Raw genomic sequence first — 72,089 nt, forward strand, 5'->3', positions numbered from 1 at the left:
ATACAATAAGCACACTGCATTCAGAGTGTTCAATAAGCACACTGCACTCAGGGTGTACAATAAGCACACTGCACTCAGAGTGTTCAGAAGCACACTGCACTAAGAGTATTCAATAAGCCTCCAGGATACATAAAAGAAACGGATGTATAAACTGACATCATTCCAGAGCCATTCATTCTTTCCCTTCACAATGTGCTGCATTTCCTGAAGGCAGGCCTTGTATTGTGCCTTAAAAGCTGCTCTCTCCTCTCTGGTCTGGCAGAGTGGGGGAGGGGGAAGTACTCTCATATTGTACAGTGTGCATTCAACTGCATTGCTAGTTGCTTTATATATAAGGGTTCATTCCATTATTGTTTAAGATTCACATGTAACCCTTTACCGCAGGCACCACAAATGGACAACAGAGTTCCTTTGTGAACATAACTTTTGATAGTACATGACAGAAAGGCAGCTGTCAGGTCCCTTAGGGTTGATGCGCTGCCCTGTAATAGCACCCAGCGGCCAGCAGAACACTGCCATTATTCTGTCACATTATTTACACAGCTTTTTATTTCTGGAGTAATTGCTTACAGTCACATAAGTGCCTAACTCAAATATTTGCCTAGTTGCCAGACATCAAATATACCTGTTCAGTGAAGGAAACTGAGCACAAAAGGGTTTTGTAGGGCTATGACATTTTAAATCACAATCTTAAACTTATTTTCAGTAGAAAATACAATTTGATAGACAGGAAATTAGCCAGCATCAATCTACAACAGTGTCATCATGAATACCTGTACTGATTATTGTTATTGATTATTAGTCTCATATCTTATAAAGCGCTTTGTGATGGTGGTCCACTATGAAAGGCGCTATATAAAAATTATTATTATTATTATTAGTAGTATTATTTATAAAACATTTTTTAACCCTTTGAAGCACAGAACCCTTTTTTTGTAATATCATAACTGTAATGAACATATAATAAACCTAGAACCTTGAAAACAGCAAAACTGGTCTCAGAGTTCCCATGTACAGTGGCTCTCAAAAGTATTCACCCCCCTTGGACTTTTCCACATGTTATTGTGTTACAACATGGAATCAAAATGGATTTAATTAGGAGTTTTTGCCACTGATCAACACAAAAAAAGTCCATAATATCAAAGTGAAAAATAAAATCTACAAATTGTTCTAAATTAATTAAAAATATAAAACAGAAAATAATTGATTGCATAAGTATTCACCCCCTTTACTATGACACACCTAAATAAGCTTTGGTGCAACCAATTGTCTTTAGAAGTCACATAATTAGTTAAATGGAGTCTACCTGTGCGCAGTTAAGGTGTTTCACATGATTCTTTTGATGTTTCTAAATTAATTACAAATACAAAACAGAAAATAATTGACTGCATAAGTATTCACCCCCTTGAGTCAATATTTGGTAGAGGCACCTTTGGCAGCAGTTACAGCCATGAGTATATTTGGATAAGTCTCTACCAGCTTTGCACATCTGGACACTACAATTTTTGTCCATTCTTCTTTGCAAAATTGCTCAAGCTCCGTCAAGTTGGATGGGGACCTTTGGTGAACAGCAATTTTCAACTCTTTCCACATATTTTCAATTGGATTGAGGTCCAGGCTTTGACTGGGCCACTCCAAGACATTGAGTTTTTTGTTTTTAAGCCACTCCAGTGTGGCTTTGGCTGTATGTTTGGGGTCATCGTCCTGTTGGAAGGTGAATCTTCTTCCAAGTCCCAGGTCTCTTGCAGACTTCAGAAGGTTTTCCTCCAGGAATTCTTTGTACTTTGCTGCATCCATTTTGCCCTCTAACTTCACAAGCTTTCTAGGCCCTGATGCAGACAAGCATCCCCATAGCATGATGCTGCCACCACCATGCTTCATGGTAGGGATGGTGTTCTCAGGATGATGTGCTCTGTTAGGCTTGCGCCAAACATAGCGCTTATCATTGAGGTCAAAAAGCCTATTGTGATCTCATCAGACCATAGAATCTACTTCCACTTGGTCTCAGAGTCTCCCACATGCCTTCTGACAAACTCTAGCTGAGATTTGATGTGAGTTTCTTTCAACAATGGCTTTCTTTTTGCCACCCATAAAGGCCGGTTTTGTGAATCACCCAGGCTATTATTGCCATATGCACAGTGTCTCTCAGCTCAGCCATTGAATACTGTAACTCCTTTAGCGTTGCCATAAGCCACTTGGTGGCCTCCCTGACTAGTGCCCTTCTCGCCCGGATACTCAGTTTTTAAAGATGGCCTATTCTAGACAGATTCACAGTTGTGCCATATTCTCTCTATTTCTTAATAATGGACTTTACTGTGCTAAGGAGGATATTCCATGCCTTGGAAATGTTCTTACATCCTACCCCTGATTGGTGCTTTTGAAGAACCTTATTTCTGATTTCCTTTGAATGTTCCTTCGTCTTCATGAGGTAGTTTTTGTTAGGAAATGTACTAACCAACTGTGGGACCTCCCAGAAACAGGTGTGTTTAACCTGAAATCATGTGAAACACCTTAATTGCACACCGGTGGACTCCATTCAACTAATTATGTGACTTCTAAAGACAATTGGTTGCACCAGAGCTTATTTAGGTGTGTCATAGCAAAGGGGGTTAATACTTTAATTTTAATTTTCTGTTTTATATTTGTAATTAATTTAGAACAATTTGTAGATTTTATTTTTCACTTTAACATTATGGACTTTTTTGTATTGATCAGTGGCAAAAACTCCTAATTAAATCCATTTTCATTCCATGTTGTAACACAAAAACAAGTGGAAAAGTCCACAGGGGGTTATACTTTTGAGAGCCACTGTTGTTACATATTAAAACCAGTGTGACCCTGCAGTCTCTTATTGTAAATTGACCAATAGTCTATTTTTGGGGGAACACAGTAAAACAATTCTTCCCCGAGTTCAAGCATTGTCCCACTTTGCAGTTGGAGCACATCCACCGGGTTCTATGCGGCTCCTTTGCTGTACTGCATACAGCGCAATGCCTCGAGGTGCTGTGCACAGGCATGTGTTGGGCCTGGCTTGTGCGCTGTGCAAAGGAATGTAGGGTTTGTATCTGCAGTGACTGTCTTGACTTCTCCTCCTTGAACTCTCCTCAGAGCTGCTCTTCACTGAGCTTGTTGTTACTCCAGTGGCAACCCTGCAGCGGAACAACTTCAGTGGGTTTGTCTTGAAACATTCATTGTACTGGATAGATGCGTTCACTACCGTAACATCAACGAAATGCCACAGGAGTCTGTGCCACCACTTCTTGCTCTTCCTATCAATGGCATAGAAAGATTTCAGCATGTCAGCCTTAGCCACACTGCCCATGTAACAGTTGTAATCTATCACTATTTTTGGACAGGGCAGCCGGACATCAGAGCCATCTTTTTCCTTTCTTTGCACTTGTGCAATGTCAGTAGGGCAGTGAATGGTTGACAGTAACATTACAGTATGTTTGTCCTTCCATCTGACACAGGAGATTCCATCAGTTCACTGAGTAATCACTGCCTCCTCTTTCTCACTCCATGTCTGATTTTAGGCTTGGCAAACCTTTTCTATTAGTCTGCACAGTTCCACAGCAGTAATGTCCCTTTGCCTTCATTTCCTACAGTAATGGCACAGATGTAAAGTAATTATCAAAGTATATCTGATAAGCCTTTCCTTCCAATGGAGAGCACAGTCACTGCACTACCTTCCCTGCTAAATCATGTGTAATGCCATCTTCATTCTTTCCAGTATAAATCTGAAAGTCACAGACGTAACCATTCATGTCAGCTCGAGTCCAGATTTTATACCCTCGCTTCACTGGCTTCATGGGCAAGTATTGCTTGAATGAAGACCCTCCTTTGAATTTGACCATAGCTTGTTGCTTTGTTAGGGAGTAATGTTTCTGGAAATTGCTTTTTAGTTTTTCAATGAGTGTTCTAATTTTGTAAAGTGTGTCATGATTTGTGTCATTTCTCGCATGCATGATTATCATTCAGATGTATGTGTGTGAGAAGCCAGCTAAATCTGTTTATTGACATAAGTGATGAAGTGTAGTGACATCTCAGCTCAGGGTGGGATGACCAACAGTCACGGTAGAAATTAGTTTTTTTCATTCCCATGAGTATGTTGATGGCAATGAACACCTATAGAAGAATATACCTACACAAAAGCAAATGTAATGGATATTATTTGTTACTGCTGATTCCAAAATATTGCATTTGTAATGGCATTATGGTATAAAATCATTTGATGGAAGATTAGGTAGGGAACATGCCTAGGCCACCTTCTTGGGCTCCTGCAGTGTGCAGCAGGGATTTTGCCATTCTGGAGCTTGAGGAAGCGATCGCCGAGTTGCCCCAAGATGCTCGAACCATCTCCAGGAAGTCCTGGCACAAGGGATGCTGCGCGCTGCATCAAGGCCTAGAACTCCTCCCTTTGCAATATATGTGGAAGGGGCGGTATGGAGCCCCCCACTGTGGTCTACCCAGCTGAAGAGGCGGGGTCGGACTCGTCCGACCTCGATGCTGTGAACGACAGTTCGTCTGGGCTTGGGGGTCTCGGTGGGACCAGGGTAGGGGAGCGCGAATGGGGAAGACTGGTGGTAGGGGGCAGTCTCCCCTGAGACTTCAGGAGGGTCTCCAGCATGGTCTGCTTGGCCCTCACCATCTCCACCAGCTCCTGAAAGCGCTGCCCAGCCGAGCTTTGGCGCCTTTGCACTGACTGGGATGGAGAGCGCCTACGCCTCCATGGGGAAGGAGAGCGGTACCTCCTGGGTGACTGCCTGCCTCCTGGGGAACATTCCTTGAGTGGTGTCACCTAGGCGACGACCATCTCGCCTCCACGGAAGGGTGTCTACACCTCCGCATTGGTGGTGGGGAGGGTGAAGGTGATCCAGGGGTATGGAGGAGCTCCCTAGTCACAGTGGCGGGTGGGGTTCTCGAGGACCTTTGGGCGTATCGTATCGGCGTCGGCGCTGAGGAAGAGTGGTCGGTGCCGAGCAATCGGTGCCGAGTCAATTGGCGCCGAGGTCGGTGCTGAGGTGGGTGCTGAGTCTATCTGTGTCGAGTCTGTCGGCGTCAAGGTCAGTGCCACGCAGAACGTAGTCGGTGCCGAGTCAATCGATGGCGAGTTTAATCGGCAATGGGAGTGGCGCCGAAGACGTTTCCCACCGATGCCGATCAATCGACGTCGGGGTCAGCGTCAAGGAGATGTCCAAGCCGGTACCAAGTTAATTCGAACAGTCGGCATCAATGGGAAGCGCAGCCGCGCTAGGAAATCCCGAGGCTTGGGAGGGGCACGTAGGCCCGAGCTGCAAGGTAGCTGAGGCAGAGTAAATCGGCATAGAGGATGACGACGCAAGCCCACTGGGTCACCCTACAGCATCACAATAGCTCAAACAACGGTAATTTAAAACTACACCAGGTAGTAAAAGGGAATAATGGCTGCTTGTCAATCTCAAAAGAGGAGTTGAGACCAACGCTAACAGTAACACTGACGCAAGACTCAGGCAAGAACAATCTCAAAAAACACTCGAAAGTGTAGCTTACCGTGTATATGAATTTGTAGGCTTGAAGAACCAAACAAATTAACAAATTTCGAAGCAACCTGTGACCTGACTCAGTGGACTGAGAGAGAAAAGGGGGAAATGCTACTGTGAGGACGACCCTCTTGAACAAGAGATGGAAGGGACTTCCTCCTCACAGCAGGGCCCTGATAGGGCAGCTTTTTTTAATATATGCTCAGTGATTGACGGTCAGAGAGGGCTCTTCCCGTTCAGTAATGGTTGTCACTCCACTTGAAAGGGAAACACCAGTTCTGAAAAATTTCACTGACTGCTTCTCTAACTCTGACGTCACTTATTTAGTGCACTTCTAATTTGTCCAATAGAGGGCACCCCAACAAAGACTAAAGGCAGTGGTTTTAATTAAAAAAAAACTACGATAAATTCACAGGAAAAAATTAAGAATCTGTGGTTCCATTGTAAAACTCCGTGGCCATGGACCTCCCGTTGTTAGTGTATCTGCTCTGCACAGATATGTTTAAGTAAGTATGTGCAGCAGTGCCTTAACAACAAAACAGATTAACAATTCTAGACATTGCAAAACCCTAAACCAGTTTCTGAACACAGACTGCCACAAAACTCCCTCTCGCTTGCAGAAGCTATAAACTGCACGAACAGGGCAGCCTCTGTGTTATTTCAAAGGCGTTTTTCCAATGCGCATATCTGCCAGGCTGTTTTCCTGGGATAAAGAGGGCGCATGTACTAAATGCATACGAGTGGTGTTCGGAATGAGTGATGTTGATGATAACCAATGACTGTTACAGCTGGAGCAGTGGTGTACCGTATTAGGAGAAAGGGAAGTTGACTGCGTGCGGTAGCTGCTAGTAATATGAGTGCGGATGGGGCGCAGCTTGAATTGGGTGCAGGTTGTTCCATTTCCTCGGCCAGTAGGCGCATCTCTACACTTGACTGAACAGATATTCACAAAGTTGACGAAATGCTGAGTTTGGGAAGTGGAGGAGGAAGATCTACAAAGCCGTCTTTTGTCTCTTATGTCACCCCAGAGGTAAGTTCTTTTTTTTTTTTCTAAATAGTTTAGTGTTAGAAACGACGGCAAGGGAGTTAGAAGAAGATTACATATCTGTACTGTACTACTGTATAAATTAGACTTCCGGAGCGTAACCTGCTTTGGGCGGGGTTACTAGTTCTGTACTAACTTGTAATGCTGCTGCACTCTGTACCAGTGATTTACTCGTTTGAAAATCCAGACAAACATGTATTTAGTGTTGGTCATACTGTAAGTCGATTGATTACTTGCTTTATTGGTTGATGGATTTTCTAATTTACTTATCTAGTAGTACCTGTGTACATAATGTATGTGTCAGTTTGTTTATTCATAATGCACATTAGTGTAATGCAACATAATGTACAGTATTACAATGAATATGTACTGTTAATGTGAATATGCACTAGTTTAAGTGAAAGCAATACAAGATGTAACGCTGGAATAACCTTGTGTGCAAAGTCCATGAAACTGTGTGCAACTTGATGGATCTCCTTCAAGTTTTCTTCTTCATTTAAGAACATGTCAAGCAGTATTGTTTAAGTGTTGCACTTGAAAAAGTTGTTAACAATGTATTGCTATAGCAGGTTGCCTGGTCTTGTATTTCTTCCTGTAAACAATGCAAATTTTGTTGACGTGTTTACTTCGACCCTACATTATGTGGTTGAAAAGAGGATAAAAAGGACCTGTTTAATTTTACAAAACTGGAACTAAACAACAGCAGCAGTGTTATGCAAGGTCTGTCTGGGGCTCTTCCCTTTTCTGTTTGTTTGACAGTTCATTTCAAAGGGAACGTGGTTCTGTTGTTTGATAGCACACTTTCCTGCTCCAACTGAACTGTGCTCACCCAGTTTGAATTGTATGTTTCAGTGCAATGTCAAGATCAGATCAGTTTAACAGAGGACAGAAAGAATCCAGTTTGAATGAAAGTAGTTAATTGTAATATTTGTCAGCCCATAGATTGAAATGTTCGTGAGACTCTTAACAGGATGTGCTCGGTAGCTGCACTTGTAAAACCTGAAATTATCGGTTCCTCTCTGTGCTGGCTGTTTCACCTCCACCTTCAATCGACATTTCCATTGCTAGCCAGGTACTGCAGAAAGCAGATCCTCCATTAAGAGGGTTCTCCTGCCCTGGATGCAGTAGAAAATGACTTGAAAGTGCTCACTCTAGTGTGATGAAGCTGCAGGCCACAGAGGCGCTACAGAGATCACTGTTTGTGTTTCACACAGTCTGCAGGAATTACAAAGAGCTTTACTGCACCTGGGGTTCCACTAGTCTTGACTGTCCAGCCTATTACACTAAACCGTAAAACAGTATGTTATAACCGAGGTATGTAATAACCAGGTACATGCACATACCTGCCAAATCAGCACAAAAATCAAAACCTAGTACAGTACTAATTAATTAATGTACATATACAATGTGAGTAGTATAAAGGTTTATTACAGAAGAAACAATATAAAACAATGTAATGTAACTGGTACTGTACATTACTATACAGTATTTAACATTCTGTATTTTAATGATTTAATACAGTAATTCTGTGTTGCCTTGGATAAAGATGTTCAGCTAAATGAATTATTAAAAATAATGTCCTGAATAATACTGTAATTAGTCAAATAAACAAATTAATAAAAAAAATACAGTATAATAATAATAATAATAATAATAATAATAATAATAATAAAAATAATATACAAGTCAATAAACATAACCATACAAACTGTCAGTTCAGGTACAGTACAGTAATCATTGCCTATACTCTATTTTAAGACTCTATTTATACTCTATTATACTCTCTCGCCACATTAGCGTTTTAGAACCGAGTTAAGGGTTCAAAGCCTGTTTAAATGTGCTAAATCGATTTGCATCCACACTAAACACGGTTCATAACTGAGTTCAACAACTGAGTTTGAAACCTACTCAGGAGGTAGTCTCGAACTCGGTTGTCGGTATAACTGAGTCAGATAAACTGGTTTAACTGTAATCTGAGAGTGAACCGTGTTCGAGTCTGGTTACACACTATCCTCCGATATCCCCTAGTGCTTTGTGGTAGTACATTGCCATAATCCCCCTGGTTGCATGAGACGAGAATAAAGAAATGACAAACCTGAATTAAAATACAGGAGGATGTATCCTTGCGTTATTCCATTGGTACAGCCAGATACGCTAATGTACTGTAGTACACAAAACTTAAAATGTGTCCAAAACACTTTTTCAATTATATTAGAGCCCATCACATATTAGAAAGTCTTTATTTCGACTTTTAATTAAAAAGTGTTTTGTGCAAATGGCCCTCTAATTCGTTTACTATGGCATGTGCATTTTCCCCCCATACGAATTATTCCCGTTTTTATTACGTAGGCACGTTCTCGTTGCTCCTCTGTTCTGCTCCCTTGTTCAATGAAACAACAACGTTTACAAGGGGGAAGAAACTGCTTTCGTGCTTTAAGATTTCTCCAATAATGTACAGTTTGTCCTTAAGTGAAATTGGCGATCATTTAGCGCTGGCCATGATAATACTGCATAACTTAGTAATGGAAAGCAAGGTCAAGTTCAAACAGCAAGAAGTTGGTTTAAGAGTACGCAATATGCGCAGCGCAGACCAGTGCATGTGTAATAACAGAAAGTAAGCACTATCAGAGTAGGTACTAAAAGAAGAATTTAAACAGGTTTTAATACAATTTTATTCGGTTCCATGATACTGGTTCTTTATATCAGTATGTACGTTATATCCCAGGTACGTTGTAAATGGGTTTGACTGTATTACCATCAAAAAATGTCTTCTGGAAAAATAAAAAAGAATGGCCCACAAACATTTTCGTTTTTTTTCTGATTGCTGTTTGCGGTTGTTAATATTGCAATAGGCAATGATAATAATACTTAGGCAGTAATAATAGGCAGTACATAGGCAGTAATAATACTTCATGTGCCTAACACAGTACGATCTTGTGGTATCGTTTATTAAAAAAGTAAGAGGCATCTGTGTGTGCTGCTTTGCGCGCTGAGTGCTGTGTGTATATGCTGTTGTGTGCACCGAGTGTTGTTGTGTGCAGCAGTGTATTAGTGTGTTCGGCTACTGCAGTGAAATTCCTGTTTCAAGGGCGCCTTGTTCATAGATCTTTCTTCTGATGTAGAAAGTTTGTATACAAACATATCACATGAAGGAGTTCCTATGTATTCCTTATTAGAATTGATAGAATTTGTGTTGAAACCAATTTTTTTTTTTTTTAACAACAAGTACCTATTTGCAAAATTTATATATGCACCACTGTGAAGAACAATTTGTGAATGACACGTCCTCTAAATGTAGATTAGAGGCAATGTTATTCTGGAAAAGATATATAGATTATATATTACTTTGTATGGACAGGGTCTGAGACGAAACAAAAACTACTTTTCACTTGCATGTTCCCATCACATGCTGCACAATTCCCAGCTAAATCGAGCGAAATTAAACTGATTTTCCAATACTATTTATCCTAAAACTACAATATATCACCTTCTCCCTCTCAAATCATTAGTACTGACCAGCTGCTCACTATTCCTGACACTTCTATATATTAATAATTAACAGGATATAAATAGCAACTTTTAAATATTGAGAACTGAAATACTAAATAAAGTATCTTGAATAAACCTACACACATTCAAGTTTATTCAAGATGCTTTTTTATTTTTTAAGATTTTGTATTATCACAATGATTTGGATTATTAAGAAGCAGTATAAATTAAGCAAGTGTTTAGTGCTCAATTCAGGTGTTTATTTCTTTCAGTTTAGGTCTGGATTCGGCCCGCGGGCTGCCAATTGAGGAACCCTGGTGTAAAGGGTTATACTGCATTGGCACATTTAAAGACAGTGTGTAAAGCACATGCTTCTTCTTCTGCTCCAGGGAGGATGGCAACCCAGCTGGACACTACTGTTGGTATATCTTGCAGACTCCTGACCTTCCTTTGCCAGCCGGAGGCACTGTGGTACAAGAGCAGTCATACAGTACAGGAGCTGTGTTAGGGGCAGTGACGTACATATGGGACAGTTATCAGAATTCTTTTTGATCGTTCTTGCCTCCTTGTATATCTTTGTTTATTGACATGTGTTGTGTTTTATTTAACAGGACATGAAAATAAAAGAAAAAGAGGAGGGTTTAAAAAGGTCAAAGCATCCAGATTTACTGCCAGGTAATGTGTTAAAAGCCTATTTACAGTTCAGTGGGTTTCATAACCTGTTGCACAATATACTGTAATCAGTTCCTGTGGATCCAGAGCACAGCAGAGCCAGAGCTTGGGTAATGTTTGCATGGCTCCCTGTATGTGAAACAGTGTGATAAATATCAATGGAAATCCTCTTCTTGCACCAGTACAGCAAGTGCATTGAGCCAGTGGGAGTGCTGCAATGCTGCTTGTGCATTATAGAGAGAAAGTGTCTCGGGATCATTCGTCTCTCCACACTTCAGTGACTCCTACTGGTCAGACCTCATCATTCCACAGAGAGGATTCCCAGGCTGGGCCTCGCTTCCGAGGTTTGTTTGCTTGGTAACCTCGATTGCTTAAAGCAGGGGAGTCCTGTCCCGGTACTGGAGGACCATTCCACGTTTAACAGGACAAATTATAGAATTACCTACTTCTGTTCTGTATGGAGGTTTGATTGGACTGTCCTTATAAAGGTACCATGAAAATCTCCTGCCAGGACACTGCACTCTGATTGGCTATCATATCATTGTTAATAAAACAATGAATAATCCTCTCCCTACACCGAAACCCTAAACTTAAGGTCAGTATCTTATACTGCAGTCATTACACATCTAAAGTAGTTCATGTTTGGCAGTGAATAAGTGTTTTTTTGACCGGAGGTGCTGACTTCCTGTCATTTCGTGGTATCTTTTGTAAGCACTGCTTTAAGCTGTTCACTTAAACAATTTAGAACATACAATATAAGACCAGGAGTGGAAGTTCTGTTCACTATATTGGTCTCTAATGTGCAGTTTTGGAAGAAATGTGTGTTTTTATAGAAAACACTTAATTTAAAACCTCATGGATTTAAATTAAAAAAAAAAAAAAAAAAAGGTGTGGACTACAAAATCTACAGGCCACTCGCTTTTAAATGGTGTTCAAATTGTATTTCTATGATTCACTCAATAAAATTCCTTTAGACTTAATAAGACAGACCCTTAGATTGTGTTTGTTGTTGTGAAATAAAATGCCATATGTACAGGCACCTATTCTTGTGGCTAGAGGGTAGTTTGGCTGTCCAGAAACTTTTACACTATTTATTATCGTACAACAGACATAGCCACAAAGTATGATTGTGTCAGTAGGTGGGGCTGAACAGTAATTGCAGCAACTGTGTGCTGCAGGTGAAGTGGTGTTCTGCAGTGCGAACCATGTGTTGAAATACACCCTGGAGGATGCGTCACAGCGCGGCGTGTATGGGACTCTGCTCTGTACCAACTTCAAGATCGCCTTCATAAGTGACGAGACTTCTTCACAAGAGACGGTGAGTCATGTTCACACTTGTACCACCACTTGACAAACCTGGACAAGCATGCTGAATCCTTTTGTAGAACCTGTTTCTGTACCACTGTTATACATTGACATGAACAATCCTGTCTTTTAAAATGTGAGAAAATGTTCCTTCCACTAACCTGGAACGACAGACCTTGATTATAGGGAGAGGAAGTGCACTGTGAGTGTCATTGCCTCTTGCGAGAAAGCTGACAGACATATTGGATCTTGTGGTGTTGCTGTGAAGCAAGCAAACAGATTTCTATGCAATGTACCCATTGCTGTGTAAATAAACATTTTTGTATCACTTGAAAATAAATATAGCAAATGTTTGCCTTATTGACGCACTACCAGTTACACTGTAATAGGAACCTTGCAGCCGGTTTAGTTTCCTTCCAGTAAATGATTGAACACACACTGCATAGAGCTGCACAATTTCTTTAAAATATCTTCAACAAAAACGTCACTAGCTGCACCAAAGATCGGCAATATTTCTGCTAAAGATCGCCAGTCTTTGTCATTGACTTGGTTGCGCTGTGATATTAGCAGCTGCTTATAAATACTGCAGTGAGCAGGCTTCTTTTCTGTCGCAAGACCTTCATATCTACAAATAGCTGTGCGCTGCCAAGATTAGCTGGACAAAGAGAGAGAGCTCCCCACCCCCCCACACACAGATCAGTGCCTCATTACAGACCAAGACCTATTAGCTGTGTGTGTTTAAGTGGGTTTAAGATGGTTTTATATCTGAGTGTATTGTTCTGAGAATTTTCCTGAAATAGACTTTTCACTAATTTGCTTATTTTGACAATTTTCCAAGATTTTTGGTCCCAGTAATTTGATTTCAAGTGCACAACAAATCAAAACTACAGAAGCAATGGGCTGTTGTAATAAATGTGCACCCTGCTCTGTCACTGACATAATGTATCCTGCAAATTTAAGACGCACTGTTTTGTACTGTTTTTTGCTTCTCAAAAATAGCTTGTGCCTTAAATTCAAGTACAGTATAGTGATGCGTGTATTACAGTCGCCATCAAATGACGTGACTACTTCAATACACAAACAGCAACATGACTGACTGCCGAGAAAAGACGAACAAAGACGCCACTGCCCACTCGAATCATCCATGACACACAGGCAGCCATTTTCAAAGAAGCAACCTTTTACAATTTCATCATTTCTAAAAAACAGTACCAGCTTGGACAGATCGGAAATGCTGATCAGACCCCTGTATTTTTTTTGACATGCCAAGCAATACCACAGTTCACAAATTGGGAGAAAAGCAGGTGTGAGTAATCTCGATATGCATATGTTATGTTCTGTTAGTTGGTATTGTGCATACTTTCTGACTGTTGGGTTTGCAATGCGATCAGTGCTGTTGCTGGATTACGTGCCGGATGTAGTGGAATGTTGTGTTGTGCTTGCTGTTGCCGGGATGTGTGATGCCATGAGTGAGCGAGTAGTGTGTGTACAACAGAGACACCATCTTAATTATTATACAGTATGCAGCACAATAAACAAGCTCCATGGTTAATCTACAATGACACTGTTTCGGGTTAGATTTGTACGATACAACAGCGTAATTGAGGTTGTGTCTTTCTAAAGGCATATTTATTTGATTTCTTTTTTCCTCAAATTGAGGGTGGTAAATTTGGGCTGCGTCTTAAATTCGAAGGAATACGGTACTTGTTTATACTACATCACTGCAGAAATATGTGTCTGTAGTTTATAGTTTACGTAATAATGTCAGGACTATATGTTTCTTTTGTTTAGGCACCTCCATTTAAGAATAAACTTTTAAGACAAAATGATATTCCCCTGACGTGCGTGGACCACATCTACGGAGGTTTGTATGTATATTTTTGTGTAATTGTTTATTCATTCATTCCCAGCCCCAATGTTTGCTTATTGTTTCGTATTCTATGGTATTGTATATGCTTTACCATACCGCCTCTTGGCTATGCAATGCTTTACCATGGTTTTTACTGTGCTTTATCATACTTTGCTATGTTCTTTGGTAAACTTTTTAGAAGGATGAAGACGCACAGTGTTTTTCGTAAGACGTTCAGGCTGTTTTTAAGCCATCTAAAGAGGATGTGCAAAACTGGTAGAATATTCAAATGTAAATCTCACAGAAGCTTCCACTGTAATGAAACTACAGCTAGATAAAATGTGAACCTTCCGTAAGGCATCAACAGTAACTTGAGTTGACCTTTCACCCCCATCTGTATTGCATTCAATTAGTAAACATCATAACAATAACACTTTAGACAGGCGATTGCCTGAGCCAATGAGAAACCTGTCAGAGCCAATTGGTGATACTTGGAGGAGGGCAGATCTATCAGTTAGATTTCATTGCATCTTCAGTGTGCTGGGATCCCATTTCCATGGCCTGCGCAAGGCTCAGATCATCATGGCTGTATCTGAAAGAGATGTCATGCAAGTTCAGTACATTCTACTGACAGCTTTACTCCTTTATATAGAGCCCTCTGCACACCCAGATATTCCACTAACAACACTGTTCTTTATTGCAGTGAATGATGAAAAGAAAAAGCTGATAATAGGATGTCAAGTGAAGAGCAAGTACCCTTCAAAACTCATAATCCAGTGTAAAGATTTGAGAGTCTTTCACTTCTCATTGATATACGCAAAAGAAGAGGAAGCTAAAAAGGTTTGTGGCTGGGAATGTTGCACAACTGAACAGTCTTTGTCTGGTGATTGAGACAATATTTTAGGAAGCTCTGTATACAAGTGTACACTTGATGGGTTTTTTAAATTTTATTTTGTCTTTCACCCCTCTTACAGATATTCCAAGGAATTGTTCACCACAGCCTTGAACCCAAATCTCTCAAATGTGTTTTTGCTTTTTCATACTGTGAAACCGCATCACCATCCAAAGGTAATCGGGTGCATGTCATTTTGCTTTTCAATTTTAAAACAAACAGAATGCCTAACTAAATCAATACCGCAGCCTCTAATGTGCTGAGTGTTGATAAAATAACAGTGCTATAGAAAGGCATGTGCGTGTTTATATCCGATTACATGAGTTATTGTGTAAGTGGTAGGTTAAGTGATCTTACCGGCATACACTTCTAATTCATATATACTGTAGGTCTCAAATGTGCAATTGTGAAAGAAACACATGCTATAGCAAACACGGATTTTAGTTTCAAACCATTCTATCTGGTACTACACTAGGCGGAAGAAAGTTCTTGGTTTGCTTGCCTTACCTTTTCAGAAAGTCTCTTCCTGTTTCACTTCCTATAGCTGTAGTTGGTCAACAAAGGAAAGCAGGTGTGTAGAGAGTGGTGACAGTAAGTTCTAGGACTGGCATGGGCAGTGGGAGGAAAGAACAGCTGGCATAACAAGCTGCTAATTCAGTCAACCCCTTTGGATGCCCTCTATAGAACCGCCTTTGCTGGGCGCCAGTGGCTGCAGAATCTTTGTGCCCATATTTCCTGTACACTCAATGTAATGATGTTGTGGGACTGACCCATTTGCTGCTCTTTTACAGCCTCTCGGAAAAGAAGTCGAACTTTAATGTTTGAAACGAAAGAGGACTGGAGCGTGGAGCTGGATCGCACTAAAGGGAAGTGCAAAGTGTCGAGTGCCAATGAGGACTATGTTATCTCTGAGACGTGAGTGGTGATTACCATATTCGTCATTCTGTTGCTGTCATCATTCATATCCCAGACAAAGTGGGTGGAGGTGGCTGTTGAATATGTTTGTTTGTTTTCTTGGTCACACACCTCACTGATTTTATGCGTTGATTAAAAAAAGTGTAGGGAGTAAGCTATGAAGATAGGTAGAGGAAACAAAGTCCATTGTGCTTAAAGGAAGGTGTGTGTGGTGGTGGGGGGGGGGGGGGTGATTTTGATCTGTAACATCTTTAAAAGGTGTTGCAAAGTTAACCCTCTCCAATAATCTAAGCACAGCATATAAACCAGGACCAGAAGACAGTTATAGATGATGTATATTAGATTTGAACACAGTAATTATTATTAAACACAACACAACAAATACCCACCCACCCGATTCCACAGGGAACCTTACTTCACAGTATTCGAGTTCGCAGTTATATTATGTGAAAAGAATGAGCGTGAGGAAACACAACCCATAGGTTTCTATGTATAAACAGAAATGCATGTACATATGTGTATACATATATATGCACACACATGTGTGTATATATGTGTGTGTGTGTGTGTGTGTGTGTGTGTATATATATATATATAAATATATATATATATAGAATATGTACAACACGGAATTTGTAAATGAGTCACCATACTGAGGTGTGTAAATCCTTCTTTGCTTTTTTCATAGGCTGCCACAGTTCTTTGTTGTCCCCTTTGCTGTTTCAGACGACGATATTTTGAGATTCCATGGTAAAGGAATACCTGTACGTATTTTAGAGCGTTCTGTCATGCATTTGCTAAGTGTTCATCCAGGCCTTCGCTTTATTTGTCAGAAAATGTGTCCAATTGGATACAGCGAAGCACAGGACCCCTGGGAATACTGGTTTGTAAAGCAATCTGAATTTATAATTGTGGGCGTGGATTCCTAATAAGAGCTACAGCTCATCTGTGCTCATTACAGAGAGGGCGCTGAAGTCCACACAAGCAAGTCAAACTATTCAATGCATCTCCCCTCTGGGGCTCTCTCATTCTCTATGTAGGTGTAATGTTGTGGGGTGTAAAAGAAGCACACGTCATGTCTAGGGGTGTAACTATACACTAATGACGCAATAAGATCATTCTCTATCTGTCGCTTTTTTTAATCCTTTTTTTGCAGTTGAGGACAACATTTCAATGAAACTGTGACGGTTTTACTATATGAATCACAATATAGGGTAGCCTGTGTTCATAATAACTATACATCCCATCATTCAGGAAGTGTTTGGTGCTGCATACACTGGGATTGCTGTATCTATTGCAATACACAATGGTTTATTGAAGCACAGTGAATTCTTTCACCCTTAATCATGACATTTCGAAGCTGCATGTAGTATTGACTATTACTGACCTGTGTTTACCCCTTGATAGCTGATGCTTGCTGAGTTCTGACAGTGCTCACAAGGAAGGAGACAGTCATTGAGGCACTTCAACACTAGCTGGGCTCTGTTGCTTTGAACCTGGATTTTAAAAAGATGCTGCAATTGATCTCGACAAGAACATGTTCCAAAAGAACCTAATTTATAAAGTTTTAAAATGACTTTCCTTATAACTCTTGCAAACACTGGGTTTTATGTATAATATTTTAAAAAAAGCCAAACAATTTTGTTAATACTTCTTTTCGTGTGTTTCATTTAGGTTCCAGAGATGTATAAATGAGGTTCACGGTTTCATATTGTCATTGTCATTGTGCATGCACAGTCGATGAAAATTATACTTCTCGATTCCACCAGCTCTTAGGGTGAAAATGGTTCTGCTGTTCTCTGCTTTGTTTCCCACACAGTTCTGGTGCTGGTCCCATCACAGTGGCTGTGCTCTTTTTAAAATGGCTTGTTTACCCGCCATTCAGGAGGATGGTATTTCACAGAAATACATGCACAGGTCAGTCATTGAATTGAAACGTGTGTTTGATTGGGCTGTACACTGAATATCCATCAGGCTGCAGGGAGCTTTGGATTGGAAGTTAGCTGTGGTTAAGACATTACTTGGACGTGGAGTTGCTTCGAAAGCTAGCAGAAAGTTAAAGTACTTTAGCTAACCAAATCATTCCATTAAAAGCGCACCTCGTATATATTGCCATCACTTTGTATTTTCCTGTATAAAAGATGCACTCAGTATGGGAGATGTGTACAGTATTGGAATTGTTTTAATGGTTTATGTAATCTTCTGTTGTCTGTAAACCATTGTTTTGAGAGGCCCACGACATTAGCACTATCATTTATTTATTGTTCCTATTCCAATCACGTTGATATTCCTGGTTGAGAATTTCATTATTTTTCTCAGTAAAATATGTTAAAACACTGTACAATGCACCGAATACAGTAAATCTTCATGTTGATTATTTTAGTTCCAAAGTACATACTTTTTGATGAACATTCCAATAATTCCTGTTCATTTCCAGTATTCTGGATCATCTTGGTTTTATTCGGAGGCACCTGTGCATCAGTGGTGTTGTCTTGTCAGTCTACCCAACAAAGAGACAGTTATTAAGATGTTTCTGCATGCAGATTGGGACAGCTGTTCTACTTGGGATTGATGTGTTTACCCTCCAGGAGCTGTGGTTTGTTTACATCATGCATAGGGTCTGGGGTAATTCCTTTAATGGATGTGTCAATTTCGAGGTCATCTCATGTAATGGGTAATGATTGATCTCATGATGGCACATGCTGTATGTATTGAACAGACTGTCTCTGTTCTCACCAAGTATCAAAGCTAACCAACGAATGCAGCAGAGTTTCCAACGATGATTTGCCACATTTATGATAGAATCATGAGGATCATTATCAAATAACTGGACATAGTACCTTGTATTGGAATGTATTCCTTCCTGGAACTAAGACTCAACTTTGAACTTTTTAATCCTGCTCTTTTGAATTCAACACATTTAAAATACATTGTTGTATAGTAAGATGTGAGGAGTTGTACTAATTCATGAAATGTAAGATTTATGGACGTACACCTGCCTTTATGCAATGTGCAATTTATTTTTTCAGTAGAAACAATAAGGAGCCTTAGCTATTTCAAACCACTTGAAAAAGACAGGGTGTGCAAATGAAATGTTTATGAAATGTAGTCTAGACTGAAGTTGCTCATGGTGACTGAAGATCAAGCAGGCTGTTGGAGATTCCAAGCAGCTGAGCTTAGAGGGGCCTAATTCATTTTCAGCACTAGGAATGTTCATCAATTGTTCTGTTTGTTTTAATTCTAAACATTCCTGGTGGCTTCCAGTTATCTATCGTGCACTGTACAGTATGTGCACAGTACATTCAAGAGCCCAAATGGGCATCTGTTCTGTGTGGTGTTGTATACTGGCCACAACAGGTAAATGCATTACTATTAACACAGGGTATACAATCTTATTAACTGTCATGCGCAATTATAAGTGACCATTTCGGAGCCCCCAGATTTGCCTGCTGGGTAGTATTGCACAACAGGGCTGTGTGGTAGAGAAACCCTTGAGTGTTGCAGGGTTTTAATTGAATAAAGTGCTTTGAATTGAATGGGATTACTGTAGCTGTATGTACCGCAGTGGCATTGGATAGACTCTGCTATTCACATTACAGTTGTATGAAACACAGTGAATGTATTTAATGCCAAAACCCCTCCTAAAGCAAAGCAAGTTGCAAATGTGAAATAAATTTGAGCCTTTTTAAATGTGCTGTTTGTAGGATGCTTGATGCAGTTACCCAGGACCAGCTCTATCCAGTGAAAGTAGAGGACCTGTCCAGCTGCCTCCCTGCTCTTCAGGACCTGCAGCTGTCATACAACAAGTTCAAACAGCTCTTCCTGATTGGTAAGCTGTACTTCCCACTCTTCATTAACAACCAAGCATGGTGTTCTATAATGGAGATGCAGGGCCCCCGGGTGAAGTTGTTTACCGTGTTGGGATGAAGCACATCTAAGCTTTTGACTGCCATGAACTCGTTTGACTGGTACACAGTGTACCAAAGCAATCCATTCCCTTCATAGCTGAATTCATGTGATTGTTATAGTCTGTTCAATGAAGAAATCGTTTGCGTATTACACGTCAGTTTTGCACTTTGCTTGCTGTTTATCTGCTTGTCAGGTGATCAAACAGAGTATGTTGGGATACCTGCCCCCTTACCCACAAACATACTTTGTAGGTGCTTGCATGTCCGCGCACTTTCACATCTGGCTTGGGTAACATGTGAAATGACTTTGATCACAATTTAACATCAGAACTTTTGAAAGCATTCTGTAAAATAGATGCTAAGGAGTGGTTTCTTTTCCCAGGACAGGATATTTAACCCTTTACTGCACAGGGTATGTTCCCATTCTCAGTGTCAAGATACATTGGACACTGGGCAGCAAAGGGTTACAACTACTTCCTAGCCCTCAAGGATGCTGTGAGGTTTGAGTGCACTCCCTTGTTTGATTTTTTTTTTTTTAATTCACTTCATCCTATAATCCTTTTTTTCATTAAATCAAATAGTTTTGAATTTCTGTTTTGGAATACGTTTCAAAATGGTAATACTTTTTAAAGGCAGATTGAAAATGGTTAGCTGTGATATGTCTCAGGTTGGTTATGCTTGTTTTTTGTACAGATAGTACTACTGAATTTTGGGTATCTGATATGAAATGGTTTTCTTCATTGGAAAATTCTGGCTGGCTGGAAATCATCAGGTTGGTAGAAACAACAACAAAGAAAACTTGCAGGTGTTTTATAAAGAATTCTTGAAACTGCATCTTAATTCCGAGGTGTACTAACAGCTCTGATTACTAATATCTAATACAAGATTTCAATCTTGAGGCCATCTGAATGTAATTGCAAAGCACACTTCCAATCTTGTACAGAAGTCTGTGGGAATGTTAATCAGCAGTAGAGATTGCACTGCAGTGACTTGTGATGAAGCACGTGCAGTCTCTAAGTGTTTCACATGCCCTGCTGTGCGCTATTGTCCACGTTCCACAGCTGACTAGATCTGGGGACAGGTGTGCCCTCGTTTTGTATAAGCAACACCAATTCAGTGAGTGAATGATTTATTGATTGCAATTGCGGATGATTTAGTGAACTGTGATGGGAGTTCAGGGCCCGAGTGAATGATAAATTTGGCTGGAGGCCTCGTCCGTGGGTGTCGAGGGCTACCTTCGTGAGGCCGGCTGGGAAAACACGAACAGTTACATGCATCCCAGTGCCGCAGATGGGAAGCGGCTATGGGCCACCTCCCCCCAAAAGACGAGGCCGCCAAACCATGAATGGAAAAATAATAATAATGATTAACCCACCGCACAGTGGCACAGTGCCACCTACACCCCAAAGTATTGAAAAATTAATGAAAATGAGCAGCTGAGACACGGCCCATCCCCCAGGGCATGACAGCACTGAGGGAGAGAGCCCAGCCTCTCCTGTCACCCTGCAGAACTAAATACAAACCGGTTAGCACTCAGGTAAGGAAAACCTTAAGGGAAAACCTGTGAAGGGAATCTGTCAGGGAATCTGTGCTGAGGGAAGCCCTTCTTCCAGGATCTAAGCGGTCAACTCCCGTCTGGGAAGCCAAAACAAAAGAAGCGACATGGGAAAATAACACGGAGCCTTTATGCGCTTGCTGATGACATGTTGATTAGGGGTGGATTCTCCTTGCAGAAAAGCAATCAAGTTTACAGTTCTCTCCAGTCTTGTACAATATAATGAATCTGTTCATTTAAAGATGAACTTCAGAACTGACTACACTCCCAAATATGTACACCATTGTACTCTCCCCAGTCTAACATTCAAACTACAGCAGGGCTCAATACCTTCATCTCGGCCTCTCCAGGTTTCAAAAGTAGCCGTTTTCTAAAAGTATTAACATATTGCTGTCACATGAATGAAAATGATATTATATATATATAAAAGTGTATATTTCACTTTTTTTTTTTTCTTAACTGGCAGGCAGTGTCTTATGAAAGCGGTTGAGATTGTAGATTGTCTGGAAAGTGCGCACACCAGTGTATTGATCGTAGGTGAGTAGCAACTTCTTTATCTTTTAAACCTGTTTGGTTTTATTCATGTATTTGGTGTTTTTTCTTTTTTTTCTGGGTTAGGTTATCTTGAAAGAAAAGGAGGGAATTACAGTGAGCACAGTAGAAGAGCTAACTGCCTAATTTTAAATCTGAATAATAAAAAAAAAACAGGCTTTTAAAGGGGCCACGTTCTAGACAGAAAAATGTTAACGTTGTAAAGATGTTGCCATAGAAAAGTATCTAAGGTAAACAAGACAATGTTTGGGGCATCGTAATATGACTGACTCCTCTAGGCTAATTTGGCTCGTTTATCTCTCTTGTCTTATTATTTTCTATATCCCAGACTTGGCTTGAGACGCATTTCCATACTGTTGCTCTCCGGATTCCATTGTAATATGAAGATATTCCAGATATTACATTTAGTTTTGCATGTGATGTTAGTGTCCAGCTGAATGGCGCTGAAGCCACTGGGCTAGATGTGCAGTACCCTAGATTCCCCATACAGCTGGGAATGAAAAACTGCCTGAAAAGGCAGTCCCGGAGGTTTCCTACATCCTTTAATCGAACTTGGAGTGACTCACTAATACAACGAGAGACCAGAAGTAAACAATACTCAATAAAATAACAATGTCATAATTCCAAAAGATTACTGTACATCCAGAAATAATATATGTGCAGTATGGACTACATGCACATGTGGATCAGCCACTCTTCACATCGGTGTTGTGGACCCTCTTTTCGTGTGTAGCATGTACCCAGCTGTGTTTTGTACGGTGCACAGAGAGCTTGTTTGTCCCTGCTGTTCCAGAGGAGAGCTGCTCAGATCTGTGTTGCGTGCTGTCCAGCCTGGTCCAGATTATGCTGGATCCCTATTACAGAACCCGCTCCGGCTTCCAGAGCCTCGTTCAGAAAGAGTGGGTGGCAGGCGGCCATAGCTTTCTCGATCGTTGCAACCATCTTTACCAGAAGGAAAAGGAGGTGAGGAAACGCTTTTGTTTTTATCATGAACACAGTTACTTATGCCTTGCATATACAGGGCATTTATTCCAAAACTGCATTGCACATACAGACTTTAACAGACATTCATCTGGTGTGTATCTGTGTGAAAGCGTTACATTAATACTTAACATCTGCAGACCTTTTTAAAGAGAAAATGTAATTACCGGAAAATGGCTGACTGCTCAGTGTAGGAGAAATGACTCCCAACTGACCAGTTACCCACTGCTGGTGTTCGATATGCCCGTTTTAAATCTGGTATTAATTTCCATATAGGACGCTGTCCCTTTCTTAGTTTCAGTAAAGTTGTCTTTTGACTTTTGTTGCTGTACTCAGTGCTGAATGGATTTTGCAGTTCTAGATCTCTGGAGCTCAGGGAGATTTTATTGTGAAGGTTTTCCTTTACAGGTGCCCGCTCCAGTGTTCCTGCTGTTCTTGGAGTGTGTCTGGCAGTTATTCCAGCAGCATGCTCCTGCATTTCAGTTTTCAGAAACATACCTGACTGTCCTGTCTGATAGCATCCACATTCCTCTCTTCAGCACGTTCCTCTTCAACTCGCAGCACCACAGAGACACAGCTATGAAGGTACAGCATTACTGGGGGACTTGCTTTTGAATACAGGCAGATAAATAGGACCTCGTTACATGTTGGTCTTTGCACTAATGCTATTATGAGGTAAGAGGTTTTCATGAATCCTTAAAGGATGGCAACCCAGTTATCATTTATTTGAAGTTGGATGTCAGGCATGCTGTGTGGAACAGATTGCATGCATTTATATGGTGGCATTTGTGAGTGGTATTAATATAAAATTTCAACTGGCTATATATTGAATAAGCTCCAGTCATGCTTTCCACAGACAGTGTTTTGCATAGCTATTGTTGAAGTGTGCTGGTGGCCAGTTGACTTGGTGCCATCTAGTGTGGAGTTCATGAAAAACATACAAATAAATGATTTGTACACTGAAGAAAAAAAGAAACCTTCATGAAGCCGACTTATGAGGAGTCTTTTGAGAAGTGAATAACGTTTCCCTGGATTAGAAAAAAAAAAAATCTCTTGACAGGACTAACAGATAATCATACAGAGCACACATCATAGGAAATTAAACAGGCTGGACTGGAAGGTAGAAGCTGGTGTTCTTCTGTTTGTCTTGCATAAACAAAGACTCTTGTCTCAAAGTGCTTGTTGCAGGATCTTTCATAACGAGTGATGCTGTGTATGTGTGTAGGTCAGAGCAGGAGTCAGTTCCAGGCTTATTTTTGTTGTTAGCCCTGCATATATTGTGCCTGTTGCTGACTATAAATCATTACCATGTCAAGTGGTAAACACTGTCACAAGGTGTTGGGGTTTGATATTTGAAGTAATTCAAGGTGAAGGGGTTTAACATCAAAGGGCATCACTGTAGTGCACACATTCTATTATGAATGAATGCAGTCAGATTGGGATTTTTTTCAAAGGGATGAAATCCCTCCAAGGTTTCAACATAGAAGTCTGCCTAAAAAAAAGCATGAATATCATAAACACAGTAGAAAAGTGACAAACCCATGTTTGGAAATCCTTTATATGTTGAAAGCAGGCTGTTGTATGGCTAAGAAAGCAGTAAAGAGGGATGTGCTTGGTTAACTCAGACATTTAAAAACCTGTGCAAAATTGGCTCCAGCTATTGCAATCAATTCAGAAACCTCCACTTGAAAACAGCCACTTTCTTGCTAGCCTTCAGGAACATATGAACCGGGTTTATTAAGCTTTAATGGAACAGCTTGCTCCATTAAATGTCAAATAAAATATTTAAAAAACACATTCTGTCCACTCTCTGAAGGCCATCGCATGTTCATCAAACTGAAAGGTCTGTAACACACTGAATTGGAATACTTGATGGTGAAAGAGTGGCCTGTTTGTGTACTGCAGATGTTTCCATTGGAAAGCCTCAGTACCCTTTCTCGCTCATTTACCGTCTTTGCTTGTTTTGGCAGCCAGGTCACCCCGAAGCACAAAGGAGCCCTTTGAATTTCCCCTCTGTGTGGGATTGGTCACTGCAGTTCGATTCCAAAGCCCAGTCTCTCTTCACTAACCCCCTTTATGTGGAGAAGCCAATACAAGACAAAACCCTGAGGAAAACTGCTCACCAAAAGGTATGCATTGTGTTTATGAGCAATCAATTGTAGTAACCCAAGACTTTCCCAGGAGTAAAAAGCTAATAATCTGATCTGACCATTTCTCCCCAAATGTACACCCCCACAACATGTGCAGTAAATGCAGAGATGTCGAAAACAGCAAAATTATATGTATTAGGGTTGCAGATTAATATTAGATTTATTAGGGTTGTAGATTGGGTAGGGTTACATATAGGACTGCCTCTTGCAGCCCTAATACTGAACACATATTTCACCCTGCTCCTTTTTGTTCCTTTTCTTTAAAGCACCAGAGACAGCTGTCTTTGCCAAATACTTTGTCCAAGCCTTCTCCAAGAAAGGGCTTCTTTAAGGAAGAAACAGATAACCTCAAAAAGATTTTTTTAGGCAAGAGGGTCGGCAAATGGCTGAACCCTACGGACAGCTCCAAGGAGTTGTATGAGTCCTGGCAGAGGAAGCCTCTTGATTACCAGGGCCTGCTACTGCCCTACCTGGACGGCCCGGCCATCCGAGTCTGGATACAGAGGTACCTGCGCTGGGTTCCAGAGGCCCAGATCTTCGGAGGTGGCTCAATCGCGACTGTCAACAGAGTCTTGGAGCTGGCCGGCGAGATCCAGAACCTGCAGAAGGAGGTTGAGAGGCGCTCCTGCAGAATGGACTCTTCCATTGCGTGGACGCCAGTCTACTCAGGCCCTCCCTTGTGTTCCCGCCTCTCTTCCTTCCCCTTCACTGCCATGCATGCCTCGTCTTTCAGACCTGCCATACCAAGCAGCATTCGACAGAGTCTGGGCTCCGTGAGCAGCCTGGCTGACAAGGAGGACGATGACTCTCAGGTTTCAGGTGTGCTTTAAGAGACACACAATCCTGTTGATTTCCATTGCTGTGTTTAAGAACATGTACCAACGAGAGGAGGCTGTTTGGCCCATTCCAACTCGTCCTGGTTTCTAGTTTTTGATTGAAAACAATCCTTGTACATTTGAACTGCAAAGATCTTCACATGTAAAAAGAGGAGCATAAGAATCCAGAACAGTTCTAGAATTGCGTGACTAATCATTGTTTCTGTTTGTCTTATAACCCTTCATATGGATGCATGTCATGTAAACACGTTTGTAGAGTTAATTGAGCCCTGCAGCCTCAAACATTCTCCATGTGTAGTAAAATAGGATTCCTGGGGCACAGTGTGCTGCATTCTTGCATAGTTTACCATCCTGTACACCAGTTCTGTTTCCCACAGACTCTGTGTTTACATTGGATTATGTTGTAGGCTCCAGCAGGGAGTTTGAATTGATACAGGAAACCTTGGACTTTTTTGAAATTGTTTTATTTTAATCACGCAAGGACATTTTTATATACAAAAAACAACTGGGTCCTAAAAAGCTGTTTACCTTTGTTTTTACAAGAATAACAGAAGATTGCTTTTCACACATTCACCAAATATAATGCACAAGTATTTACACTTCAGTTCTGCACATTAATTCTGTCTTACCTTTGGTTGTATATACTGTATAAGTAAAACAAGTCACATTCTAGTATGAAACCTTCTTGAAAAGGATGCATTTGATACCATTTTAAACAGTAACTGGTGCTGGCTTTACATTTTAAGGTGCAATCCTCTTTAATGAAGATTAATAGTGAGCTAAACCTTGTTATATAGTAGAAATGCCCTGCAGAAATAGCATATTTTATTTGTTCAGCTGCAGCCTGGTCATGGCTACTGTGGATATAATGAGGAGGTTAGTATCCTGGCCAGCTGTATACAGCAGTGTGCACATGTATTTGAACACCCCATTGCTTCTGTAGTTCAGCAGTGTGCACATGTATTAGAACACCCCATTGCTTCTGTAGTTCAGCAGTGTGCACATGTATTAGAACACCCCATTGCTTCTGTAGTTCAGCAGTGTGCACATGTATTAGAACACCCTATTGCTTCTGCAATTTTGATTTGTTGTGCACATAAACACAAATCACTGGAACGGAAACCCTTGGAAAATTTTCAAACTAGACAAATTACTGAATTGTCTAATTTAATTGACGATGTTAATAGGCCACTCATGCAATTTAAAGTAGGAAGAGAAAAGGAACAGGTAGCCACACATGGTCAAATGCATGAGACTTTTTAGAAGTTCTTTTAAGATGCCTAATTAAAAGCACAAAGTGGTCTTAACATTTTCACATGAGTGACTATTGTTTCTATATTACTGATATGAAATTGAAATTCTCACACCCACAGGTTTTCATAAAGGCAGGCAATGTGTTTTTTTTTTTTTTTTTTTTTTTTTTTTTAATTCTGTTTTATTGAAACAATGCAAAACCATTAATGAAAATGCTGATCACATTTAACTTTGTGACCATTAAAAGCACATCTTAAATTTGGATAGGATAATAATGTTTTAAACAATTAAAACATTTCCACTGACTTTTTTTTTGATGAATCCATCTAAAACAGAGAGTTGTGAATAATGTCAATTCTGTGTAGTGGTTTATGCAGTAAGTCCTTACATTGGCTTATTCTCATTGTCTGCTTCGTGTCTTTAATACTATTGGTGTATTCTTTGAATAATAACACCATCAATTCTACATGTGTAGAGGTTAGGGTGGCATGTAAATGCAGATTCTGAAACTGTTAAGTCTGCGACAGGAATTTCTTCCTTAAACAGTCAATTATGGGGCATGGCCTGCTGTTAAATGTGTACAAAAAATAAATTTTTTAATTTTTAAAAACGTGACACTTGCACTCTCATGCTACGCATACGTCACTTCATTAAAGCTGCACTCTTTAGCAGCCTTTTTCTTCATTTCTTTCTTTGTCATCACTACTGTGTGTCAAGGAATGAAAGCCTTATTCAGAGAGCACTGCAACAGAAATGGGGCTCTATGCAGGGTGAACCAGAGTTTTGTTACTGGCATGGTAAGTTTACATAAGCTTTTTTTTTTAAATCTCCTATTCATGTGTACAACTATTTAATCGTGGTGATAAACACTGAAATTACTGTTTTATAGCATAGCACTGATGATAGTAATAACAGATATAAGAAATGAGGACCTTTGTTTAGCTTGCTGTGCACTGTTGGATAGTGTAGCGGGTGAAGGATTTTTTTTTTCCCTGTGTACATTATGCAATTACTGTTATTAGAGTCGTTGATCTTGTTTTCAATAAAGACACTGAAAACATGAACATTTGGTTTTGTTTTGCTACTTTGCACGTCCGTATCCAAAATGTAAATAACTTCCACGTGTTAACAAAAATAAATAAAAACTGGCAGCAAAAAAGAACTTCATAAACAAAACTTAGACAAACTAAAATGTCTCATAACAACTTTAAAATGTACATTTGTCCTTGTAAAGTGAAATGTAATGAAAATGAGCTTGCTATTAGCACTTTCAAAGTTTGCAATTGTTTCAAATTCACTTTAGCAAGGGTTTTATTGCTCAACATAGATAAGCCACGATTGTCTTATATGCATCTGTTTGTGTCTGGATTGCAATTGCCCGGTTTTAAGGAGTGTGGTTCGTGTATGATTGCAGTTGCTTTCCATACTGTTGTATTACTTATTGATGTATGTGTAAAAAAAAAAAAGTCTATCTTCAATAAGGAATATTGGAGCTAATCATGCCCAAAGTGCAACATTCAGCACTCTCCCGAGGGAAGGGAAGGTGTGTGTAGGGGACGGGGAACCGCCTTTCCAAGTTGACTCAAGATCTGTTTTGCATGTTTTCCCTATCACCACATTTTAGTTAAATCTCCGGAGCTGTAAACCCTCCCCCCACCCCACCCGTGCCTCAGGAGCTATACTAGCTATACCAGGAATGGTTTCCCTCTGGCCACAGCTGGCTTTGGATTTAACCATTTCCACTCCCTGATTTCTCAGTGTTAATATAGTCATTTCAGTTATCAGTGACTTTAAAACAGGGGTGGGGAACCCATGTTCCTGGAGGGCCGATGTCCCTCCTGGTTTTTGTTCCAACTGTACCTGAAATTACTTTAATTAGACCAATAATTGGTCCAATTTAAATAAGTAAATAGGGCACAGTTGTAACAAAAGCCAGGGGGGACACCAGCCCTCCAGGACCAGGATTCCCCACCCCTGCTTTAGAATGTGATATTTGATGCATTTACCTCTTAACTTGCCACAATGAAAAAAAATATCATACATTCATGCTACACCTCCCATTGAATAACAGACATTTGGCTAAGTATATCTGGTTGGAAACTGCAGTGTGATAGCAATCCCTACTGGAAGGGTGAGGGGTTATCAGATTAAGTCATCCTGAAAGCTATTCATTTTGCTTGGTGGGAGGTTATTTTGTTGAATTACTCCTGATTTATTTTGGGTTTTTTTTTGTTTGTTTGAAAGAACAGACCTTTAACTGGAGACCAATAGTTTATGTACAGCTGATTTTCTTTTATTGAAAACTGAGAAGAGTCCCAAAGACTTGTTCAAAAAGCTTGTGCATGGCATGACAAGGCATCTAGAAGAAGCTCTGATCTATCCACACTCATTCAAAAAGCTTGTGCAATGCGTGACAAGGCATCGAAGAAGCTGTGATCCATCCACAGAAGGGCAAACTCATGGCTAAGACTTCTTTTCACTCAAGATATTGCTATTCACTTGTTGCACTAAATGTTAACCTGCCACATTGTTCTGTTGTGTAGTATTGCCTCATGATTGTTGCAGTCATTCTGAGTTTTCTTATTGTTTGTGTATTTTCTATATGTGAAGCTGCTTTGACATGAGTTCAGGATCTGCTTGTCTGTTCCAGTTTGCTTGCTTTAGGTAGGTGTGACCTTGGCTAGAGCAGTCAAAGGGTCTTCATAAAAGGTTGTTTTGTATTGCTTGTACACCATATAAGGAAGAGGAAAAATAATTGAACTGAAAAGTCAGTGTATCAATAATTAGCTAAAACCTTTCAGCTTCCCCTTCAGATAACACAGTAGAAATAGCATAGGTACATTAATGTTGTTTGGAATAATGAGTTTTCAGTTTATCAATTACTTCTTCATTAAACATAAAAAACTACATGCAAACACAAGAGAATGATTAAAAGCATCGTGAGCAGAGAGGACAGTGAGAATTGGTACTGATCCATATGGTAAGCACCTCTACTGTGCAATGCAATGTAGAAAAGAAAGTAACATTGTGACATGACTGGGGTACTTTATTAACATTCAGGTTGACCCTGGAATGCTTGGAATTATAAATGACCAAATAAATCCAAAGAACTAGCGAGCCTCTCTCTGGATAACCCATGGCTCCAGACTGGCACTACGAATTGAAACCGCAAGCACGCTCAAGAGACCTGAGCAATGCAGCCGAGTCTGAACACCCTAAAGTAAACAGCTATGCACACGGCTGCAGAGAGCCAGGATATCCTGCGTTCTAATAGGAAAAACTAGCTATTCATCAGGCTTGTGAGCTCAGTGAAACTGCCTTGTGTCAATAATTAACACAAGCATATACTCAAGCAAACCCCAACTGGAAATGGAATACAAGATAGGACACCTCTACAGAGATAATGCAGGAAATCATTTCATTAAACAAGGGCATCTTTTGTAGACTGTAAACGTGACATTCTTATACAAATTCATACAGTCTTATTGTCATTGTGAAGTATGCTATTAATAAACTACTAAACTATTTTTTATTTCATTTTTTACAATCCCTAGAAGTTCCAGTGATGGAACACATTCATTTCCTTGTATGTCTCTGGGCAACAGACACACTGCCACTGCTTTTAATTTCCTATGCTGAGGTTTTCAATGCTTTCATGCAAGTGAGCTGCCAGTCATGTCTCCCCTGCACTCCTACATCTGCTCAAAGGTAAACGGAGGCTTTGTGTACAATTCGTTCAGATACAACAGAATTAGTAGAGCGGAATGCCTGGAGCATCATGGGTAGAAGTGAATATCTGTGCATGCATTTTTTAATCAAAACACAATAAGGAATGTTAATGGATCATTTACCACTGGAAAACATATCCCAATTATAACCCAATTCATTACATAGTAACTTTCATATCCTTCTACCCATATTTTTCTTTGAACTCGAGACAGCAGCACCATCCCGATTGGAGTATTAAGGGAACATCTGCAAATTCTAATTAGAAAATGGAACAGGAATTTCCTCTAAAACAACCAGTATGGGTAACTGGGGAAGCACAAGGCAAGTGAAGGAGGACAGGGACAGGCCTGCTGATGCAAATCATCTAGATATTGTTCACCAAGATAATCTCATCTCGATCCGAAAGATCCGTTTCCACTGAACATTGAGTAAGGAGATATAACTAAAAATTCAAATTAAAATATTTTTTCTGGATGTACACAAGAGGTTTAAATGATTAAAATTGTTTATTTCACTACATTTCGGACAAAAGACTTTCAGCTGTGTAGAAAGAAAGGTAAAAACAGCTGAAAAAATACTTGTGTGTGTGTGTTTAAATACCTGCCTGCTAAATCCCAGGCAGGGGTTCCTCATTAAATTTTGAATCAAGTGATTCTAATGCTGGCTAATACTAACCCTGTGGCACTCTGGGGTACGTAGTCCTGCAGCAAACCCCTGGACTACATCTTTCCTCCCCCTACTCTGCCACAATACAGCGATGGCAATAAGACTCCCATTGTATAGCAGTTTGAGCCATTCCTGGTTTTACTATGAGTTTAATAAGACACACCTGACCCAGTTACCTGGAATGGCTAAACTGCTTGACGATAGCATTCTTATTGTCAGAATTGAAACCTTTGGCAATTAATAAACTTATATATATATATATATATATATATATATATATATATATATATATATATATATATATATATATATATATATATATATATATATATATATATATATATATATATATATATATATATATTATATATCAGGATACTATGGTATACTGATGGTATACTGAGAACTCACTGGCTTAGGCAGGACCCAAGCCAGGCCAATATAAAGACATTAAGAATCAGCTCTCAACTTTTCTAAAAGCAGGCCATTTACAATGCATTAATTCTGACCTGTACAGCATGGTTAGAGGCCCTAACCTTGCGTTAATTACTAATAAAATCTCTACCTGACCACTGTTTCCCAAAGAGAACTGGGTGAAATCATACAATCTAAGGCAGAAATAACATTAAACTAATAATGATAAGAAAGAGAGGGGTTGGTTATTATTATTATTATTATTATTATTATTATTATTATTATTATTAATAATAATAATAATAATAATAATATCTGTATGCTGCAAACCCAAGTGTTTTTAATTAAAAACTAACGGAGCAATGGTCAGTCATTTTTCCAGCTCACGTGTCTTGAATAGGCTCCCTCGAGTTCATAACAGACAACATAGTGCTCATGTCTTAAGCGTGGGAAGTGCCATCTTTAACTTTTACACACTGCGGTCATCCAGGCTGTCGTGCTCTGACTGGGTTTCTCCTCGACCTACCTGGAGTGCCACATCAACTGCTGTCGTCATCGCACACCGCCATATTGGGTGAAGCTACTGAAGAGACGAGAAAGAGTGGAGGCAGAGAGAAGGAGGGGGAGAGACTGAGTTTTCGGGTTTGTAAACAGCTCCTTTTTTATGCCAGAACGGGAATAAAACGACAGAACGCAGCCCATTTATGAACCGGTAAGCTCATAGGTTCGGAATCGCAGGCAAGAAGAGATCAGGATCTTCCCGTTTTTTGGACTTGTCTGGAGAGACTATGACTTCCCTGACCCAGCGAAGCTCGGGCCTGGTGCAGAGGCGGACCGAGGCCTCACGCAGCGCCGCCGCCGACAAGGAGAGGGGATCCGGGGACGAGGATTCTGAGCCCCGCAGAGGGGAAGAGCAGGAGGAAGATGACAAGGGGGATTCCAAAGAAACCCGGCTCACCCTGATGGAGGAGGTGCTTCTTCTGGGACTAAAGGACAGAGAGGTTCACATTTTCTCTTTATAACGAATACATTATTTTATTTAGGGTTTTTCGAGGAGGAGGCATATTCAACTTACTCATATGATAAAAAAAACAATGGGTTTTTAAAAAGTCAAACCGAGGTTTGCATCAGGTGGGCCGTATGTTTTTCCAAAAGTGTGTCTTTAATTTACAAGATTTAACACGCTAAACAATAACATACCATTTATTTATTTAATGTAAATATTTCTGAAATAAGATTTAGTCTGTATACGGTTTCCATATAATTATGTTATGGGTTACTGGAGAAGATCGTTATGTTATTAGTGTATAGATCTTTCCTGTATCTTTTTGGCCACTTTTGACACTTTGGTCTTACTGGGAAATACAGTTTTGAGTGCCCATATATTCAGTGTGTCTTGCCAGTGTTCTGCGTTCCTGTAGTCAAATTAAGTCACCAGCTGGCCTGTCTGTGTAACACCACCCATGCTGCAATGTTTTTCATAAAGAAAAAATAAGGTATAACTGGTGCCAGTATGAAATCTGGTCGTGCTTTCTTTTAAGTCACACTGCACAGAATCGTGATGCTGCCAGGACAGTGTGGTTCGGAGGTATTCCGACCTGTAGTCTACACTTTGACAACAACATTTTCACCACCAGTTTCTTGTCATAACTACTGGTATACAATAACTGTCTAGTCAAGTTTCATGGTTTTCTTTGCCCAACTGAACATCCACGTACACTGTTCCGTAGACCCCCTTTTTATAAACCCCGTAATAGACAGTCCTAATACGTTCTGTTCATTTCAAAACCAACAAACAAAAACATTGCATTGTAATACCAGGGTTGGAGTAACAAACTTTATGTTGGCTATGCACTTTTGTTTCTGAACGTCCTATTTTGTAAATATTTCTGTACAGTACATTCTTCTTGTCCATTCATCCTAGGTCTTGTTGATTCTAGTTTTTCAAACAGTCTCTAACCTTTGCATACTGGGATATTTGCATGTGAAATGAAACTTAATTGCCACAGTTCCTGTTAAATCGGTTATTAACTGTTCATTTCAAGTCAACTCAGTTTTGCATTTTCCACCTCCTACAATATGTTGTGTAAAATGTTTTTTGTATTGCATATTGGGGGGGGGGGGGGGGGGTTTGGGCAAGATGCTAGAAAAATCTACTTTTTATAAATACAAAAAATTACACAGCACAATTTTTTCTAATCCGCTAATACCTTAGTGACTGATGTTTTTTGTTGTTGTAACTTTACTGAATTGCTGCATTTAAATGTCAGGTTCAAGAAAGCAACATCACGTATTTGCTAATTTACATAGGCGGCGCGAATAAGAGGCATGGGGAGGCTAAGCCTCCCCAAAATAAATTGCCCAAACCCTCACAAGAAATTGTTGTGACCAACACAAAAAATATTTGTGACAGAAGAAGATAGATTTATTTATTTATTTCCCCGCAAGCACGTGCAAATACTTTCCTTAAAGCAGAACTTTTTTATAACTAGTCCAGATATTTTACTTACAGGGGTATCTTAGAAGTTCCCTAAAAATGTGAGCAAGGAATGAAAAAATGAAACACTGTTGTGGAAGCTGATTTACACGGTTACTTAAAGAAATGGCTTGATGAGGTTCTTGATTCGATCGTAAAATAAATAATAATAAAAAAATGAGCAAGATGGGCCAAATGGACCTCCTCTGTGTGTAACATTTCTTATGCTCTTAAAGTCACATACAACATAACATAGGGCTACTGATTTTCCACAATCGTGGAATTAGGCATTGGGAACGGAATTCTGCTTTGCAACTGCACCTTTAAGAAAACTGCGGTCTTTTACCGCTGTTATTCTCCTATAAAAATATTGGATTGCTTTGAAAACTAAACTACCCAGAAGCACAGCGATGATGCTTGTGTAAAACATTTTTGTATGTTTATTTGGATCATTGGATAACGACAAAGCAGGTGGTTTTGTGGGCGTTTGGTTATGTTCACGATACTTTTTTTGACAGCTAGATTGCAGATGGGAGTCTGCGTCTGACGTCATGGTCTGTGTAGCCGGAGCTTGGACTCGATTTGGAGGTTAGCTGCAAAGCGTAGAGAACAAACATGGAAGCCGATTTAGTGGTGATTTGTATTGCAGAAGTATTGTATTGCACTAAGTGAATTCACAACAGAAACACCAGTTTCCAGGGGACAAGAGCATGTTATAAACTCTTCTAGAACATTCTAACATACTCTCCTTAGTCTTTCCGCTTTTAGAAAGTCATAACTTTACATTTTTGCTTTCATTACATAACATTTACATCACAACTATCAAATGGTATTGGGTGTTTCTATTTCCCCAAAGGCTGTTTAATGACAATATAAGTTCTATCAGTGGTTTTCTACCCTGTTCCTTGCTGGTTTTTGTTCCAGCTGAGCTCTCAGTTGCTTAATTGAACCCTTAACTAATAACACTATGTAACACAATTTTTGTTCCTGGGTAGTAAGTGTTATTTCCTAATTGCTTATGCCTCAAAAGTATAGAAAATGGCTCTTATTCCCCACAAACGTTGCTTTTGTGACTAGGACAGTGATATTTTGAAATTTACCTATTTCCAATGAGAAAACGGGCAAATTTGTGGCTTTTCGTTCACATAAAGTCAGAAAAAAACAACATATGAATCCAAATTAACGTATTTATACTAAAGTAATACAAAAATGACTACAAAAGATTTAGAAGTGAGTAGTTTTTCAAGATTTACAATTATACTGTAAATCATTTTCATGAATCAGCCCACAAATGTAGTCTCCCATCATGTTCTCGTTATACTGTCCTTGGTAGCGGTGTTCAAATTCCAGTATATCCTGGTGGAAGCGCTCGCCTTGCTCCTCCGAGTATGCTCCCATGTTCTCCTTGAATTTCTCAAGATGAGCATCAAGGGTATGGACTTTGAGGGACATCCTACAGCCCATTGTGCCCTAGTTCTTCACCAGAGTCTCAACCAGCTCTACATAGTTTTTGGCCTTGTGATTGCCCAGGAAGCCCCGAACCACTGCGACAAAGCTGTTCCAAGCCACTTTCTCCTTACTAGTGAGCTTCTTGGGGAATTCATTGCATTCCAGGATCATCTTTATCTGTGGTCCGATGAAGACACCGGCTTTGACCTTTGCCTCGGACAGCTTAGGGAAGAAGTCTTGAAGGTACTTGAAGGCTGCCGACTCCTTATCTATAGCTCTGACAGATTGTTTCATAAGGCCCAATTTGATGTGCAGTGGTGTCATCAGCACCTTCCGGGGGTCCACCAGTGGTTCCTACTTGACGTTGTTCCTCCCCTCAGAGAACTCGGTCCGCTGTGGCCAGTCCCGCCTGTGGTAGTGCGCCTTGGTGTCCCTGTTGTCCCAAAGGCAAAGATAGCAGGGAAACTTGGTAAAACCGCCTTGCAGACCCATCAGGAATGCCACCAATTTGAAGTCTCCTATGACCTCCCAGCCGTACTCATCATACTTCAAGGTGTCCAGCAAGGTCTTGATGCTGTTGTAATCCTCTTTGAGGTGCACCGAGTGAGCCAGGGGAAGAGACGGGTACTTGTTACCATTATGGAGCAGCACGGCTTTGAGACTCCTGGATGAGCAGTCAATGAAGAGGCGCCACTCATTCTGGTTACAGGCGATTCAGATTGCCTCAAACAGACTGGTCACATTGTGGCAGAAGCAGAGCCCATCTTGACGGGTGAAGAAGCTGGAAAAAGGTTGGTGACGCGTCCTTTGATCTGCGACTTGCACACTTTCATCCAACAAGTTCCACTGCTTGAGCCTAGACGTCAAAAGCTCGGCATTGGACTTGGTGAGACCAAGATCTCTAATCAAATCGTTGAGGTCTTTTTGGTTGGGGTAGTATGGGTTTCTCTCCTCAGCTCCACCTCTGAAATTGTCATCTGGATCTACAACGTCTTCCTCGCTCTCTGACTTGCTGCTCTCTTCTAAAGACGGCTGCTCTCTCTCCGGAGGAGTGGGTACGGGGAGCTCATGGCAGTGTGGCACCGGGGCGATGGATGAAGGAAGGTCCGGATACGTGATAGCAGGTGCATTCTTGCCAGTCCGACGTTTGGAAGGGTCCACCATGCAGAAGTAGCAGTTGCTTGAGTGGTCAGTGGGTTCCCGCCAAATTCTTGGGATAGCGAACTTCATGGCTGTCTTTTCCCCTTTCTACCATCCTACAAAAATACATTTATTTCACCCATGACTAATGTGTAAGAGATTCTCGCAACATTTTTCATATATGATATATTTTTTCAATAACATTGAAAATTGTAAAACATTTTAAAATTAAAAACTTTTAGAATTTTAAAAATTTACAAATTTTATAACATAAAATTCCGAGCAACAATTGTCCATCTTACCTTCCAGAGTTTTTTTGCAGTGCTCGCAGGTGAAATGAGGTGCCCAGGGTTTATCTTGATCCCCGACAGGCATGCCGAAATATGCCTTATAGGCCTCACACACCTTAGCAGATGCTTCCACGGAGTACTTTTTCGCTCTTGTCTTGATAAATTGGCCGCAGACATAGCAAAATGCGTCTGCCTGATGCTTGCAGCCTCTTGAGGCCATCTCAGAAAAATGCAGATATGTATCCACTTAGGCAGCTGGAACTAAACTGAACTGGTGGGCTTAAGGTCCCTGTATTTATACTACTATTTATATTACTGGAAATTTCTAGAAGTTACTCCAAGTTTACTCAGCACTGAATCTATCTGGAATGTTCTGGAAAATAGGTAAATTTCAAAATATCACTGTCCTGGTTACAAAAGCAAAGTTTGTGGGGAATAATAGCCATTTTCTATACTTTTGAGGCATAACCAATTAGGAAATTAGAACACTTACTACCCAGGAACCAAAAAAAAAATAATAATAATTGTTACATGGTGTAATTTGCTTAATTTGACTTTTTGAATAGTTTAGCTTATAAAATGTTGGCGTATTCAAGTTCCTTATACAGTTTTATAGTTAACTTAAAACCCCATCTGTTTAAAATGATTGTAACGGTTGAATGAAGTAATTGAGAGCAGCTTGGTTGGAACAAAAACCAGCAGAGGCACAGAGTACATTGGGTACTCCAAGACCAGGGTTCAAAACCACTGAGTTATATAATAATGGTAACTTATGCAAGCTCCTTTTCTGTGTTATTCACACCTCTTGCCTAGCACGTAGAGTGAGGCTCCTGTTGATTGAAGCCGTGGCTGCTTCAGCACAGTACCTGTCAGGAGATGCGTGATCTGCGCGACCTGGTGACGTCTTTTTCACGCAGATGGTGAACTTGGACAGGTTTTGCACAAAATCTGCGCAGCATTAGGAAAATAGGCGTACGTGAACACAGCCCATGTCTCTGCTGTGGCGTTGCTTGTGTGCTGTGTGAGTCGAGTTGTTCAAAAAAGCAACTAGTTTTGTATATACAGAAAATGTGAAAAGTAACTGAAAAAAACAATCGTCAACCCCCAGAATATCTGTATTTATTTTATTCTAGTTATTGTCGCAAATTTGTTACTTTTAGTTTTATAACTTATTTCTAGTTTATCATTAACTCCTTAGTAATACTATGTTTTGTTTTGTTTTTTTTTTTACTCATGCTGCTGTAATATGGCCCTCTCTACTCCAGCTACTGTAGTAAGAACAGAAAATGGTAAATTATAGATTCAACAATGGATCAATAAATACCAATTTTAGCAACTGTACCGAACGCAAGGCCAATGTGTTTATTGTGCAAGGAATGTGTCGGTAGTTAAGGAATACAATATGAAAAGGCTTTTTGAAACCAAACAAGGATCTTTTAGAAATACCTATCCAGAGGGCACAGTAGTTAGAAGCTCAAAAGTAGAAGCACTGATCTTTTAACAGTTATACTATTACTATATCACATACATTTTAAAATGTTTGTAATGATTGTTAAATTCTCACACTTGTATTACTAAAGTACTATTCATATGGTAAAATGTGTAAGTCTTGTTCAATATATGAACGTTAAGTTATGTAATATTTACTGCGTAAATGTGGAGAGTAAAATACTCTGGCCTGCCTCCTCCTAACTTTTTTTTCCAATCTGGCCCTCTTAAATTAAAAAAAAAAAAAAAAAACTAGTGAAGAGCCCTGCTTGAAGTAAGGCAACTCTATCCGTCCAGGGTATACAAGAAACGCATGCAAGCAGTTTTACAGCAAGTACAGCATACACCAGTCTGCATTTTTGCAGATTAAACTACAGATGGGAGAGAAGTGTCCTGAACATTGTATTTAATTTGTAATTTTATGAAAGTTATATTTCTGTAATAATAACCATTGTTTTCGACTAGTATGTTGTAATGCCAGCAGAAAGCAGTTTTATTTGTTGACTGACCTACAGTTGTTCCTAGTGGACAGCTTTAAGAAAGATTTTTCCTGAACTTCAGTATCTCAGGGACTTGAGTAAAAAAATAGATAAAAATAGTAGATTTTTTATGTAAAAATGTTATTTATGTTCAAATTCCATTGTTAATTCTTAAATTGGTAAAAATGGAAAAAACATAATTGGTCATTTTGAAAAACGTTTTTAATTTTGCTTAATCATTTAAATTGTCAAATGTGCAGGTCAGATTTTAAGCAGCAGCTGACTGCAAATAAGGGCTACTCAGTTTTTTTTTGTTTTTTTTTATTACTTCCCAACTTTGTCATTGAATATTCACCTCCCAATGGCCAGCATGCATTAGGGCACGTGACTAGTCTTCTGCTGTGAAGCTGGGCCTAGCGTTGAGGTGGGGCCCAGACATGCAAGCAAAATGTTAGTAAATGCGATCAAATTCGGGCTGAAAACATAACGTGGTTGATTATTGAGACGATCTCAAATGGCATGCAACCAATTTTGATTATGGAGGATACCAGATTCAACTTTAATGTCTTTTGTTGAGCCAGAATACAGAAGGTTGTGTTGATCTTTTTTTTTCTATTGCTGCCAGTCAGATAAGTACAAACTATTGCTATTAGTAAATTAAGCATTTAAATGAAAAAGTAAGACTTGTGATCGTGGTTTCACAGAAGAAAAAGTACATTAAACCAAGTTTACTATTAACACGTTTCTCAGTTGTGATTGAGAGAATCAAATAGATTAACAGGTATCAATTGCATTTCAACAGAGCAGAAAAGCCGATGTAAAAGACCTATTTATAGACATATATATAATGTATAAATAATATGGTAATTTATAGAAAGCTGTTTATTTTAAAATGCTCAGAGCCCTTGCAGCTAACGCACTTCCCCCAAGATGGCTGACTTGCGTGTTTTTATTTTAACATTTAAACTATTTATTTAAGTTAAATTTTTTGTTAAATTAAACGGAATCTAGCAACCCTAATCCTGATGTGTGTGTGGTTTTTTTAATGAACAGTACAGTAAACGCAGATGTAACGTCAGAAAGCACAGACAGTATTTTACATTGGGGGGGATACACGTATACTAACATATGATTTGACATAAAACAGTTTTATTGTTTCATTTAATTCGCTGTAAATACAGTACCACTTACCTGCATATGCTACTGGATATAATTAGATACGTGATTTTGTTTTGTAGTTCAGTGTATGTTGGGTTGCAGTATCTCATGGCCTGCACTTTATATAAGCTACACCCAGACATTTTAATGAAAGTCTGTAATCAAAAGTGTATTTTAACAAGGCAATAAATAGTGCTTACTTTTCGACTTTCCTCATTTTCCCATCATTTCTGTGTTGTATTCTTTCTCAAAATATTTTTTGTGCTTCTTATCATAAAGAACAAGGCATTCTGCACTGCTATAATTGGACGTTCCCGTTGCCTGTGATATTTGATGCGGAATCTGAATACAAAAATAGCAGTGAAACATCAGGCATAAAAAATGCAGCAAATAAATGCTAGTGTGAATAGCCCTTTAAATTATATTCAGGGCTTCTGTTTTTCGATTTTTATTAATGGTATTTTTCGGTGCTTATTTTTTAGTTATTTTTTAGTTTTGTGTAAATTTGTTTTTTTTCGGGCCTTTCGGTTTTGATATACGATATAAATTAGTGTGTTCTGTTACTTTCCAAAATAAGCCTTAATTCTATTTAATGCTACATTTGTAAAACAAACAGGCTACTAATGTAGATGCCTTCCTCTTACGTGCTATTAGAACAGAATTCTGTTTAAGCGTATTCAAGCAAAATGTCTGTCAAAACGTTTCATTGCCCCTTAAATAAGAACAGAATATGTTTTTACTAGCGAGAGGAGGCCATTCGCCAAAGAGATTGGGTTGACGATGTGAAAAGATGAGTTCATATTGTTTTTAAAAGCACAAATTACAGAACCCCCCCCACAAAAAAAAAAAACTGTATTGAAAAATCATGATATACCCTTGGTATTGATATACTGCGGAACACTACAAAGCACAGTGTACCAATCGGTTGCGTTGATTAGGCTCTGTGATCAAGGGCTCCCCAACAGCCCTGTAAAATGTTGTTCTTGTTGTAAATAGTATACATTATTACTCGAGCAGGCCTTTGAGAGGCAGACTTTTAAATATACCAGAGGGATGACATCAGGGTAGTGCATTTTACATTCAAGATACAGAATACTCGCTGGTTTCTGATTACTGTACTTTTCTATGTAAAATGGATTGACTCTTGCGTTATGATATTGGAAGAATATAATTTGATTTAAACAGCGTAGTATAACATAGTTATTTTAATTAAACTGCTGTTTTTAAGAGTTAGGCCCAATTTGCAGGTATGAGATAAAACGGCTGTATAGTCCAACTATTCAATGTGTAAAATGGCCTTGGACTGCATAACACTCGTGTGACCTAAATATACAGTGCTGCTGTAGCTATCTGAATGTACTGTCGCTACAGCAGTTAATTCAAATTTAAATATCTGTGTGTGTGTGTGTGTGTGTGTGTGTGTGTGTGTGAGTATCTCGTGCACGTCCGTTCTTAAGTGTTACAAAATATTTGAATTACATACCCATACGATGTTAACCTGCAGAATCGTAAAAATGTGTAAGTTATAAGCACTTGCTTCTTCAGCCGCCAGACCCTCGGTTTATGCGGCATATTGAAATCAGTACAATATAGTCGACAATTTAGTCTGGGCTTTGTAATAAAATCAAAGTCATTGTGAAAGAGCGTGCTGTGTACTCCTGTTGAGTGCTGAAACACTAATGAAAGTCATTCTACACATCATGTAATAATAATGTTGCTGTTTTATTATTTTATTAGCAGTTGTCACAAAATATACAAATTGAATCACAATACAGTATGATATAGCTATGCTACTTTTTTCTCGTCTGCCTGCTCTCTGAATAGAGTTAACACCAACAGCTCAAGCCATGCGAGCCCCCCTGCACTCCACTACACTCCTCAGGCAGAACAACTGTGCCAACCTGTTTAGCTGGAGCCATGAATTATTCCTCAATATTTAGCATTTAGTATCGCTCAGTTAATTTTCACACAAACTAAACCACTCTTATCTGTGGCTGCTTTTATGTTGTACAATAAATAGATCTGGGACCAATATGTGAACAAACACTGCCTAGAATATATTTTGATGGGGAGATGGAAGTGTAGCAAAATAGTTTACTGTAATCACTCTTTCTTTTGATATTTTCAAACACTAGCTTACCTCTCATTTACAGAACTCCAGAGAGTGAATCGTTTTCATGAATCTCACTCACAGGCATGTGTTGTCTTTTAAAGTACTTGAACCTCCTGCTGTGGACATGATGGGAATCCAAATGAATTGAAGCCTGACTGCCCTGGCGCTGTGTCAGCCCACATTAAGACACCGCGTCTTGTTGAAGGGACGTGCAAGATGAGAAACAAGCGGAATCTCTTATCAAAGACAAACTATTCCTGCAGGCCGTTCTCTTGGCCCGTCAGCTTCCTATTATTATCAGTGTCACGGCAGGGGGCTTGTTTAGTGCCAGAGAACCAGGTTTGTTACAAATGTCAGTACTGACTGTGATGCTTTCCTGCTTGTTCTTATCAGTTTACCACATGTCTGAAAGATTGTGACACTCTCAATTAAGAAGGTCTTTAACAGGTTTCATCCCAATTAGAGAAGTGGTTCTGTAGATAGGCCTATATGTAGCACTAGCACTGGTATCAAACACACTTCCATTCCCCTGTCTCCTGGGTTACTGTGGAAGGCATTCAGGTGAATGTGACTGTCATTATTGATTGTGTGTGTGTGTTCCCTGTATACATGTCTCTAATGGCATCGTGCTTTTGGAAGATACAGCAACTATTGTGAACAAATAAAAGGATGCCTGCTCTTAAAGGTATGTGTTTGGGTCTGTTCTGTTTATATAAATGTTGGGTATTAAGATCCTGTTCTGTGGGAATGCAGCTGTACAGATTCACTGAAGAAGCACAGAGGAAGTGAAAGCAATAAAGGCAATTTTAATCACCAAAAACGTTTTCCCAAATAACTTATTGTAAGGTCAATCTATTTCCTGCACTAAAGCAGGATGCGATTAGGGAGGAGTCAGCTGACTAAGCAGTGTTCTAGGTATTTGTTGCAGCTTGGTGATATTAAAAATGCCTGTGGACGAGGTGAAACAAAAGATAGCACAGGGTTTATATCATGTAGTGGATAATAGTTGGACAGGTAAATCAGAAGTGTGGAATTATTTTGGAATCCTAGCGAATGAACATGTGACCGGATTTGTTGCTTGTAAAACCTGTCATTATGTTTTTGTGAACAACAGCCACAAAACTGTTACATCTCTGTGAAAGCACAGATGTAGCTCCCTTTCAACTGGTGAAACGAAAGGAATAGACAGGTATTTTATAGTAAAGTAGTAGAGATAGTTAATATGTTTCAATGTTAAAATATGTCCAGACTACTAGAGAAAGCTAGCAGGCTGTATAGTCTATTGTATAAACTCAATCTGTGGAGAATGGTAGAGATGTCTGTGTGAGAATGTGAGCATGAGAGAGCTGGTGCAGGCAATAGGTAAAGGACAAACACTGGTAGAAGACGGTGCTACAGTGGATTGCAGGTTCGGGTTGGGTTGGAAGTGAGTCGTAAAATTCGGACTCATGCGTTTGCTTTATCGGAACAAACCTGTGAGACTGTTTCCCCACATCTCTTGGATTAAGCTAATTCAGAATTACGGGTTTTATGCAATCACGTGTGCTGTGCTTCATATTGGGTGTCTGAAAATAAGCATTTAAGTAATGTTTAACGCCAGAAACAAATGGAATTCTTTGCTGTGTAACACAGTGAGTGATTCATTGGCACTAAAAAGGATTCGATTTAATGTGAGGTTTACCTGGCAATTTCATGGGAAATAAGCACTGTCAAATATCTGACCATTTAGGTAAAGCCAGCAGAAAAGATTGTAGTTACTGTATCAGCCACTTGCAAGATTGTATGCTTAAGCTATAAAAAAGGCTAACAAGATGCTCGGATACATTGTGAAAAGTGTTGAATTTAAATCAAGGGAAGTAATGTTAAAACTGTACAATGCACTAGTAAGACCTCATCTTGAATATTGTGTGCAGTTCTGGTCACCTCGCTATAAAAAAGATATTGCTGCTCTAGAAAGAGTGCAAAGAAGAGCGACCAGAATTATTCCGGGCTTAAAAGGCATGTCATATGCAGACAGGCTAAAAGAATTGAATCTGTTCAGTCTTGAACAAAGAAGACTACGTGGCGACCTAATTCAAGCATTCAAAATTCTAAAAGGTATTGACAGTGTCGACCCAAGGGACTTTTTCAGCCTGAAAAAAGAAACAAGGACCAGGGGTCACAAATGGAGTTTAGAAAAAGGGGCATTCAGAACAGAAAATAGGAGACACTTTTTTACACAGAGAATTGTGAGGGTCTGGAATCAACTCCCCAGTAATGTTGTTGAAGCTGACACCCTGGGATCCTTCAAGAAGCTGCTTGATGAGATTTTGGGATCAATAAGCTACTAACAACCAAACGAGCAAGATGGGCCGAATGGCCTCCTCTCGTTTGTAAACTTTCTTATATTCTTATGTATTTCATGTATGCTACAGTAACTTTAACATTTCTGATTAAGTTACTATTCAAGAGATACCACATTCAAATACTGTCTTGTGTTCATATGTTGTCATTTGTTATGTGAGTATGTAGATGGTACTCTGAGAAGCAGTACAGTATCCTTGCCTGTCTGGACACTGTTGGGTGTTTAAAAACTTACTTTAGACATTATGCCAGTAATCTGAAAAAGTATTACCATCTAGGTTTGCTGTTGATGGTTAGTGTGTTGTCAGTTCTGTGTATATTTTTGTGGACACTTTTTGTAATGTGTGTTTTGTGTGGAGTGATGGTGGAGGGATTTGAGAAAACAAAGTGAAGAATTGAATGCAGCAAGAGCAATACAATGAGAGAATGTAGGGTTACATTGGAAGTCTGTCTGGACCAGCTGGGATGTCAAACAGTCTTGGCAAGGTTAGCCAGACACAGCACTTCATATCCTTTTGCCTCTCCCTGGAGTCAAGTCAATTACAGAGCAAAGTACAGTACATTACCATCCTAGTATGAGCGATACAGGAATGTGCTCTTTAAGTCTTACGGCTCAATAATGAATTTTAGATGAACAGTGCATATTTGAACCATGTCTGATTCATTCAGAGAATATTGGTTTAGTTAGACATTTTAGAGAAATGTCTTTCAGCACTTTAGTAATGGAATTTCAGCATGTTTTGGAATGCTACCCAAACTAATTCAATTGCAAGAGCCAACTTTAGTTTTTCTGTACAATATAAAAAAATGTTCTTGAAAACAAAGCCTACTTCATGCTTGTTTGGATCACAGTGAGTTAAAACACTGTACAATATTTTTAAAAGTTTAAAATTTTCAGAATTAAGATCTCGTAACATTTTACTCTAGATGATATTTGCAAAATGCTGTTCTTAGTATATTTTATGTTTGAGGGTGCATCTTCATTAATAAACTTTCCACCTGCCTTGTTTTATGATATAGCAGGTAGTTCTAAGGAGTGAAACCACTGGGACTAAAATATAGCAGCATCATTACTCCGACACTTAATGACTGTCAGTAAATTATTTTCTACACTGAAAAAATATTGCCATAGTCTGCTGCAAATAAAGTAATTTTTGTAGTGGAGGGAAAAAAGAGGCGAGTCACCTATTAAAAATACAAGCCTGCAATAATTGTTATCTTGATGGAATTCAGAAAATAACAAAATAAATGTGGTAATTAATTAACAGTTAAATTAAACAAGTGAGTTTTAGCTTTAAAACTAGTACACAAATTGAGTTTTTTGTGCATTATTAATACCCCCCACAGCACTGCAGAACACAGCGTTGCAGGCAGAACCAACTTGAATACTGGTATTTAATAAATGGTTCCTGTTTTCGCTGCTTCCTGCATTTGGATTGCAGTGTTTTACTGTGTTCTATATTGAATATGTATCTTGTGAATAGACCCAACGTTGCATCTCAGCTTTCTGGAATAAGCCATAACAAAGAAACATGGCGTGTTAGTGATATGAGCGAGTTTCTGAAAATGTGTTCAGTGATTTCATTTCCTGCAAAGGGTGAAAGGGCTATTTTAATGATTTCTGTGTACTGGTAAAACATCTGTGCGGAGTACCGGGAAAACAGTTTGTCAAGGTAATTTTAGATTTAGATTTTCAGAACAATTTTAGGCTACGTATTTGTGTTTTTAATTACTTTCCCACCTCCCAGATTCTTCTTGGTTACCCGGTTACTAATACTGTTGTTTAAACCAAATAACTTGGAACTTAATTTAGGTCTCATTCACGTGACTTGGGGGTGGTCGTTCCATAACATTAGCTTTATTTGGTGCAGGGATTATAATCCTTGATTTGGTGCATGAAGACGCTGAAAAACTAAACCAAAAAATACTTGCAGTAGAAACTCTTCTAGCGAGCATAACTGCCTGGCAAAAGTGGGTTTGCATACCTGTAAACGTTTAGTTTTCAAAATATTGGAGCTTTTATAAACTGAAATCTAGTGGCCTGAATTTTAAGTGAATACCTGCATAACACAAAGGCGTACAACTCTTCCACTTTATTAGTTGGTGGTAGAATGAGAGGATGAACTCGATCACACTATGTTCGCCCACCTTAACGATAGACTGGTGATAACGTTGCTCTTGTAATGGCTTTTTATGAGTATAAAACAAACATAATAGAAGTCTTTTTTTTTTTTTTTTTAATGGATGTTTAATCGTTGATTTTTTTTTTTGGCTTTGTGTACATTTTAACGTTTTGAAATGACAATATATAAAAAAGTAGTTATCACAGTAATAAAGTAGGCCTACCAGTAATTAATTAGTTACTTTTACTTTCAGATATTTCTGTACGTTTTAGTAGTTGGACATGTACAAAAGTAGCTTAAAGCAGTTAAATGGGCGTTAAAATGTGTGTGTTAATTGGAATGTTAGGGAACTTCAAAATAAATTACCTACCTGCTTAACTTTTTTTCGTGGAACAGTATTTGAAAGGCATCAGATTAAGTGGTTTTGATGTTATAGTATTCCTTTACAGTTCACACACGTACATTTAAGTGCTTTCAATGCAGATAAATTATTTATGACAACCGTGAAGACTTTCCAAAGTTATTCAGCTGATCTGAACATTTTGTAATTTCGGAATACAGTATTTGCAAGGCAATCCGTAATGATTTGTGGCAAATCGTGATGTGGCCGCATTTTTCAAACATACTGCAAAACAACTACTGGTACTTGATGGTACTCGGATGCTGACAATTTATATGAAACTGAAGATCTTGTTTGCACAAGGTTTCTGGAAAATCTCATGAGCGAAAACGATTGAAAAATGTAACCCATTATCAGCAAAAACCATGTAGGGTAGAGTGAGGGGAAAAAAATAGACAGTCGGGTAACCCGAACCACACTTTGTATTATCTGGCCTTACAGTAGTGTTGCTTGTTAAACAGTCATGTTAAAGGAATGAAATCCTGGTATATAGGCTCTGAAACTACAGTAGCAGGTGCTCCTCCCATGTCTGAGGATGCTTTCATTAAAGCGGTCCTTTGTTTAAACTGTAGCCTGATACTTCAGAAAGAAGGCACTGCAAGAGACCAAACATGCATACATCTTGAACTTCATGCTGTAACCTCCAGGGGCTGCTTTCACCAGGCAGTTCTAGGTGGCAGTCTGCCAAATCCAATTCACTTCCATTTAAAAAAAAAAAAAAGAAAGAAATTGGCACATTTATCCTTTAAACATGTAGTCAATGGATTACTCCCACCCTTTCAAAAGAGTCACAAAACTATTGTAAAGATAATATATATATTGATAACAAGAAGTGAAGAAACCAGCTCTGTAAGTCAGGGTGGTTAAAAAACTGGAGTGCCTATGAGAGGAGGCAGGTGAGTAGCTGGAATGGCAGTGGATTCATGTTACTGACAATTACCTTTGCAACAAGTGTTCCTGGCTGAGATGAGTACAGAAACAAGTGTTATAAGATGCTGTCGATGACTTGAAGAGTAAACTTAATTCTTATCTACCAGATATAAGTCTTCCCCAGAAGCATCCCTAGTAGAAACCAGCATGCTGGCAGAGAAAGCAGAAACAGCAGGACTAACTGCACCTACGGGTGTCTTGTTGGACAAGCACTCTTAATATCCTACGGCAAAGAGATTCTTCTTGGTTGTTTCACACCAAAACGCAAATAGATTTGACATGCTTTACTTAGAGCTTTGGGAAAGGAAGACTGGTTTAAAGTCATGGTTGTACTCTAGATAGAAAGATATTGAGATACAGCTGCAGTGTCTATATTACAGCGCAGACCTTATTTGAAATCCTGCTGTTCACTGTTTACATTCAGTACACTCTGTCCAAAGCCTTTGGGATTTTTAGCAGAACTGAGAAGAGCAGTGAATCCAGCAGGGCAGGAAAATATTGTCTTGCTCCAGTTTAAATGTTTTAGTCGTTTGATTAAATTAATAAATACAGACGTACACAGATTGTGTGGAATTGAATTTGTGAATTGTCCCCGTGTAGTATTGTATCTGAGAAGGACCCTACTGGAGCAGTGCAAACCAGACTCTGCTTTCCAGGGATTTCAATGCAGTGATTTTGTTATTCACATTAGAGTGATGGCTGGATTTGTGGATATTTATTCTTCTTGATCGTGTTAAATATGGAGAGAGTCTCCTGTCCTGCCTCTCTGGAGTCATAAAGCCCTGCTGTATATACTGCTGTGGAGGTCTGGCTACAGCACTGTGCAGCTCCAGCACTGAGCTCAGTGGTAAGGCTTCATTATGTAGGTCTTTTTTTAAATTTTTTATTTATTATTAGTACAGGTATTCATAGGCTAGCTGTTCATAAAAGCAACTTTGTCAGCTGTAGTTTGGTACTTTTGAGAGATCAGTTTAATTCAGTGTACATGAAGACCTATATATTCAATATACAGTCAAACCTGCTCATCCGATCACCTGGTTTGAAGTGACCACTTTAAATTCCTACCAATTATATCTATGCTTTTATTTAACTGTATTAAATGACCACCTGTCTAACAAGACCAGTGACCACAATTTTCTTACCCAACAACGGACTCAAACCTGTATTAAGTAACCATTTTAGCTGACTTTTTTATAATTTCAATAAACATACTGTAGTGTTTTAGGCAGGAGGCAGAAAACACACTCTTGGTTCTTGGTTCCAGTAGTCGTTTATATCGGACGCTCTCTCACAACCACCAGAGAACACCGCTCTGCCGGCTGCCAGCTTCCCAGTGACACACACAGGATGCAGCAACACAGGAACTGTGGCAACCAGAACAGCAACAACAATACTGAACGGAGTGCAGCGTCTCCTTATAACAGTCCCTTAACAGTGTTATTCTTACAGCAATGAAACCGAGAGTGATTCTAGCAGAAATGTGTACATTTTATCATATGCCTTCAACGAGTTTGCTAGTTTAATGATGCAGAAAATTACTTTTCGTGGTATTTAATATGTTTGTTTTGTTTCTGTAGTGTTTGTCTTTTTGTTCATTTTCTGTTACAGTAGTGTGATACAGACAATATGCTCAGAAACTTTTTCTTTTTTTACTGCACTTGTATGTTGTAACTGGAAACAAGCCCAGGGATGCTGGGTTAATTGTAAGCTCAGTTATATAACTTTTTTTTATGTGGAATTACAATTTGAACTTTTATTTAAAACATTTTGTGTGACCAGCAGCCAGGCAAGCATATTCATTCCTTTCACAAAATAATTTGCTTTGTAAATGCATTATCTAAATGAATGTAATTAAACTATAAAAGTACTTCCTTTTGTTCATATTCCATCTTTTAGTCTTTTACAGTGTATTTAAAACATGCATACATACATAATTACAGGAAGGCATGTCGGAGACAAATAGAAAATTAATGACCTAACCCCTCAAGACACCACCTGTGTTAAGAGGCTGCTATTTAACTGTCCCTTAAGTGGTCTCTTAATACAGGTTTGACTGTAATCTTGACTTGTACAAATTTGTCTTTGCATTCTCCACGAATGTTGGCCTCCCTACTACAGCATAACCCTATAATCACATCTTCAATTCAGTGGGTTTGGTGGATATGTAGTAACAAGCAACAGACGTGCTGCAGTGGCCCAAATGGCTAGCCTTCAGCACTGGAAAGACCCCTGTACTGCACTCGGCCGCCCGGGAGCAGTGGTAGAAGTGCCCTTCATTTGGGAGGAACACACTGAATGATTGTAAAAGCTCAATGACTGTGTGTGTGTGTGTGTGTGTGTGTGTGTGTGTATTCTAGGGCTACACATCCTTTTGGAATGACTGCATCTCTTCTGGTTTACGGGGCTGCATGCTAATTGAACTGGCATTAAGGGGTCGTCTTCAGTTGGAAGCATGTGGAATGAGGCGGAAAAGTCTATTGGCAAGAAAGGTAAGACCAATGAATTTCGGAACTATTTTCAAGCCTTATTTTTGGCTCCACCTTTTTCAGAAATCATTAAAACTACTGTGAAATATCTATTTTTAGACTGAAATAAACAATGTTTTACTGTGAGAGAAATAAAGCCCAGTTTATAATGCCCCAATGTTAATAAAGCAACTGCAATGTAGTATTATGACTCCCTCTGAGATGCGACATTGTTACATATGCGATGGAAATCGGGAACCAGTATTTTCAATGTCGTATTTTACAAGTTCTGTTTTAGAATTGAAAGTTTATGAAAGAAATGTACATTCTTCTAAAGAAGCTTGTTGGACAACTTGCATGTTTTTCTCCATGTAGCATCATGCAACGGTATATTATTTTTTACAAGCTTACTCATTTAAAATCTGGTGTGCTACCGCCAAAGGATAAAATGGTATTTTATTCTGCCACACGTCGAATAGAAAGTTTTACTTACTGAAGCGTTGTATTCCAAACCTTGTGTTTTTTTTTAAGCAATACGTTTGGTGTTTGACATTGCTAGGTGATCTGTAAATCGGATGCTCCGACTGGGGATGTACTGCTTGATGAAGCTTTGAAACACATTAAAGAGACCCAGCCACCTGAAACTGTGCAAAGCTGGATTGAGTTGCTGAGCGGTAAGTAGATGATGAGCACCTACCGGGGTTACAGACTCGCACCAGTCGTAGATCCACAACTACTGACAGCATGTTGTTTGTTTAGTCAAATCCCTGGCTCCTGATCCTCTAGTCACACTCCTGTTATAGTGCATGAATCGCTATCCCCTATAGCTGCATGAACAGCTCCGAACATGCACAACTGGGTGAGACTTCTTCATGCTGTGATAAGTGTGTTCAGTTCAGAGCAGACTCAGCAGGGGCTCTGATTGCTCAAATGCCTTGTACCTGGTCATTCAGTAATAGATCTTCCTTCTTTATGCAAGTCAAGGTTGCTATAATAGTAGAAAACACTCATGGAGGCTTTGAGTAAATTGTTGATGCTGATAATGCAATAGAGTAGAAAATGCAACATATCTAAGACTTTTGCACAGCAGTGAGTGTGTAATTATATATAGTAAAGTTATTTAAAATAAGAAAAATAAAGTATGTTTACAGTCAGCATAAATGTATACTATAGCTACTGTGCAGCCAGGACAGCCCTAATTCATTAACAGGGTGTACTGCAGAGATAGTCGGCTGCTCTTCAGTGATTACCACCTGTAATTGGTGACAATCTGCTCTCCAGAGTAACTGTTAGGTCTACTGATTTGCAGATTGACTGGAACTGTCATGTAACAGTGGGATGCAATGTCAGCGATTTTGCAGAACAAATAAATGGGTCATAGGAAGGATTATCCATTTACAAAAAACAATAAAAATGACAGGTTCCTATTTTATATTATCTTGCATTGTGTAGCTTTCCCCATGAAATTCTGCTAAAAATGTAATTTATGATTTAATCAAATGGAAACAAATGCAACACACAGACATGTAAGCCTTTAGAATTTATGTGGGTTTGTGTACAACCTCTTGGAGTACATGTAATGTCATATTACCACTAGAGGGTGCTTTTGTAACTCAATGAGCTTTTTTAGGAACATGGACTTACTGGATAACAATAATTAAAATGCTAAACACGAAAACATCTTTTATCTTTTCAAACTCCTGAATTACTTATGAGCAGAAAAATATTTTTCCTGAAGTATAAACATGGATTTCCTCTGATGAATCTTTCATTTGAATTATATTCCCCCCCCCAAACCCTATAGTTCAGTTATACAGTAAAAGCTGCCACCGTAGCATCCCTTTTTCATTTTGTGTGAAACTATTTATTTAACATTTGGCCTGGTATCTTTCCCCAGGTGTCCTGATTTTCTTAGATGCACTAATGGTGCAGCATGATTTTTTATTATGGAAAACTACAACCGGATCGATTGCACAGATAGATCCGTCCCTCTTAAAGGGCACCAATGATGTTTGTGTTCCAGACACCTGCAACTCCAAGAACCTTCTTGCTTTGTGAGTCATTCAAATGAGTGCCACATTGCTTAGCTTCCTATCGATGTCATGCTTGTAACACCAGCCTGTTGATAGCAAGTTCAGCTACACTGTGCTGACACAAGACATTTAACCAGGAAGGCTTTTCACAGAATTATCAGGTGTACCCAACGGTCCAGATAAGCTGCATACCTGACGTTTTTACGCATAAAAAAATTGAAATGCGCACTAAATTTAAATTGAATGCGTAAAAATAGGCATAACAATTTTGCGTTGCAGCTTGCTTGTCTGTCTCTCTTCTCGCCTCCCGTAAAACTTCCACAAACTTCAGTTACTATGAAACCGTCCACAAGAAAAACCAAGTCAACAAACATTATCCAGTCTCTGGCTAGCCCTGTTGTCTTTGCAACCAATCACAGTAAGAATAAGAAATTTGAAGCTACACAGGTTGAAGTGTGAACACCCCAGTCCAGCTACAAATCCAACAGGAACCATCGTCGGAGGCAACTGCTAAAAAAAGGTGCCTGTAATATTAAACAAACTTTTATAACTTAATAATGAATGTCCTTATTTTATTTATCTGCATGACTTAATACTGACGTTTTGTTCACTGAGTTTAAGAATTTAATGTTAAAATATAAGTTTTGTGTCTGTGCTTATCTTCAAAGTCATATTGGCTGTGGTGAATAAAGTGAATAAGAATAGCTGTTGTTTCTGATTTTATTTAAATCCTTTGTTTTTGTACAGTAATTCAAAGTAACATTGCAGTTAAAGTGGAAGGCTCTTTTTTTTTTTTTTTTTTTTTAATGCCTACCCCATTACCATTAAAGATTACTCATGACTTCAAGGTAATGTTGCATTTTACCCCTGTGATGGTTCACATCCCATCCCTAATAAAATAAATAAAACTTTTAACAAGATTGTGTTTTAAAGGAATCTTGGAATAAAGCGGGGCTGTTTCTTATTAAGACGGCAACAAAAACAATAATACTGTACACTATGTTTATTTAAATGCATATGAATTGTTTTAAATTAGCAGTTGCACAAAGTAGATGCATAATGAAGTACTGCACTTACCTGTGGAGTTGGAGAAGGCTGCAGGTGGATGCCAGGATAGAAAAAAAGAAAGACAAACAGAAATAAATTGATTTTAGAGCGGTGCTGAATGCTCGGTGCGTGTTCCTCTGTGAAGGGGCACATTCGCAGGGAAGTGTGTGGTTTGTTATTCAGTAACCTATATTGTCTATAAAAGTAACTAACTTAAAACAGATTAAAAGCAAATACTTAACTCTTTGTTTGTAAATGGCTTTTGTTAGCATCAGTGTGGTGCACAGGCGGCGACATGCTTTTGCGAGCCGAGCAGTACAATGAGGCGCCATGTTTGTGAGGGGCAGATCATACCTTGGTTGTACTGTAAAGCCTGTTTGCAATGCGCAAGCAAATTTAATTGTTACCGGTGTCTAACTGGAGGGTAGACCACGCCGTGAGTAAATGGGTGTTGTGATTTATTAAATACATTTGCACATTTATTGAAAATGGTTATACATGAAATTGTCATGTAAAACCTAGTGCTTTTATATAACTTTTATATATTGATATAGTAGTTGCTAACTATATGTAAATGGGTTTTAAAGTTAATTGTTTGATTTTTGGTTTCTTCAAGGGGAGGAGTGATTTCAGCCTGAGTATAAAAGGGAGGCTGTAATAGAGTAATGGAGAAAGGGTCTAGAGAGATGGGTGCTGCATGAGTGTCCTGGCTAGAGATAGCAAAATATATATATCATCCTGCACTTTGGATTTTTTTTTTTTCTTTTGTTTTGTAAACTTTTTTTTTGAAAATTTGTTTTGTTATAATTTTGTTCTGTTCAGTTCATGGAACTTTAGAAAAATAAAAAGGAACAAAAAACAATTTGCAAACAAAACTTCTTTTGTTCGTGTGCTTCCCTGCAATACTGTCTTTGGCCACTCAGAACAGCCTATCAACCCCCTGAAAATACAGTTTACTCTCTGTGTTAAAATTAGAGGGTAAGTTTCTCCCAGACCCAAAACCTTATTTGGAGCACTGGGCGTAACCAATGTTCTTCCCAGGAAACTTACCATAGAACACATCTTATACCAAAGAACACTGCTGTTCACTATATACAGTATGTCTCTCTGTTGCACCAAAACATTCCTCATAACAGCCAATAGATTCAGTTATTTCTTGAATAGTCCGTCTGTGTATTTGGAATATGTTAAAGCATCCAGCACTCACGCATTAGGTGCATAGCCCCATCCAAGACGCACAAGCCATTCAGGCCTCCAAACTTGTGAGAAGATCTCTGATCTTTTTTTTTTTTTTTTCCCAATTAAACCATTATCCACTTATTTTTACAGTTTTCTGTGCTTGTACAGTACATACATATTCTTGCAAGGGGAGAAAGACGTTGGCTCGGTTTTTAAGTTAATTGGTCTTTTAGAAGATGCTTTTATCCAAAGACTAGGTGAACTGTGCTGATGCTGAGTCACTTCTAATGGGACCTTGTTTGTTTTATGTCTCAGCCGAAGGACGGAGCGCAAGGAGGTTAAATGACTTGCTTAGGGGTGCACACACACAGTGAGTTGGTGGCTGGGCCAGGGTATTTATTTTAGGACAAACACACACAGCACATTTTAATAGTGCTTGGAGTGCTTACTCTTATTTCAGCAGTAAGGAGATGACCCACTAACCTGGGAGTCTGGGTACGTGGAGGACCATCTGCTGCTGTATTTTGCTTCTAATCTGCTGCTAATTCTAATCTGCTGATTTGCTAGACTGCATTTTAGTCCACTAGTCCACATTTTAGTCCGCAGAGTAAGTCACTGGTACACTGCAATCGACCCAATAGGTTTAATCGATCAAAAGACATCGGGTAATACTTTTATATTTTGCAGAGTACTGTCTAGTTGTATATACAGTAGGGTACAATGTAACAAACCGATGTTCCAATAAAAAGCCGACCAGACCAAGGGTATCTGACTAGCATATGCCTTGTGGCTTTGTATTTGGCTGGTGAATTTCCAGTGTGTTTGATTTTGTATCTGTTTAGTTCTACAAGATAACCGAATGCCTTTTACATATTTCTTTTTTGTTTAGGTGAAACGTGGAACCCTTTGAAGCTACACTATCAGTTAAGGAATGTGCGTGAACGGCTGGCCAAGAACCTGGTGGAGAAAGGAGTGCTCACCACAGAGAAACAGAACTTCCTGCTTTTCGACATGACCACGCACCCCCTCACCAACAGCAACATCAAGCAGCGCCTCATTAAGAGAGTGCAGGAAGCCGTGCTGGAGAAGTGGGTGAACGACCCCCACCGCATGGACAAACGCTTGCTGGCTCTCATTTTTTTAGCCAATTCCTCAGACGTGTTGGAGAACGCTTTCGCCCCTCTTTTGGACGACCAGTACGACTTGGCCATGAAAAGAGTACGACTGCTGCTGGACTTGGACCCCGAAGTTGAAAGTATGAAGACCAACACAAACGAGCTTGTTTGGGCTGTCATGGCAGCCTTTACTAAATAGATGTTTGAAATGGACCGATATCAAACCTGTTCTCCTGTCGCTATGTCATGTAGTTTCCTCTTTATTAAATTGGGTCATTGACTCTTCCACATGTATCCTCATTTTAATATTTTTTTTTTCAGTCCTTCATGTATTTCTTTTCTTTTTTTTTTTTTTTTTTTTTTTGGGGGGGGGGGGGGGGGGGGGTAGAACTTCTCCTTTATGAATGCTCATGTTTTTCTTCTGTTGCAACCAGGACATAAATTGGTTTGTTATGAAAGCCACTGGGGTGATACTTTGAGCATTACTCTGAGACTGTGGAGGGACCTAGTCAAATAATTGACTTTTTTTATTGATTGACCTAATACGTACTGATTTATTTAGTTTTGTTTGTTTTTCAGCAAATATATTTCCAGTTGTGTATTGTGTAGCTCAAGGTAATCCACTGTGACATTTGAATGCCTGATTCTTTTTCTCGGTGCACCTGTGCAATACAGTATCGTCTGTGTAAGACCCTCCAGCTGATAATGCACACTTCTACAACAAGAGGTATTGAGATTTACCATCCAAGTCAGTCCAACTAGCAACAGTTACATTTTGCAGCAGTTTGCAACAATTCAACACTGCTGTAGAAATATCTTTATTTTTAGTTCTTCCAAGTCATAAAACTAGATATTTTTAAATCCTTAAATATAAGCCTTGGAAGCTAAAAAAAATATATATATATATATATATATATATATATATATATATATATATATATATATATATATATATATATATATATAAATTTATATATGATTTTACTAAATACATCCTTAAAAGATTGGTTTATGTGAATTGCTTTTCTATGTTGATGGATGCACTGTGTTAGCCTCTTTATTTCATTTTTATCATTTTAAAATCTAGCAAAGCGCTACCACCACAGCCTCCCATTGCCTATATATCACACTATTGAAATAGATCAATCCTGGAATGGGGTACATTCCAGTACACTCTGTATGTAATTTACCATGTAGATTAAACCCTGGTACACAAGTATGTACCTGGCCCTCATTCTTACTTTACCCACCAGCTGGGCTTCATAAAGCATGTGTGTCTCTGGTGTAATGTTGAGGTGTACTGTATCGGTATCTCCACCAATGCAGATCATCTTCTAGTTTTGTTTTTCCCAGCGTGTTGTACGGAACAGTTGTGTGATGTTCTGTTTGTATAACCCATGAAGGAAGTATTTGACCAATTCTCCCAACCTGGAGTGTAACTTGCATTTGTGCTCAAGAAAAAAAAAAAAAAAAAAAAAAAAAATCATGTGTTTCTCTCAAATCTTCATATACAGTAAATATCCTATGCCTATTTTGCATGACATTTTTTATTTTTTTCAATACACAACTCTAATTCAAACAATTATTTAATTACAAATTTTGTATTGCATATACCTTTTCAGTTACCAAAATCCTTAAGCAAAATCCTTTTTCTTTTGTTGTGTGTGTGTGTGTTTTTTTTTTTTTTTTTTTTTTTTTTTTTAAACTTGTTATTGTTACCTCTTTTGGCTTGCTTTATGGTAGCTAACTTCATTTAGTGTATAAAATACTTTGGTCTGGTAAACCTACAATGATTTCGGTGTATAGCTGACTTGTGATGGGATTTGCAGGTGTCTGACCTTTTTGTTAATATACTAGATAATGTATAACTATATACAAGAAATTAAAGGGATTCCTAATCTGTATACTAGCTTTTTACCATACAATAAACTAAGATCTTGAAAGTGCCTGAAATAGACAGAGTTTATCTTATTATTTCTTTTTATTTCCTTTTTATTTATTTTCTGTCCATAAACCAGGTTATACAATTGTCTAGACCATGGCTGGTGTTTTCTAAAGGAGTTCAGTTCATCCTGCATGTAAATCTACTGTTTACACTTCACAGGGTTACGATGGTGGTATATGTAAGCAATAAGACACGACAGGGTGTGGGATGTACTCTTAATATCCACACGCCCCAGGTGCATTATAAATCACGAGGCGAGGTTGAGTGGCTTTAACCGGCCAGCGTGTGGATATTACAGAATATCCCACACCCTGAAGTGTCTTATTGTGCTTATAAAATGGGTCAAATAACTAAATTTAAAAAAAAAAAAAATGTAAAAACATGTTTTAATTAACAAAAAAGTACATTTTATTAAATATCCTTCCAAAAAAATGCATTAATTATTTTAAAATTATTATTAATACAGTGAATTAGTCTTTGTGTCTGATCGGGGCCAATCAGAATAGAATATTTAAAAGACCCATTTTATAAGTTGGCAGGTAGAGTTGTGTGATGTACTGCAATTATGGATACTGCTTGCTGACCATTGCTTGTTAGATGAGGATGAGGGGAATATGTGTCTTCATCCAGTATAGTAGATTAGAGCAGCATATTGGCCTGGATTGACAAATCCTGATAAGCACTAATCTTTGCTAATCAGATGGAAGTGGTGCTCATTAACTTGGGAAAACATTGATTTAGACTGTTGGTTGGATTCATACAATTGTTTGTATGTTTTCCAAGTAAAGAGGAGTGGTGCATTTGTTACAAAAGCAGAAGTAAATGCTTTAATGAGATCTTCTAGAACCTCTCTATACCTCTCCCAGCATGTTACTGACTGAAATGCATGGAGGTGATGAGGCACATGACATTGCACATTACTGATGTGCTTTGTGCACTCTTTGTAAATTTGGTGACGTCTGCTCTTAAGTGAGGTCAGATCTAATGGGGAGATGGACAGTATTAACAAATTGCAAATATAATCTCCCTTATACGTACACAACATTACAATTATAACAAAGTTGATGTGACCAGAGGACATCAAGGAAGATTGCCAGAAACAATGAGAGCTGCACTTCAAGAAATCAATCAAGTAAAAAAAAGAAAAAAAAAAAAAAATTGGGTGGATTTTCTTTTCACCTCTTCTTAATATGATTCTATTGGTACAGTTACCAATTTACTTTTTTTTTCCTTCCCTAACTTTGCAGACTTTTAACAGGAAAAACTACACTTGTCAGCTGCTTTTTATTATGAAGACAAGTTTTATTCAGTAACCAGATATTTAATTGGAGTGAATCTGCAGTCCCATTAATTGTTGCCTTTGTTAATTGACAGGTATAGTTTATTTTGAGGAATTATGGCCCTCCCTACAGAACTGCTTCAACTGACATTTGAGGGCTTCCTTGCATGGACAACTCGCTTCAGGTCCTACCACAACATTTCAATGGGGTTTAGGTCTGGAGATCGTGGCATGACGTGTTTCCACACACCTGTATGGTGAAGACCAAACTCACAAAGTTTCTGATCTTTATATAGGGTGGGCCTCCTTAACTCGCCCTTGAAGATCTACCTGATTATTTAAACACCTGATTCTAATATACCACGCATTTCCACATTCTGGCACAAGTTTTTATAGGAAGGCTGCCAGCACTTCAATTGGATGTATTTTGTACATGTAGTCCATTTGGTTCCTGGTTGAATAAGCACAGTCTTCTTTAGATGCAAGGTGTATATTATATATATATATATATATATATATATAAATGTGAGCAGGACACTTGAGCATTGAAAAGCAAAACATGTTCAAATCACATGAACGTGTAATTTCGAGTACAATAAGGGCAACATAGGGTGCAAAATCAACTCTGGGGTGTCTGTAACATGATTAGGAGCTGTTAATGAGTTTGCTGGCAGTCCCCAAGCTAACCCTAGAAAACAGGGAATACTGCAGCATTTGAGCTCCTCACAAGCTTGGATGAGGCTCCTGCACAGGGAAGCATTTTCCAGTATGTCTCTGCTATGAGCAGTGCTCTCAATGCCTGGGAGACTGGACATCATCCAATACCAGTACAAGGAGGAGCAGATATTCAGAATGTGGCAGCAGATTGATTGCACTTCCAAAGCCCTTACTCATATACTTCTATCACATTAAAGTGGCCTATTCACTTTGTGTATATAAAACAGTGTTGGTTTTTAACCACTATGGACACCACACTAAGAACATAATACAGAAAATAACAATTCCAGAGAGCATAATAATAGCGTTTGTGTTTCTGAGGATGTCCTCTCCCTTATTATAAACTAAGACACTTGGGGGGGTTTAAATAACAGAAAAACTTCCTCAGTCAGGATAATCTTCAAGTAATGCTTAAAAATTATAAATCTTCCCAGTCTTCTGTGTTACCAAACTTGACTAAAATCCATGTAAATGTACATGTACAATTCTTGAGTGCCATACCGTGCCGTTGGTCGTTGAAGGATTGTGGAATGCGGGTTGAAAAGTCTTGAATATCTATTAGGGGTTGTGTGATTTTGTTCTTATTCCTGTACCTTGTTGCTGGTATTTTTAGTTATATAGTTTTAGTTTGGATTTAGAATTAATACAGCTTGACACAATCATCAGTATTTCCATTTTCTAGTATACCACAGGAATGCTTTAAAAAAAACAACTGTGGGCTTGTTTTCTCTCTGATGAATACAGCAATGCGTCTAGAAAAAGAACACAACTCGCAAGTGTGAGCAGCTGTCCTGTGAAGGGTAAACACACAAACCCAAGCAGGTTTTTTCTGGTTCTTTTTTTTTTTTTCAAGCTTTTAGACATTAAACACTTTCATGTGACCGCTGGCACCAATTTAATTTTTTTATTTATTTTAATTTTGTAATTTTTTAAATAGTGTTAAATTATACAATTCATCTAGTACAGAAATAGCCAGTCCTCAACAAAACAGCTTCTACCCTCACACACCAAGTCATTGACAAACACTGCAGCCTGTTCAGAATCCACTCCCTAATCCCCTCAGTGAGTCCTTCTTCTGTGGTGATTATTCTGTGCTTTCTGGCAGTCCAATCCCATGGTTTGAGGATACGTGTGTCTGTAAGAACAGCAGCAAGCTGATTGAGGGTAGCAATAGCACAAGGCTGGTTTCACAGCCCTGCCAGTAGCTTGTGACTGCAAGACCCAAACCAGTCAATAGAGTTGTACAACGAGACACGATCAATAAACCATAAAGGGGCTCTGGAATTACATACAAAGTGTGTTTGGGAAGCTTATATTAATTAATACATCCAGACTTTTATTAAAAGTTAGACACCTTTTAGATAGCTGTTTTGCCCTTTCTGTCTAAACCCAGTCAGCTGATCCTTTGTTTTTTATATTTCAACCACTGGCCTGCCACAAAACCAGCTGTAATTTTAAATTTCATATTCTCTTCCTCAGAAGATCCAGATGCACAATGTTTCAGTATTTATTAAGGGGAGTATTTGTAATTTCTAATTCATGATTTATGTTGAATAGTGGCTTTTGAGTTTAGTAGCCCTCTGACCTACACATACAGCACATAGCAGCTAAACTTAACAGGCACCACTACTCCTGTCTTGTTGAGTAAGTTGCCATGGAAATTAAGAAGTGAAAAAATAACAACTTTGACGCTATACTGTATCTGACGCAAATAAGCTAAAAGCTTAACCTTAAACCTTTGTAAATGTCCTGTTTATGTGTTTATGTTCTCTCAGACTGTAAACAGATATGTTTTCTGTGATATTGAAGATGCTGGGTGAATAGTGTAGAATTACACTGTTTTTAAAATGTCAATTTCTATGATATTGAAAGTGCTGGGTGAATAGTGTAGAATTACACTATGTAACACAATTTTTGTTCCTGGGTAGTAAGTGTTATTTCCTAATTGCTTATGCCTCAAAAGTATAGAAAATGGCTATTATTCCCCACAAACTTTGCTTTTGTGACCAGGACAGTGATATTTTGAAATTTACCTATTTCCAATGAGAAAACGAGCGAATGTGTCTTTTCGTTCACATAAGTCAGAAAAAAACAACATATGAATCCAAATTAGCATGTATTTATACTAAAGTTATACAAAAATGACTACAAAAGATTTAGAAGTGAGTAGTTTTTCGAGATTTACGATTATACTGTAAATCACTTTCACGAATCAGCCCCCAAATGTATTCTCCCATCATGTTCTCGTTATACTATCCTTGGTAGCTGCGTTCAAAGTCCAGTATATCCTGGTGGAAGCGCTCGCCATGCTCCTCCAAGTACACTCCCATGTTCTCCTTGAATTTATCAAGATGAGCATCAAGGTGAGGAACATCCTGCAGCCCATTGTGCTGTAGTTCTTCACCAGAGTCTCAACCAGCTCCACATAGTTTTCGGCCTTGTGATTGCCCAGGAAGCCCTGGACCACTGCGACAAAGCTGTTCCAAGCCACTTTCTCCTTACTGGTGAGCTTCTTGGGGAATTCATTGCACTCCAGGATCTTCTTTATCTGTGGTCCGACGAAGACACCGGCTTTGACCTTTGCCTCAGACAACTTAGGGAAGAAGTCTTGAAGGTACTTGAAGGCTGCAAACTACTTATCTATAGCTCTGACAAATTGTTTCATAAGGCCCAATTTGATGTGCAGTGGTGGCATCAGAACCTTCCGGGGGTCCACCAGTGGCTCCCACTTGACGTTGTTCCTCCCCACAGAGAACTCTGTCCGCTGTGGCCAGTCCTGCCTGTGGTAGTGTGCCTTGGTGTCCCTGCTGTCCCAAAGGCAAAGATAGCAGGGAAACTTGGTAAAACCGCCTTGGAGACCCATCAGCAATGCCACCATTTTGAAGTCTCCTATGACCTCCCAGAAAAATGCAGATATGTATCCACTTAGGCAGCTGGAACTAAACTAAACTGGTGGGCTTAAGGCTCCTGTATTTATACTACTATTTATATTACTGGAAAGTTCTAGAAGTTACTCCAAGTTTACTCAGCACTGAATCTATCTGGAATGTTCTGGAAAATAGGTAAATTTCAAAATATCACTGTCCTGGTCACAAAAGCAAAGTTTGTGGGGAATAATAGCCATTTTCTATACTTTTGAGGCATACGCAATTAGGAAATAACACTTACTACCCAGGAACCAAAAAAATGTTTGCTATTTGTCCTTGGCATTTAAAAATGGAAATCTGTTCTACTGAAGCTCGAGTTCCAGTTTGTTAAGGCTAAGCGCGAATGGTACTCCCAAGTCTATAAGGAGTTCGTGCTGTATAGTAATATGGAGACGCGTGTCATTTGAAAACCCCCTCTGATCATGGCTTGTCACCTGTCGATAGCAGCACATGAGCACGCTGTCGGACACTTTAGTCAGATGAGTTGCGTTGGATTTGTTTCGTCATTTTCCATTTATATTAACAACTGCTAAGTGGAGCATGATTTTCCACTTTTTGTAAAGTCCTACGTAGGAGATCTTTTTTTTTTTAAATTATTTTTTAAATGGCACTATACGCCTGATATTAGTAAACCAGCTCCGTTGCATCTGTATACATGAACGCATACAACATTTACAATAAGCTATTATTATTATAATCAGTAACAGCTAAATTTTACAGAGCGGGGCAAGCGCCACCGAATGGACAAAACAGTAAGCACACTAGCCACAGAGGGAATTAAAGCTATAGATTTAAATAATAAGGTCTCTTAATTTACTAGGTTCTTTTATAGGGTGTGGAGTTGAAGTATAATTCAAGAGGAGAGAGAGACGTCTATGCACACAATCATTAAAAGAAATTACATGTTTATTGTTAGGCACCATTTACAGGAACTTGGACTGGTCAAATAAATAGCACACAATAAATATAAAATCAATAAATTACAACAATCAAGAACCGTTTCAATAAATGCAGTTGTCATGTAGTTAAAAATACAGCAGCAAGTAGAAAGTGCGCAAATAAATCAAAAAGTTTAAAATCACAAATGTGCAAGCCAATAAAAAAAACAACAACGTACAAGTGAAAACCTTCACAAACCTACACAATCGAATGAGTTCTCATAACCAATCCCATCTTTTTCAGATATATTATTTATTGCGAGCTGGAGTCGGGTCCTGAACAGGAGATTCCTAATAATCCCTAAAACAGAAAACATTCCTAATACACAAATACTACATAAAACACGATAAAACACAAGGGGCATATAAAAGCTAAAACACATGCTAACTATAATCTACAATTATTTTTAACCCGTTATAACGCTCATTCTGCGTGTCCAATAGTTTAAAAACACGTTTTTAACACAATTTTAAGGTTTTCTGAGACTGTACTGAGCACACCACACTGCATCACATCTTTCAGTGGTTTGAACAGCTGGTTAATAAATATTACGCGAACGTGTTCCCCTTACTCTGGGGTACCCCGTTGCTTTTAATGATTGGTTTACTCTCCTATATAAAAACCCGCCCTTATTGAATATCGACCACCGATTGGCTTAGAATCACACTGAACACACAGACTGCTCATCCTCCCCCTCCCGTGGTGGAAAACTGGCGGAGTGGAAGTTTTTCGATCGTAGTTGTTAGATTTGAAGCAGGTTTAGAAGTGAGTGGATCTATATAAAGACATACCCATTCCATATAAACTACTATTATTTAAATCATTGTTTTTAAAATAAATAAAACCATACCTCCAGTAATACAGTTCTTCTACAGATTTGCACGGAGGACGTTTAAACTTAATATACATCCCAGAGGATTGCAATCGTCTGCTGTCTGATCTGTTGATTGCATGCACCATTATAATTTACCGTCATTATTTCCATCGGATAGATAAAAGAAGGGTTTTTGTTTCATGATGCTTTAAATATAGATTATTGTTACGCGCGGCATGCAGCTGCAGGGATGCAGCTGAACAAAGTGGGCAATGAAAAACTAAATTACACAGGAGGAAATGACAGTAGCTAAATTCAGCCTATTGGAATAAAAAGAGACTGCGTTCGCTTGCTGAGGTAATTCTCTCCGTAGCAGCACTGGGAAACAGACTTGTGCAAGCGTGGTGCAGTACACGGTATTTAAACAAACGTATCGAATTAGCGTCTATCCAGTTAACTTTTAATTTTTAAAATATATTTATATAACTTATCCAGTGAGTTATTGTATGAACAGCGGAAAAGCGCTGTGAAATTGAAATGGATGAATTCTATCTTGTGTGCAACACGGTTATTGCTGCTTTAAATTAAGTGCGACTTTGTTTAGGTATGTCCAAAATTAAAGATAGACAACTACTGAAAAATACTCAAACGCAACGCCTTTGTGGTAGCAGATCGACGCCTAACTACTTGGAGGTCATGTTAGTTTTTGCTTTTTGGACGGCGACGTGGGAAATTTGGGAAATGCTGAAATCAAATGTAGAGTGAGTGAACAAGGATGTGTATCATGATCATGCGGTCGACTGCTGTGCAAATGTCAACGCTTTAAAGTAAACGGGATTATACGAACAAAACAACAGAAGAGGCACGGACCAGTGACAGCACAGCATCCCGCGGAACTGTCGACTCCTCAGACTCCTCTGTGTGCAAGGTAAATTAAATCTGTAGCCTGGTGGCTTTGAGTGATCCATGGTAATGCATTAAAAAAAATAACAATAGCTGCTTGATGTTTTACGTCAATTAAAAATTAATGTTATTAAACTTTTTAAAATGATAGTGAAGTTATTTTGATTAGATCACACCGTGTAACAATTTTTTTTTGTTCCTGGGTAGTAAGTGTTATTTCCTAATTGCTTATGCCTCAAAAGTATAGAAAATGGCTATTATTCCCCACAAACTTTGCTTTTGTGACCAGGACAGTGATATTTCAAAATATCACTATTTCCAATGGGAAAACAGGCAAATGTGTGTCTTTTCGTTCACATAAGTCAGAAAAAAACAACATAGGAATCCAAATTAACATGTATTTATACTAAAGTTTAGTTAATGCAGTCGGTATTGAGTGCCGAGCCGTAACCAATAGCTAATAATGTTCACACTGCATAGCTCAATCAGTCCACTTCAGGTACTGTTTCTGTGTTATTGTGAGTTTGTACTACCTTTCAGCTATATCTGTGTTCCTTGATTTTCGTAATTTATTTACAGCTTTAATGATCAATGGCCTAAGTGAACTTGAATTAGCGTTTAATACCAGGTCACACTGACTACATTACTTTATTAATATAAAACTTGTGAATACTGTACTTAATAGTATATTGTGTGAATTGAAAAAAAGTAATACATCTATCAGTAGAAATGGCAAAAAATAGAAAAAAAAATCTAACAAAACAGAATTGACTGTATTTCAAGCGTCAGCAGTAATAAAGACAAACTGGTCTGCAATGCCTGGATAAATCCCATTTCATTATACAGTACTGTACTTTCTGGGTGATATCCCCTCAGATGTGGACACATGTAATTTGTATATTCCAATTCATTTCACTCTTCCTGTATCTGAAGTGGTATAACCAACCTGACCGGTCTTTGATAGCCAGTGTTCCCTTTGCTTCTTTTGAATATCTGCTAGATTAATTGTAACTAGAAAAGAGGAAGAAAAACTACTGATAGGCAAACATTCAATGAACAGTGCTTACTGCACAGAGACACCAGAGCTGCTGCACTCTTCTGTTGAGGCAGTGTGTTTGCTGTGTACTGATCTCACTCTACACACTACGCTGTGGACTGTGTTTATTGCTGCCCCCTCTGTGCTCCCCATGCTTTTGTGTTGAAGGTCTTTGGCTTCTTTGTTTCTTTTTTTTATACCACAAGCTTGGGATGTTTGTGATTCCACTTCAGTGGGATAACATACGTGAAATACCATGCTTACCTGGACTAGTTTGCAATGTGTCTTTGCTTCCTTTCCATTCCAGCTGAAATTCAGCACAGAGCTGTGCTTTGCTAGTTCAAACAATACTGCCACCGACACAGGATTTATAACAACTTTAAAATGTCTGGAATCATTTCATATTTCTATTCTTGTTTTGCTTTGGACCCCGATTTCCTTGAGAACAAGTTTAGTCAAGAAATGCCAGTTACTGATCTACCTGCGTCTGACTTAACTTCATTACAGTAACACCTGGAACGGAGCATAGTGAGACAGAGCTCAAGGTTCGATCCAAAAAGGCGGTTGCGAAGAAGCCAAGTAAAGGGCATGTTATTGCTGTGTATTGCTGGTATGAACAGAATATTGAATGCTCATTCATGGTAACGGTTTTACTCCTCTTTCATACACCACTCGCCCATGTTGGGGTTTGTGGTTTATTGGGACATCCTCCTGCAGGGAATGAAAACCGTATACCATGTACGATCATTCAATCCTCTGTATACTTCACACTAGAAATATGTGCCCGTTGTTCCTGATACCTAACCACTTCATGTGGTGTAATTCTAACCATTCTTGTCTTGTCATACCCCCTTCCCCATTGTTGGCCAAGATCCCATTTATACCAGAGGGGCTTTTACAGGGAATCCGGTGCTGCACCTGTACAGGAAACACATTGCAAACTGAAGGCTTGCTTTTTTAGCACTGCCCCTGCTGTTATCAGTTACAGTGGCTGTCAAAAGGATTCACCCCCCTTGGACTTTTCGGCATTTTATTCTGTTACAACATGGAATCAAAATGGATTTAACTAGGAGTTTTTGCCACTGATCAACTCAAAAAAGTCCATAATGTCAAAGTGAAAAATAAAATCTACAAATTGTTCTAAATTAATTACAAATACAAAACAGAAAATAATTGATTGCATAAGTATTCACCCCCTTGAGTCAATATTTGGTAGAGGCACCTCTGGGAGCAATTACAGCCATGAGTCTATTTGGATAAGTCTCTACCAGCTTTGCACATGTGGACACTGCAATTTTTGCCCATTCTTCTTTGCAAAATTGCTCAAGCTCCATCAGGTTGGATGGGGACCATTGATGAACAGCAATTTTCAACTCTTTCCACATATTCTCAATTGGATTGAGGTCCGGGCTTTGACTGGGTAACTCCAGGACATTGACCTTTTTGTTTTTAAGAAACTCCAGTGTGGCTTTGGCTGTATGTTTGGGGTCATTGTCCTGATGGAAGGTGAATCTCCTCCCAAGTCCCAGGTCTCTTGCAGACTTCAGCAGGTTTTCCTCCAGGATTTCTCTGTACTTTGCTGCATCCATTTTGCCCTCTGTCTTCACAAGCTTTCCAGGCCCTGATGCAGAGAAGCATCCCCATAGCATGATGCTGCCACCACCATGCTTCACGGTAGGGATGATGTTCTCAGGATGATGTGCGTTGTTAGGCTTGCGCCAAACATACCGCTTGGGGTTGAGGCCAAAAAGCTCTATTTTGGTCTCATCAGACCATAAAATCTTCTTCCACTTGGTCTCAGAGTTTCCCACATGCCTTCTGGCAAATTCTAGCCAAGATTTGATGTGAGTTTTTTTCAAAAAGGCCAGTTCCCATAAAGGCCAGTTTTGTGAAGCACCCGGGCTATTGTTTGCATATGCACAGTGTCTCCCAGCTTAGCTGTGGAAGACTGTAACTCCTTTAGAGTTGCCATAGGCCTCTTGGTGGCCTCCCTGACTAGTGCCTTTCTTGCCCGGATACTCAGTTTTTGAGGACGCCTTGTTCTAGACAGATTCACAGTTGTGCCATATTCTCTCCATTTCTTAATAATGGACTTTACTGTACATGTGACACACCTTAATTGCACACAGGTGGATTCCATTCAACTAATTATGTGACTTCTAAAGGCAATTGGTTGCACCAGAGCTTATTTAGGTGTGTCATAGCAAAGGGGGTGAATATTTATGCAATCAATTATTTTCTTTTTTATATTTGTAATTAATTTAGAACAATTTGTAGAGTTTATTTTTCACTTTGACATTGTGGACTTTTTTGTGTTGATCAGTGGCAAAAACTCATAATTAAATCCATTTTTATTCCATGTTGTAACACAATAAAATGTGGAATACTTTTGAGAGTAACTGTAACACATCACATTATACAGCGTCTCTATTTGAGAAGTCAAACTTCCAGTTAACTTCTAATACTGGTACCGTGTGGTGTAGATTATATATAAACCTGTGCATTTCAGATTGCTTTTGCATACTTGTCTGTGCAGAAAATAGTTGTATATAAATAGCATACAAATTAACATTACAGCTAAAATCAGCAAGCGACTTGGATTGCAGTGTCTCATGCACACTTGGCAATAGCAAAAAAACAAAAAACAAGCAGGGTATTTAAGTTCTGTGAACAGTCTATACAAAAAAGAGGCACTGACTGGATTAGCAAGACTCGAGAGCACATACAGTTATGGTAAAGGCAAAAGTGCCTGCATGGTGAAGCACAGAAAAGTATGGGAAAGCATGTTTAATTGTGTTTGGGGAAAATCATTTTACAGCAGAAGTACTGTGCATCTTGATGCTGCAATGCTGCTATGCAGGATGGGTGTGAATGCAGTGCTGTGATGCTGGTATGCAGTATGGGTGTGAATAGTGTGCTGCAATGATAGTGAGGACAGCAGTTTGACATGGATTGCATATGTGCTTGACTTCTTCAAGCAAAGGAAATGTCAACTGCTGTCCTATCCATTTTCACTCTCTTGAGAGCACTGGATCCCATCTGTTACATACAGCTATTAAAAAAGAATGTGTGTGTGTGTGTGTGTGTGTGTGTGTGTGTGTGTGTGTGTGTGTGTGTGTATATATATACATACAGTACTGTGCAAAAGTTTTAGGCAGGTGTGAAAAAATGCTGTAAAGTAAGAATGCTTTAAAAAATAGACATGTTAATAGATTATATTTATCAATTAACTAAATGCAAAGTGAGTGAACAGAAGAAAGATCTAAGTCAAATCCATATTTGGTGTGATCACCCTTTGCCTTCAAAACAGCATCAGTTCTTCTAGGTACATTTGCACAAAGTCAGGGATTTTGTAGGCATATAGTCAGATGTATGATTAAACAATTATACCAAACAGGTGCCAGTGATCATCAATTCAATATGTAGGTTGAAACACAATCATTAACTGAAACAGAAACAGCTGTGTAGGAGGAATAAAACTGGGTGAGGAACAGCCAAACTCAGCTAACAAGGTGAGGTTGCTGAAGACAGTTTATTGTCAAAAGTCATACACCATAGCAAGACTGAGCACAGCAACAAGACACAAGGTAGTTATACTGCGTCAGCAAGGTCTCTCCCAGGCAGAAATTTCAAGACAGACAGGGGTTTTCAGATGTGCTGTCCAAGCTCTTTTGAAGAAGCACAAAGAAACGGGCAACGTTGAGGACTGTAGACGCAGTGGTCGGCCAAGGAAACTTACTGCAGCAGATGAAAGACACATCATGCTTACTTACCTTCGCAATCGGAAGATGCCCAGCAATGCCATCAGCTCAGAATTGGCAGAAAACAGTGGGACCCTGGTACACCCATCTACTGTCCGTAGAAGTCTGGTCAGAAGTGGCCTTCATGGAAGACTTGCGGCCAGAAAGCCGTACCTCCAACATGGAAACAAGGCCATGCAACTCAACTATGCACGAAAACACAGGAACTGGGGTGAAGAAAAATGGCAGCAGGTGCTCTGTACTGATGAGTCAAAATTTGAAATATTTGGCTGTAGCAGAAGGCAGTATGTTCGCCGAAGGGCTGGAGAGCGTTACACGAGTGAGTGTCTGCAGGCAACAGTGAAGCATGGTGGAGGTTTGGGGCTGCATTTCTGCAAATGGAGTTGGGGATTTGGTCAGAATTAATGTTCTCCTCAATCCTGAGAAGTACTGGCAGATACTTATCCATCATGCAATACCATCAGGGAGGCATCTGATTGGCCCCAAATTTATTTTGCAGCATGACAGCGACCCCAAACATACATCAAAAGTCATTAAGAACTATCTTCAGCGTAAAGATGAACAAGGAGTTCTGGAAGTGATGGTATGGCCCCCACAGAGCCCTGATCTCAACACCGTCGAGTCTGTCTGGGATTACATGAAGAGAGAGAAGCAACTGAGGCTGCCTAAATCCACAGAAGAACTGTGGTTAGTTCTCCAAGATGTTTGGGCCAGCGTACCTGCCGAGTTCCTTCAAAAACTGTGTGCAAGTGTACCTAGAAGAATTGATGCTGTTTTGAAGGCAAAGGGTGGTCACACCAAATATTGATTTGATGTAGATTTTTCTTCTGTTCACTCACTTTGCATTTTGTTAACTAATAAATTAAGGAAATAAGGAGTATCAAAGCAATGTTCAAGAAAATAGAAAATTGTCTCTAAATCTTGGATTCCTCAAAATAGCCACCCTTTGCCTTAATAACAGCTTCACAAACACGAGGCATTCAGTTAACAAGTTTCAGCAGGAAATCACATGACATGTCTTCCCAGCTCTTCTGCAGCAATTCCCAGAGATGTAGGGCACTTGTGGGTAGCTTTGGTTTGACTCTTCTGTCCAGTTTGTCCCATACAAGTTCTGTGGGATTGAGGTCTGGAGACTGGGCAGGCCAGGTCATTAGATTGAGTTGTCTTTCACTTTCCTTCTTCGCCAGATAGTTCTTGCACAACTTTGAGGTGTGTTTCAGGTCATTGTCTTGCTGAAAAATGAAGGACCTTCCAACTAGCCGTAATCTTGATGGAATGGCATGCCTCTGAAGTATGCTATGATAGCCATGCTGGTTGAGCTTGCCATGGACTTGGTAAAGATCACCAACTCTATCTCCAGCAAAGCAACCCCAGACCATGACACTGCCTCCTCCATGCTTGACAGTGGGAACCACACATGCAGTACTCATGCACTCACCCTCTCTGCGTCTTACAAATACTCGGCGGTTGGACCCAAATATTTCAAATTTTGACTCATTGGTCCATAAGACTGAGTTCCACTCCTCAAACGTCCAGTTTCTGTGTTTTTTTGGCCCTTGCAAGTCTCTTCCTCATATTCTGCACTCTTAACAATGGTTTCTTTGCAGCAATTCTTCCAGTTAGGCCAGCTTCATGCAATCTCCTCTGAACAGTTGATATTGAAACATCTGTACTTCTAGTAGCATTTAGCTGAGCTTGTATTTCAGGGGCAGTTAATCGCTGGTTTCGCAGACTTGTGACTCAAATGAACTTGTTCTCTGATTCTGAGGTCACCCTTGGCCTGCCTGACCTTGTTCTGTCCTCATGAGT

General features: G+C 39.2%; 2 protein-coding genes across 3 annotated transcripts; both read left to right on the forward strand.

Annotated features, from left to right (window-relative positions):
* The first annotated feature begins 6,365 nt into the window (after window positions 1–6,365).
* On the forward strand, window positions 6,366–26,639 carry LOC121299760 (myotubularin-related protein 12-like). 2 transcript variants are annotated; one of them, XM_041227783.1, is made up of 16 exons: window positions 6,366–6,549; window positions 10,665–10,728; window positions 11,904–12,043; window positions 13,822–13,894; window positions 14,583–14,719; window positions 14,854–14,947; window positions 15,563–15,686; window positions 16,375–16,450; window positions 17,506–17,603; window positions 19,391–19,515; window positions 20,288–20,366; window positions 21,616–21,686; window positions 22,495–22,664; window positions 23,091–23,267; window positions 24,653–24,811; window positions 25,099–26,639. In XM_041227783.1, the coding sequence occupies exons 1-16, from the start codon at window positions 6,481–6,483 to the stop codon at window positions 25,660–25,662; spliced, it is 2,220 nt and encodes a 739-aa protein (XP_041083717.1). In that variant the 5' UTR covers window positions 6,366–6,480; the 3' UTR covers window positions 25,663–26,639. The 2 variants fall into 2 exon arrangements, with proteins under 2 accessions (XP_041083717.1, XP_041083728.1); XM_041227794.1 differs by lacking the exon at window positions 6,366–6,549 and adding an exon at window positions 10,310–10,471.
* A 5,646-nt stretch (window positions 26,640–32,285) lies between these two features.
* On the forward strand, window positions 32,286–56,307 carry LOC121299766 (Golgi phosphoprotein 3-like). Its single transcript, XM_041227807.1, has 4 exons — window positions 32,286–32,732; window positions 50,478–50,609; window positions 51,145–51,259; window positions 55,734–56,307. The coding sequence occupies exons 1-4, from the start codon at window positions 32,520–32,522 to the stop codon at window positions 56,156–56,158; spliced, it is 885 nt and encodes a 294-aa protein (XP_041083741.1). The 5' UTR covers window positions 32,286–32,519; the 3' UTR covers window positions 56,159–56,307.
* The last annotated feature ends 15,782 nt before the right edge of the window (window positions 56,308–72,089 follow it).

The sequence above is a fragment of the Polyodon spathula genome, chromosome 2 (genome assembly GCF_017654505.1).
Source record: "Polyodon spathula isolate WHYD16114869_AA chromosome 2, ASM1765450v1, whole genome shotgun sequence".
Taxonomy (NCBI): domain Eukaryota; kingdom Metazoa; phylum Chordata; class Actinopteri; order Acipenseriformes; family Polyodontidae; genus Polyodon; species Polyodon spathula.

Excerpts from the sequence above, each read along its gene's own strand:
- LOC121299760 (XM_041227783.1), top strand. The coding sequence starts at position 6,481 with ATGCTGAGTTTGGGAAGTGGAGGAGGAAGATCTACAAAGCCGTCTTTT. Across the intron at positions 21,687-22,494 it reads CACCAGTGTATTGATCGTAG|AGGAGAGCTGCTCAGATCTG; the intron begins GTGAGTAGCAAC and ends CTGCTGTTCCAG. Across the intron at positions 24,812-25,098 it reads GGAAAACTGCTCACCAAAAG|CACCAGAGACAGCTGTCTTT; the intron begins GTATGCATTGTG and ends TTTTCTTTAAAG.
- LOC121299766 (XM_041227807.1), top strand. The coding sequence starts at position 32,520 with ATGACTTCCCTGACCCAGCGAAGCTCGGGCCTGGTGCAGAGGCGGACC. Across the intron at positions 32,733-50,477 it reads TGGGACTAAAGGACAGAGAG|GGCTACACATCCTTTTGGAA; the intron begins GTTCACATTTTC and ends TGTGTATTCTAG. Across the intron at positions 50,610-51,144 it reads AAAGTCTATTGGCAAGAAAG|GTGATCTGTAAATCGGATGC; the intron begins GTAAGACCAATG and ends TGACATTGCTAG.